Here is a 59,958-nt window from a genome sequence, read left to right as displayed (position 1 = left end):
CAGCATGCAAGCGTCTGTAATCTAATGAACTTTGTGGTTCTGATCTCAGATCCGTCACACAATACAGAGCCAAGAGCTTTTACACTTTCACAAGATGAAAACTATTTCCTAAAACTTCAGGACACCGATTCCATCTTCCTCCATTGCATCCTCCCACTGTGGTTTTGGGTGGTGAGTTAAAAACGCATCTGCTGACTCATATTTTGGAGTGTTACACTTGATTTTTCTTTCCTTTTCACAGGAGGGATTCTTTGATTGGTTTCATAGTTTCACAGGATTTGTTTCCACTCAACGTTAATAAAACAAAAGGATGCAATATCCACATTCTCAGCTTTTGCGTTGCAACAACTTCAAACGCACCCTCTTCCGCAGAGAGCCGTTGCACAAATCGAAGATACAGCATTGTTGGCGCGTCTGTTGTCCATGAGCAGAGAGTGGTGACAGGCTTTTCATCAAAGCAGTGATAAGAATCTGAAAAGGGCTTTCAGTCGCATGAACACTCAAAAGCGTCATGCTCCTTATTAATGTAGAACTCAGCTCTAATGTCTTTTTGTCTCCTCACTGCCTTTCAGACTCTTTCCATTTTCTTCCAGCCCATTCATCATGTTTCTCACCTCACGCCTCTGGGCGACACCAATTTATTTTCTCTTTTTCTTTTTGTCATCTGCTCGATGTGACAGGTCGGGGTATAACTAGACTAAAAAACAGACTGTTGGTTAATTTTAGATGCAGGGGTTATATTTAGAAACTCAGTGCGGGCTTATCATTCCTTTCAAACAAAGACCTGCGTGGCCCACACTAAAAGTGGACTAACATACCTAATGTTCAGATTCAACCTGCTGCTGCCTCTTGGAAAGTTTGTATTCACATGGGGGTGGATGACTAATGAAATCCGTTTGCTGCTGGTGGTCTGAGCCATGGATGCTGTGTGTGTGTGTGTGTGTGTGTGTGTGGGCGAACAGGCGTGGGTGAAACTCCCTTTGTATTGTGGGAGAGAAAACACATGCAGCGCTGCACTCGCTCACAGTGAGCCCACTTCAGCACCCATACAGCTCCATTGATGAGAGCGTCACTTTCGCCCCCGTCCTTCCCATCGAGTCGCATTTCATGCATTACAGACTTGCTTGAAGAGAAGCTGCAAAAGAGGAGGCAGACACATATAAGAGAGGTCAGAATGTGCAAGCTTTCCTGTGAAACTTGCTTACCTTGCCATCTGCATCATTTATTCTGGTAGCGAATGATATACAGTATATATGTGTAGGTGTATTAAATATGTTCTCCTCTGCTTCTTGAGCCAATGCTGTCTGCAAGTTGAACCTGAAGGGTGTTGAGTGTTTATAGGACACTATGGCTCCGGAGGCCCATGCTCTGATGGGATGGCTATAACAGGACGTGCATGATGATCCAAGTCCTGGAGGGGAATGCAGTGCTGCTCTCGTTTTGCTTTGACATCCTGACTTTAGAGAGCAGGCATTGCTGCTGACACTCACAGGCACTGTGGCAGGTAAAGTCACCTCAAGGCTAAACCGTGAGTGATGCCGAAGAGCCACGGCACTCACAGCAGAGTTACTGTATGGATCTGACACGATTAATTACATGAAAGTAGATGCTGCTGCAATATTGTTTCTTACAATCAAATGGTTGCTGTGTAGTTATTATTATTCCCAAACCATGTCAACAGTGAGCAAACCAATTCTCTACTTGTTTGCTACACGTGGTGCCAGTGTGTTTTTTAACATTTAAATCCCTTATGAGTCCCACAAGGGGAAATGTATTCTCTGCATCTTAACCCAGCCCTGGTAATTAAGGAGCAGGGGGCAGCCTCGAGAGAAACTGGGGGTTCAGTGTGTTGCTCAAGGACACTTCGACATGCACATTGTGGGGAGAGCGGGGAACCGGCTACCTTGTAGTTTCAGGACAGCGACTCTCCCCTTGAGCTACAGCCGCCGTGTTACAGCCTTTGGCTCATTGGTTCTATTTTTCTGTTGATAAGTTGAGCTGTCCACAGCCTCTGACAACTATATCCCATAAAGTAGAAGAACTCCTGGTTGCAGCGTCAAAGAAACAATGAATAAGAGATGAGAGACATAGCATGTGATGTTTCATTATTCATGCCAAATGTATTTATTGACCTAATTGACAGTACACAATAAACACAAATATCTCTCTTGCCCACTGCTCAGCAACTTTGTGTACACTTTTCTCTCTCTTTGTATTTAGGGTCAACTTCTCTCTGTTTACGAACAGGATTAATTTCTGGTTTATTCCTTGAATAAACAATCACAAAAAAAAGCCCACTGGCTGAATGTTTTTCCAAGAAATGAATTTACGAAGTGGAGAATATACAATCTGCAATAGTATCGGCAGAGATTACAGCTACTATAAAGGTAAAATAAAACAGCTGTAAAGGACTAATGTGGTGAAAGGTAGGTAGTTACTGCTATGTTTGAGCGTATTAGTACAGCACAGTCTTTGTGGAAGAGTCGTCATCCCTCTCAGCTTGAGGTGGTGGAATACCTTGGTGGGAGTGTTGTATCCCAGAAATAAAGATTCAGTCGGATCAATAAGCAGTCCAAGTAATACTCTATCCACACATCTTGTTTTTTTCTTCTTGGCTCTGTCTTTCTGGTTTAGTGTCTTCTCTTCACAGAGCCTCGTTTTCCCGCAGACAGCCAGGCAGCAGCACCGACACGCGCCTCCAGGAGAGGTATCCAACCTCGTCTTTTCCCTGCCTCCCATCTGGATTCCTCATCTTCCCCCGAACCGGCCTGTCCCAGTGCTATGCTATACGTGTCCAGGCTTGGACAGGTAGGCTATGAGGGCCACGACTACCCCCACATACATCCCCGTTCCAATGGTGATGGACAGAGCTGCCAGGAAGAGGGCTCTTCTGGAGCTCAGCCCCGCTCCGGAGAAGTCTCCCTTAGAGATGGCCTTGCCTGTCTGACAACACAAAGCAGAGAGGGGAATGAGCTTACTCATCAGCACCGAGTGTATGAGTAGGCGTTATGCCACAGTCAAAGGAGAGAAAACAAGAAATGCTCTTTGGGAGCCATTAGTTACCATGGCAATTAAGTCATTATCCATCTGACAGTGATAAATGTGTTATTTGTGTTGTTTTGGTTTCCTATAAAAAAATGAGTCTCGCCTTTATTTATTCTACTGACGCATTATTTTCTGTATTCAGTATAATTGTCTCTGCAAAACCATTAAGATATGGTGTGGTTTGCTCGAGGTTGCAGGATGCCAGACTCATCTTTTCGGACCAGAAAGATACTGACAGGAGACTCGGCTCTCAGCTGTGGATGCAACCACTTAAAATGAAGTCGTAAAAGTGCACTGCTCACACATACATACTGCGGACCACAACCTCAATGTTAATGGTTTCCTAAAGTGAACACAGAAGAGTGACAAGTGGTCCGAACTTGCTGAATTTACGTAGTCAATCATCTGAAACAACTGCAAGGAGGGTCACAGGCAGGGAAATGGGCTGCGGTGGCACCTGTCTGAGTGCTTGTGCTCGCTGACCTTAAATAGAATGCAGTGTAATCAGAGTTAATGACGGGCTTGAGGTCTCTGGGCCTTTTACCTTGTGAGAGTAGTAAAAGGCAACGATGCCCAAGGGCCAGAAGCAGCAGAGCATGGAGAAGATGGCGAGGCCCAGGTAATCCCGAGGGGGCAGCACGAAGAAGTTGTCCTCGCTCTCACTGTCACTGGAGCTGTCACTCTGGAAGACAGCGGGTTGATGAAGAATAATTCAACGTCAGAAAAGGAAAAGATGACGCACCTTTTTTTACACTGCTCGGGCACAATTTGTGACAAAATGAGACAAAAGGTGAGTGCGGGGATCTTGAGACTGACTCCTAAACAATAAGGGTGACATGTGTTGATAGTCAGGTTGAACTTTTGAAGGGGTGCAGCTAGACAACTCGTACCCCCCCAAGGCCAGTGTATCTGCCCTTGTTCCACCACCACCCAGGACATGATGTGCTCAGCCAGCCAGAAAGGATTTGGTGCCTCTGTCAACACCCATGAGCGGGTTGACAGATAACACAGGATTAACGGATTGTTCCATCATCGCAAGGTGACAGGGGAAACAGCAAGGCGGCCGTGTCATTTATGTGCTAAATTGCTTCTCACCGCCATCTCTCTCAATGCAGCAGCAAGCGTACAACAGGTTCTCAACACTGTGTCTCCATACTAAGCTACACAAGGGCTGAGTGGGTTGATAAATGATAGATTAGAAATCCTCTCAGACTTCATCGGCACATGGCGTCTGCGGCGGGGATGGCAGTGCGACTGCGTGGGTGACCTTTAAGAGGACGTTGCCGCCGTCCTCCTCTCGGCTGTCCGAGAGACGTAGTGGATGTTTGTCTAAATAAATAGCCCCAACAAGGAGTGGGTTTTATTTGTTCGCCTTGCAGCCTGCAGGGATCAATCAAAGTGGGGAAAAGGAAGGCACAAAATGGAAATCAATATGTAAGGCAGGATCTTAACCAGCCGTTTTAAAAGGTAATTCAAGAACAGTCAGGGAGACGGGCAGAGAAGAAAGGAGCAGTGCTTGAGCGCTGACGACCGTGTTTTTAAGCATGTTGTGCACAATTTTCTTTCTTAGCTTAACATTTACCAAACCGCAGAATTTAATGTAATTGTTTGCAGGCTATTTTCGGGACGTTTCCGCCTCGAAATCTTGGACGCTAGAGGGAAGTGGATTGCAGTGCAATACGATCCAAACAGCTTCAGCTACATTTGCCAAGAGAAGATTACGTAGCTCCCTGTTATCTGCTTTATGAACACTGTCCACCTGGACAGCCGGGTGTGATGCATCAAAAACAGCAGCTGGTCATGACATAATCTGACATCACATGAACAAACTGGTGGGTACAAACAACAGTAATCTCCCTTTTATCTTTGTAGCAAGACCCGATAACAGTCGTGAGTGACTGGTGCGTTCAGTCCGACTGACAGCCTGTCTGACACCGAGTCCGGCCGGCTGGGGACACACTCCCAGTCCGGTCTGATGCCAGTATAAGTGATGGGGCTCTGCAGAGGCCCAGTGCCTTTAACACCCCTGTCACTGTGCTCCCTGAGGCCTCGTTACAGTCTGGAGGGGACATTCGGCTCCGCAGACCCACAGTGGCATCACCCACGCGCTCTTGTTACTTTATTACCTGCATTTTATATTTTCTCTGTCACACAGATGTCAAACATCTGCTGACAAAAACTAGCTGTAGTTGTTTTGTAGTAACTGCTGCAGACTATAGCCTGGAATTGTGGCATGTATTATTTTTAGTCACCGTAGCTGGGAAAGTCCTCTGAATGTTTGATTGGACTTATATGCATCAGCACACATCTGGCACTCACACACACACTCACACACACTCTCTCACACACACACACACACACACACACACACACAGACAGACAGACAGACGTGCAGAAACGCAGGTGCTGAGCAAAAAGTCTCATATTCCAGCTGGAAGCTCCACTTTCATCTGAGCACTGTTCGTCAGATTCATTTGCTCTTTTAAATTGACATGGAATAACTTCAGCTCCAGGCTCACCTGCTCCAACAGCAGAGTCCCGCCTAATGCCCTCACAGCACAACATTACTTATGGCGTTAATGGCAGGCTCTGCTGTGTCTCTATCTATCTGCCAGGCTTCCGAGTGAAAAGCGTTGGCTCGATCATCAGCCCGGCTCGGGTGATACTTCTTCCTCTGCCAGCTCAGAGCCCTGGGTACTTCACTGGATGAAATTAGATTTTTACCACTTCTGAAAAAGACTTCCCTCTTTTGCTGTCACGCTTTTCTTTGGAGAGCGAAGTTCTGAAAGAGCAATGGCCTGGAAAGATAAACTAAGATGTGTCATTTTCTCAGAATGTAATTATTAAAAAAGAAAGTGTACAATTACCCCTGCACTACATTTGAAAGACTCAAGCAAATTGACAATTTAGAGAAGATAAATGAGCGTGAATCACACTGGCAGTCTATTAGAATGAAAGCATCACTATTCACACCATGGCTCACTTTCTGCTGAAACATCAGTAACACTAGGAATAAGTGTTAACATCTTTCATTTCCATCTCAAAACATGGCCAAATGGTTCTTACTTCCATTAATTTGCTCTTTAAGCGGTGTAGTTATAGTTATCATTCTCATATAGCTTGTCGCAGGGGTGAGAAACTTGTGCAATCATGTATCAGGCTACAATTTAAATATATGTTTTGTAAAGGCCCAGGAACCTAGTCCAAATAAAATACCACTAAAGCGCTGCAAACTGCCACGGATGCATAACATGCATTCTTCGGTGTGCCCTCTGACCTCATACTCAGGACCCTGCTCCTCCTCCACCTCGTACGACACCGTCTGGATCTTGGCATCCTTCTCTCCTTGTGTGCTGTCCAGAGGGTTTTCTGCGGAGACTCCGTCCAACACCGTGTCCTTACTCTCTGTGAAAGTGGTCTCAAAGCTCTCGCTCTTGGAGTCCTTGCTGTGAAGGCTCACGTCGTCTTTATATAGGATGAAGTTGGGTCTGTAGAAGGCCTCCACAGCCAGATGCAGGGATTTGGCATCCAGGAACTGTTGAGTCTTATTCTCGCCATTAGTCCCAGTGTAGTAGTAGCCGATGAGGCTGTCCTGGTAAGGCTGGCTCGGGTAGTCACACTGGTAACCCTGGTAGTCGTTGGGCACCCCTTGGCGGCTGGTTTTGTCTAGCAGGGGGTTCTGGAGCTCGCTGAGGCTCTCCATGATGGCCGCTTCAAACGTCTAGTGGATCAGAGGATGTCGTCCAAAAAAGATTTGCTGGGGAGCTAGAGAAGTCAAATTACAATTAAATAGGATTCATGCGAAACTTTAAAAGCAATACATTGAGCTATGGCACGTGCAGCTAGACCCCACATTATTGTAGTAATGTAATAATGTAGAACATGAATTCAGTGCAGGAAAGAATATATCTTGCTTGGGAATCAGCATTCCTCTCACAAGCTCTCACCAGTCTGGGCCATAAAATCACCATCTGCTGTATGTTCAACTGTTGCATCTCACACCCTCAGATACAAACATTTAGGGGAAAGAATATCTTCCTATATAAAAACCAGGGAAAGTGTGGCGGGCCGTACTTTCCATTGCACACTGATTACTTTGACTCTGAAATGGCCTTTTGTGAGTCCTCCTGAATGTGTTTAAATGAGCGGAAGATCCGGAGAAAATGTGTGTTTACGTCAAAAACAGCAACAACACACTGCCAGGAGAGGCCGTCACTAAGGCAACACGTCAGCCAATGAGAGGCTGTGGGATATAAGCATGTCCAGATTTGAGTAAGCAAATACAAGACTTTGTTCACAAATCCAGCCCCATCGGTCACATCCAACAAAGACTTCATCCTTTAAAGTAATGGTGCATCCTATGTGTCACGATGAAATAAGATAAAAGCCACAGAGGCGACTGCATCATATTTTGGTATTATAGAAAGCCATTTTGTGTTTTGTGTTGTTCTGCGGTGAGAAATGAGCCACAGGGTGGAAATACAGAAGAAAACAGGGAGGCTTTTCACACATTAGAAGGAAAGAGGGCTTGATTTATGAGGTTTGGGAGGCAATTGAGTTGCACAGACCTGAACACACACAACCTGGATTTGGAAAAATAACACAAACACCCAGAAATGAAATGCCATCCAGTGCAACATTAGCCTCAATACTTAAATCAATGCCTGACAGAGTCTCAACAAATATTAAAAAGGAACCCTCGAAAGGTGATATTTATTATTAGTATGAGTATTTCATTAGTTTGCATATATTAGAATGACTTCCTGGCCCATTTGGAAGACTTGCGGCAGACCTCTGGCCTCTGTGACCCCTAGAGAAGAAGCACACGCACTCACACAGGAGGTTTCAGAGCTGCTCAGCGTGGAGGAGCGTGAATAATGTGGGCCAGTGGCTGAATCGGAGCCCACACACCAAAGACACGGTCTCTATTCTCACATGCTTCTGAGGCTGAGCCACTCTCCAGATAACAGGGAATTCCATTACACACTACATTAGACAACAACAACCACCTCCCACATCCACAAATAATTCATCTCACACCATGAAGATGTGCACTTAGCACATGTGAGAGTGTGCTTGGACTCCACAATTATTAATGCACATGAGTATACTCTCTCTGCCTTCTCTTTTTACCACAGTTTATTCCTATGTATGTCACTATCTCTCTCTCACACACAAAAACTGAATTTTCATTATTTTTGATGAGATCACGCCTCATAAACCTCAAACAATTTGAAGTACTTGATTTACAAATTTCATATAGCTGATCATAAGGGGAATCTTTATATTTTTTCACTGTGTTTTTATTATAGCGAGATATCCTATCTACCCTGCAATAAGAGGCGAATAACATCATTTGGATACTAGTAGCTAAACATCTCCGAAAATCCTCTTACCTGTAGTGGAAAATCCTCCCGCAGCTTCGCTCAGCATCGTTCCTCGGCGCAACTGAGTCGAGACGGACGGACCCACCTTTTTACTTCACATCATCAGTTTTGGGATACTGCCATTGCAGCGCAGCATATGCCATCCGATTAAAATGAAGTTTATTCCGTGTGTGAGAGAATGGACTTTGCCCGCTGAGCGCTGCCTGCCATGGCACCGCTGCCGCGTCTGACAGGTAGATTTTACGCACACACTGAGCTCAGGCACCAAAACAACTCCGGCAGAGGCTGAGCTGACTCCAGCCAACTGATTGGCTGCTTGAGGCGCGCTGCTAACTCTAATACCGACCACGCATTTGGCATTTCCTTACTGTAACTACCTTGCCTGGGCGTCCTCCCCCGGAGGTGCTGTTTAGCCTCCTTGCATGAGCACAGTCATTTGGAAACAGGTTGCTAGCCCACTGAAATACACTTCAGATCACATGAGCCAGCATTCCCACTTCACAGACTCATAAATGTGTGTGCTTGGATTATTGCATTGCTTGCACATCTTGATTGTTAGATGAGTGTTATTAAGTGTTATTATTCCCCTCTGAGAACGCCCACAAAATGAAGGAAACACACAACACAAAATCTTCACAGATTTTTTTTTTATAAAGCTCCCTTTCTGCTGCATGGATTTCAGGATTTCCTTTTGTGGCATAATTTCATATTATATTCTTATTTTATTTTTAATGTGCCAATTTACCTTAATTTCCTTGTCGATGTCTCTGAATGGGCTCCAACTAAGCCACTGTTAAATCCATTGCACATTTATATTTTATTAATATTTTAGACAAATCCCATGCATTTATCATGAGTCTGTCAATTTGGTAGAGACTTCAACCCCACTCTGCTAAGCGTCTGATGATTCCATGACACACTTTATCATTGTAAACACTGTTTACATAACATTAGCATGGATCTACTTCCCATGCAAGCAAATGGGAGATAAAACAGATCTGCACAGCAAAACTAAGACTAATTCACTTTGATCCCACTGGAGAATAATAATGACATAACTACAGTATTTACAGAGCCATCCGTCTGGGGGTTGGACTTGTGAAAACACACTAAAAACAATGCTTATAAGAAGCTGGCATACTATGCCAAAAACCAAAAGACTGATATATAGCCACTGAACACTGGACACATATCTTATTCAGAAGGAGCACTCTGTTCCACAGGCTCATAAAAATGTCTAGAGTTAATAATGTGCAAGCCAAGGCTCTGTCACTTTCACTGGGAGATGCATTAAGGTGCTGATGGACACTTTATGGGGGAAACATGGAGCTGCATTTGTAAGACTGGGCGCACACAAGCTGCGTCTCTCCCAGAGTCACCTTGTGTTCGCGTGCGCGAGGCGACGTGTTATAACAGCGCGACCGTCTCCGTGATGGATACCTCTCCCTCAGGAGATGAGTATATTAGAAGAGGGGCCCAGAATCTGGAACCGTTTATCCATTATTCTTCTGTGTTTCTCTCTCTCTCCATCAGCCTTCACAGTAGCATTCAGAGAAACATTTTCTAATGAAGATCTGTGTGGAAATGGCACAGGAACATCCGCAACACATCCAAATCTAGAATGAAGCTGAATGAAGATGAAACCAGTAAAACTCAGTGGTGCCACATTAGGCATAATTCGTGAAAAGGGAACATTTCTCCTTGGACCAGGCTTTTGCCAGCCTTCTGTATGAACTGTGAATATTTATGGTCCTCACTGTGCCCCTTTCTTCTGCTCCATTTTCCACTCTATATTTAGGCACTGTGTCACTACATAGCAGATGCACAATTTGTCAAGCATTTTCTCCCCATAGTCTTGTAATTTCAAGAAACAAAAAGATTATTAGAGTTGGACATGCAGCTATTCATGTGCAGTTTATTGTCAAAGAGCCACATTAAACAGAAAATGATTTTTTTTTACAGTTACCTTGTTGACTTCCCTCCACCCCTGTTTGATAAGGCAGCCAACTCCTGACACCGTGAACTTTCCTGATGCCCATTAACCAGCTTTAATCATTTAAACACTTTTGGGAATTAATCACCCTAATCCGATTGGCAGAGAAAGTATCAAACCACTTAATGTGATCTGGCCTAGTCGGCTTTTGCAGAGAAAGAGGAGATTTAAGCGGCTTTTCCCAGATGGCCGTTGTGTGCATCAAACATTGTAACGAGGCGTATGCCAATAGAGCACCTCTGACTGCTAAAACCATTCATGGGACTGATAAAAAAGAGCAAAAATGCACAATTAAATCTGTCTGGATACTTGTAAATTCACATTTTCAGCACAGTTTTGACACATTGTTGTATTCACGGCACAATTTCAAACCATTGTTGTAATTTTTTCATTCTTTGTAAATCAAAAGATATCAACCAATCCATATATTTGTGGTTAGTTTCATAAGATGCACAGTTTTTCTGCTCCTGGTGTTCATCACAGACATCAGGTGTTGCATCCTTTTGGCCAAAGAGGTCAGTTTGTAGAACAGTGGGTCTTCACTCCCTGCGGTGCTCGGTTCAGATGCAAAAGCAGGAGGAGGGTTGGCAGAAAAAGAAGATGGAGCTACTTGCAGACCTGCAAGCCTCTAACTGAACACTCACAGTATTACAGAAAAAGCCACAGCAAAATACTGCCTCACATTCAGCACCTGACTCAGGGTACAAAGACCGAGGCAGGAAGCAGATGACGGCGTCATATCCTGTTGTGGGCAGAAGGAAAGTAAATTAAAGTAGGTGATTAATATGCTAGTAGGCAAGTGGGGAAATAAATAACAGATCCAGCTGAATGCCTTGAGACAGTGAATATCTCTATCAGAGGAGCAAATTGAGCTTAAGAGCCAACAAGCACAACAAAAAGCTCTTTTATAATGCTCACTTTCTTCCCCATAAACGCAGCAGAGAACCATTTTACAGAATTTAACTTTAATTATTTGCTACGGTCTGATAGTGAAGCCGGGCGATCTGTATAGCATTGAAGGTAATTGATTCATTGCCCTTTTACATCCAGAGGAAATGAAAATGAGTTTGACTCCCACAGTAGGTTGTCATAATGAAAAACATAATAGTCGGTGAATGCCAACATTATGGGAAGCAATTCCATTAAAGTGTTAGAAAGTTGCACAGTATGTGACTTTTCAAGGTTCTTCTACAAATGTCCAATCAGAATATTAACAGTATGTGTCTGGAAGTTGGCCCACGTCCGTGTGCCGGTGGAGGGGGGGTGGATGTGCGGGGGAGTCCCGAGGGACCGGCAGAGGCTTTTTGGCTTTCCGATTATCTAACACACAAATGCAATATGTGTCGAATTAGCTGAAAGCGCTCCATCAGGAGGGGAGAGGTTGGAGTCTCAGACACAAGCACCACTTTGTAGCTCTACCCCTCTCCTATAAACACACATCCCTTTAGCAGGGCATGGAAAAGATGATCCGGTCTGGGGTTGCAGTAGTTAATGTCCATCATAATTGAGCTTCTTCCTCCAGGAGGAAAGTGAACGAGGAGAGCGGGGAGCTTCTCATCTTCACACATCGTTCCACTCTAGAGAAACGCACGTGTGCAGATTAATGGCGTTCTCCGTGGCGAGATTTGGAAACTTCCATTAATGGAACACCAATGATAATTTATTTGGACAGCCGAGCTTCTTCTCTGTGAATAATGAAGTAGCCTCGGGATCATTAATATGATGGATTCCCTCTAATGTAGAATGCTGTGCCAGTAGTGCTAGCTGCAAAAAGAAAAAATATATACTAGCTGTGTACATTGTTTGTGATATTGATTTGACACTGTGTCCCTCTTTAAGGGGATTGACGATCTTTTTAATGAAAAAATACCTCAAGAGGATTACCATTTGAAGCATTAGTAGTGCTAATGAACACACATTAATCCTGTATGCAGGTGTGCCAGGTGATGAGTCAGTCAGGCGTGACAGTCTGCTGTGCGACTTGCAGGGGTTTGGTTTTATTCACAGTCTATCCCATCAGTCCAAAAAAAAAAGAACTAGCAATAAAATGTGCACAACCCTACCAGAGCTACCATCCCTGATGCATCATGGGACCAGCCCTGCATATGTCTGAGCTCGCTGCTTTAAGATTTCCCATTAAACCAATTAAAGCATCTATTAAACAGCAGAGTGTTATGCTTTCAATATTTTGAGCAAAACAGACAAAGCCAGATTTCCCCTCCAGTCTGTGGTTGTGGGACTGCTGTGGAAGGCTTATAAATAGGTACTGGTATAGGAGCTGCTGCAGGTTAAGCAGAAGAACTCGCTGAGGGCCGGGGTGACTCATCACCTTGTCTCTTTGCATCACGTCAGTAACCTGGAGTCTGCACCTGTCACTGGTACCCCCTACCAGCGCCTCGAGAACTCTGACTCACACATAAACAAGAGCATCTTTGACTTTACAAATATTTCCCACAGTTTATTAAAGTGCCTATAATCAATATTTGTATAATTACAATGAATTCAATTACTACATCTAATATGAAAGAGTTTTTGCTTTGCAGTTCCCCTCATTAGTAGTTAGCGTTTTAGCATCTTTCAGCTAATTGTTTTGGTTCATTCTCAGAGTAATTTTGTTACCTGGGCTTCTCTGTGCTTTTAGCGCTTTAGAGTCTCTCTGTTGTGTCCCACTTGCTAGCTAATGGCCACCGTGTCATGGCCACGCTCATACAGTGAGTGATTACCGCTATAACACCTTCCTGATCCACGGCGTTATCGCAGAAGCGTTGCTCCCAACCTGTGTTTAAAGTGTAAACATAGATTGCTTTGTCTTAACCGTCATCTTCACTGGATAAGCTCCCCAGCCCTATATTGCAGCACTGGCACAAAATTGGTGGTTTATTTACAACAATCTAATGCTTTTGTGCATTCAGCTGCTGTGAAAATAAGCCTGATCCAGAAATTCTTTATCAGTTTTTGTCGTGCACAAAATCCTTTTGTACTTTGTGAACAATAAAACTAAAATGCTGATGCAATGATTGTAGTAGATTGCATAATACATCCTCTGCAGTTTAATATTTTTGAAAGACATATTCTGCTGAAACAAAAACTAATTATTTTGTTTCATGAAGCTTTCATTATGTACCCTCATTTGAATCAATAGCCACACGTTTCATTTTTTCAATGTTCTTCTCTGAGCTGTAATTTCAGGTGGGTTTATTATCTGATCCTTAGCAGGCTGCCGTTGGTGCTCTTATTTGAAAAGCTATTTTTAGCGCACACTATACAGTTGCTGATGTTGTGCCTAATAAACAATACAGGAGACCCTGGGATTCCTGTGGGTGCCAAAAGGTCAGAAGGACTACTTATCTGTGTGTGTCATCCTACCTCTCATTTTCAAAAGCCTGGAATGGACCCACAGGAGTCTTTCCACGCTGATGGAACAATCCAGACATAATTAAAGCACTGCAGACAGCTATGATGCTATGACACCAATGTTTTCTGTGTCAATGGCCGCTCACATCTGCTACACAGGATATGTGTTGACTTGGACGGCCTTTCAAGAGAATCAACGCTCACATGTGTAACCCCTGGGAGAGGAGTAATCACCAAGATGTAAGATGAAGAACGATTTCTGCAGCTGTTCATCTTCTCCAGCACTCGGGTCCAGGGCTCTTTAAATGACCAGTCTGCTCTGCCAAATTACTTTGGTCATCCATCCTCGGACAGCTGTCTGCTGCAATAGAGTGATCCTCCTGAAAGGCTGGGCCTAATATCTTTCAACCCAACATTGTCGTGATGTTCTCTTATCTCATGACAGCAATTCCCGTGCTCCTTAACATAGGAGAACAACAATACAGTTCACGTAAAGCCATGAAGCAGGCAGTGAGGTCAATGTGACACCATGTAGAATGGTTATGAAAGATTCTACATGAGCTGATCTGACTATGGATGATTCTTGACAACGTTGACATTGCTTTCCCTTGTTAAGCTGAATAATTGATGCCTCGCTATGCAGAATTCATCTGAAATGCAGTGTTTGTGAACTTTTTCTTTATGAATTCAAGGTTGGGGTTCCTCAGCCGCTGTTGTGTCACCTTTTTATTTTCGACATTGAAACTGAAGCTATCTGCAGGATGCACAACCTCAATTGGAGCAATGCAAGCACACTAAACCACAGAGTTGGTGTTGCCTTTTTTTATTGTCTGAATTTAAAACAATGCAATGAATACATGCACAAAATATTGGCCTATGCATCCCCTTCACAAGGTTCAGGACAAACTAACTGTGACTCCAGACATGCTGGACACCGACAGAAATTGAGTCAGTTCAACACTGGGGACTGCTGGAAGTATACATATTTTATTGGCATATCCATATTTTATTGAAGTGCTCATTATGTTGAGCGATGGCTGCGATGGAGATTTAATCAGGTCCTTTTTAATCTCTCATTCATTTCAAAATGACCTATTTCTCTTTTGACATTGAGTCAGAGGTGGACAAGCTATTTTACTGAAAGCTGGCACTGTGAACTGCCAGCAAGAAACTTGTAGATTTCCACTGCAAGCTAGAAGCTAAACCTGATGGAAGATCCTGACGTTTGTATTGATAGCAGGATTACCCAAGGCCCTGCCTCTTCATTTCAAGGGCTGGAATTGAATGAAGACGAGAAGAATATCAAGTTGTCTTAGTCGGATATTTTTTTTATTTGGTGCAAACTGAAAATGTTGGGTAAACTATACGGTTTTCTGTTGGATGTCAGATTTGATCCTGTTTTCACATATCTTATACTAATGCCGTGTTCACACCAAAGGAGTTGCGGATTTTCCAACGCTTTTTCGCCTGAGTTTACTCGCTCGACTTTAATTCATTTTTCCGCTTTTTCGTAACCATTCGCTGTGGAAAGGAGGCGGGGCTTATCTCCGTGTCTGTGAAAACATTTACTATTTCCGCCATTCACCATTGAAATAACCTCTAGTTCTGCTTTATACTTGTTGAGGAAGTCCCACACACGTCGGAACATCAAACGCCTTTTCACCTCTATCGCGCCGCCCGGCGAAAAATGTGCTTTTTTGCAACCATTCGCGTCTGTGCATTGACTTAACATGTAATCTACTCACGAACGTGCACGAACGTATGGTAAACCAGCGTTTGGAGGTTTTTGAAAATATTGTCACCCAACATCAAACATGTTATTAAGTTTCACACATACTGCTGACAGTGGTGCTAAATGAAAAGTTAAGGGATGAGTGGGACATGAAGGTGCATACCAAATTTCATGGCAATCCATCCAATAGTTGTCAAGACATTTCACTCAAATGACAAAAGTTATTACCAAAGTAGCTGAGCTTCATCTTCTGGGAGAATGTTTGTAAAAAAAATACAAATAAATAATGCCTTTTAGCGCTTTAGAGTCTCTCTGTTGTGTCCCACTTGCTAGCTAATGGCCACCGTGTCATGGCCACGCTCATACAGTGATTACCGCTATAACACCTTCCTGATCTATGGCGTTATCGCAGAAGCGTTGCCCTGACCAGCCCAACCCCCGTCTGCCCACCGGGGATTTCAAGAACCACACTCAGTTATATCATGACAAAACAATCCATGATAAAACCAGCACCATAGACACGTCAACACAACACCACCGCACTAAAAAGCAGTGAACTCAACACATGCTGTTCACTTAAAGACAAAGTCCATCCTCCTCTGAACAAAAAGTTCAGCGACACGGTTGTACAGTTCATAGGTGCGCTTCACTTCCAGCAACAGGTGGCCATGGACGCCGGTATCTGCTCGACAGCAGCAGCACCAAGTCCACCACCATCGTGCCCCTCCCAAAGAAAAACCTGTGACCTGCCTGAATTAGATGAGCACGAGTTAAACATTAACAACTGAAACTATCAGCATGACAGAGGAGCTTCTTCCTACAAGGTGTGTGGTTTTTGTACTCTACTCTTGTACTATATAAGGGATGACAGTTTCTTAAAATAGGTTGACGATGTGACACCGAAGGGAACCATGGTTACCAAGAATGAGGTAAAGGGAGGCGAGAATCTAAAACTAATTCAATATAAATTATGCCTGGAGAATTTTAATTGAATTTGTCTTTAATGTCTTTTTTATATTTATCTTGTTTATTGTATATGATATGTATATATGTACAATGAGAGCAAAACACACATTGCCAATAAAGCTGATTCTGAGAATTTTAATTTATGGTGGTATGTGCATGTGCATACATCCAGATTTGAAGCAATACACATGTGCATTGTTACAGCAGAAAGAGCAAAGATTACAATTAAAGCCAGTAAATTGCTCTGTTTCATGTGAAGGTCCCTTTAACTGAGACTTGCTCGCCAAATTGCACTGGCAAGCAAATAAGTGAGAAACAGGAAATCACAGAGGCAGCCGGGCAGGGAAGAGACACGCTTTCATCGGAAGTGTTTTTTTTGCAGTTTGCATTGGTGAAACAGGATTATAAAAAGATTATTTCTGTGTGAAAAAACATCAACTGAATTTGCAAGTCGAACTCTTAACATAAATAGTACTGTCTATATGTGTGTTTGCACCATACCAAACAACACCTGATCTATCAACAGTAATCCGGCAATATCAGTTTTTTAGACATCTCTCAAAAGATAATAACTTGCACAGAACAGTAAAGCTGAATTAAAATACATACTGGGATATTAAAACTATAGTCGATAATATAGGTTCACAATGTGTTGGAAATGTTAATAAGTACATTTCTACATTTAAGAGCTATCTGAAAAAATGTACTGCATCCAGTTTTGTGTATCAAATGATACTGTGGCAGCTGCATTGTGACCTGGTTTGTGCTCATTATTTCTGTTGTTTCTTCTCTCCCTGTCCACTTCGCACTCCACTTTAAAGTGTGAGGAACTCTTGCAAGTAATTGCAACACTGCTCACAATGCTCAAGTCCAAAGTAGCACATCTTAGATTGAGTTTCATGCAGCATGCTTGTAAAGTTTCACCGGGCAACAAACGAAAAGTAGTGCGAATGGGAAATGTAAAAGTGGAGAGACGTGTGCTTGTACCCACATAGTCATCCTTATCAAAATACCCACAACTTCCGGAGTCGACATGGTCTGTCGCTCAATTTGTGCATCATATTGCATCGCTCGCTGATTCCACTGGGACGTGAGAGTTTGAGGTTTTCTATCATGCCAGGAGTGAAGATTCCAGACGATGTGATGTATAAATGAAGAGCTGTGGCTGCACAGGTCTGAGCTGTCTACTCACATCATCAGCGGGCTTATTCCTCTCATGAAGTCTGCGAGGCACGGGTAAGGTCAGGGGTCAGCCGTATTTCTGGACCTCGTGGGTCGATTGAACGTTACCTTGTTACCTCGCTGCAGCAGTTTCACTGATGAGCGGTAAAGGTATGCCTCTGTTTCGTCTGTTGACCAAATCCAAATCCTATTTTAAACATCGAAAAACAAAAACAGCACCATCTCTCACATCCCATTATCCTGTTCTGAAGGAAGCGGCTCCAATGCTAATGGTCGCTCTCCGGGGACACCTGCAGGGAGGAAAGCCTCAGATCACATTATTCTGAACAGTTGGCCGCTCACAGATGGTGGAGAGTTGTATGTGATGTGTTAAACGTCTCTCAAGTTGACCCAAATGAACTAGTGCTAATCACACTACTGACTCCAGGGTCCAGCAAGGTGATCCTTGATCATTTCACTAAAAAATAAGGCTTGGATGTAAGTCAATGAATAAAACGATGCTCCAGGTGAATGTCCAGTCTCATGACGTAAAACAAATAGTTTAACATTTGAGGAAAGTCTTATTTTATTTCTCGCCAGATTGATCCCACTTTTTACTCTGAGAGTAGTATCTGTTTTCTAAACTGATAGATGTGAGACAAGAGATACAAATCCCCTGTTTCACTCCTCTCATTGTAAATGTAATACGCTGGCAGTACAAATCAGCAATTAAATCAAAGCAGCTATTTTTTTTTACAGAAATTGTGCCGGATTACAATCAGTTTCTTTTTTTTCATCATGCAGTGACCGCGCAGCTTCAATTTTTCACTTTTTCGCCTGGAGGTCTGACCTTCAAAGAGAAAATAGAGTTGACGTGGAGAAGGAATGATAGAAGCATTTCTACATCCGACCTTTCCGGTGATGCATCGCTGCTCAGCATTAAGAGATATCAATGGTTTCATGTCCTTATGATGTGCCGAGTACATATGTCACGATACCTCCCTCCAGGCATTTTCTGAAGACTGTGCGGGACGTGTCCTTATGTCCAGGGTCATTGGGGAGGGCGACGGACCAACAGCAACTAGCAGACTCTCAAACAGCCTGCTGGCCTCCATTAAAGCCCTGTGGCTATTTCATTCAGCCATTACGGAGAGGTGTGAGACTGATGGTGTGAGTAAATGGACACTCTCACTCTCACTTTGTGCTATTTCTGCAAAGAACAACGTATCATTTATACATGGATGCACCGCTGAACCAAACTGAAGCTCCATTGAACAAATTATCAGCACTTCAGCACAGTGATTGTGTTTCAAAAGCCCTGAAACCTGAGATTGATATACGATTTGATTGTGGCATTAACGCACCATGTGCTGGAACGAATACCGCAAGCTCATTGAGGTTCTCGGGTCAAAATATTAATTTAAAAGCCTGGAAATATTGGCCCACTCCAAACAAGGGCCTAATTAAAGAATGAATCCATCAGGGATACATAAAAGAATACGATACGCAGCTCGCTTCAAGTGTGTGTCCTGCTTTTAATAGTATAGTGTTTTGTTTAATTTGAATTTTCCCTTTTCTATAGGGGCACATTCAGTGGGCATGCAGCAGTTATTGCAGATGATCCATTGTAATTGCCATTACGCTGTGCACGATGTATTCATGTGAAAATCAATTCTACGGCTATTACATCAGTCCAGTTTTTATTTTCTGTCTGCGTCTATGAAATCCTCACTGAATCTGTTCTTGCTGGAACACTGTATTGGAGAAAACGATGCCTGTTTGGAGATACGCTGTGCAATCATACTGCCTACAGGCTGGTGTATGCAAACAAGGTGCAGCAGCTGCAGAGGTCTTGCCTCAAGGAAAACAATAAAGCCCTGCCAGAACAAGAAGAATATGAAAAGAGAATTAATTCAAAGTTGAAGTTCTTGCATTAGCCGTATGTCTTCATAAATCTTCAAGCTCGTACATCATTTTAAATCGTCAGCCCATCACTTTACTTCTGATGGAACTATCTGTCCTCGTATTGTACTTTATTGTACTGTATTTTATATATTGTTGTTGTATTTGTGTTTTTTTGCTATATGGACCTATGAGTCTGAAATAAAAGGAATATATATCTCAACAGCTCCTCATTCATGCTCCCCAGAGGATGATTCCGACTGACTTTGTCCAATATTTTTGCTTTATGACCAACTATTTGTAAAACTATTTGTTTCCCAGATTGTGTTGAATGCTTATTAGCACATTTAGCATATTGCTAAACACATGCTAAAGTCTAGCTATGACAAATTACACATTATACATGCTAAACACCAGCATCTTAACATGTTCGCGTCTAGTTTTAATGTATTAATTAATATTAAAAGTTCCATTTTAAATCGTTGCGTTGCATTGTATATCAAGATTCTGCAAAGCATGCACACACACAAGTGTTAGAAAAACAAGCCGTCCACCATAACAGCTCGTTCTATTTTTGTGTCGGTGTGAGCAGCAGACTGTGGTTCCCATTAGGTGGAGGTGGAGTCCAACTGTGTCCCACTGCTTGGTAGAAACAGGAGATGTTGAGTTGAGAGGGTTCAGATACAATCCGCCTCAGACAGGTTTGCTCTGTGTTACTCAACTTCATCAGGATTCTCACTGGGGGTTAACTCACTCTCCTCCTACTACTTCCTCCCCTTCCTCGCTTTATGACTGCTTCTTTGCTGCAATGCTTTGCATCACTTTCCTTGATCCTGGCAGTGTGTTGATCATGGAAAGCGCTCTGGCTGCTCCGGCGCCGCAGCATCTGCTCTTCTATCCGCTCTTTTCACTTTGGTTTTTCCTTCTTGTCTCATCCACCCGTTTCCTTTTTCATCAATAAATGGTCCTCTTCTGCAATCTGTTTTTGCCGTGTTGTGCCGTTAGATATTGGCATGAGTGAGTACTTTACATCAAATGCCATGATGTAATTTGGCAGCTTCATGATGTACAAGGTCTTGACTTAATACCACATAAAACACGAAACAAGATATTTTGACAATCTGCTCCAACTCAAATGTACAAAATGTGCATCTGCAACGCTGTTTTTCTGTTTATTCCACCATCACTTTCCAGTAAAGTACACCTTGAGGAGCAATAGCAGAGTCAAAATCAATCATAAATGATCATGACAGCTGCACCAAATTGCATATTACCATACATCTTACATTGCCTAAATAACAAGTAACTCCAAGCTGTGTCCGGTGTCCCTTCACATGATGTGCATTATTCATAGTATGAGTGACAAGTCACAGGAACACACGGTCTAACTCTGACAGCATGCACAAACAACCTCAATAAGGGATGTATTTGTGTGAGTGTTATAAAGTATGCCTCTTTGTGTCCAGCCAAAATATATGCCTATGCCAAACCCAATGGGGAGCCGTTACTACAAGAAGAGAAGTTTCATTGTTTGGTATGCCAGCAAGTGGAATATTGTGAAGGCACTTCATTGGATATTTACAGGATATACATGTCTGGGCCTTATTGTGAGGAATGCAGAGCGAAATGTCAGCTTATGTTTCTCTGTGGATGCATTCACAGTCTACAGTGTTGCCCACAAATTAATTTACCAGCTTCAGGCGTTGCCTCTTCTCTCTCTATTCTGCGTTTACAAGGGGCTGATATGAGTTGATTTAGTCTGTATTATGAAGCTAAAGCTACATGATTGTTAAAGGCTAAACAGGCACACAGCTGAGCAATGATGTTCCTGCTGGCAAATTCCTGTACAGCCCTTCTCTTGTTACACTCCTCCGCTATCATCAAGGTTAATTAGAAACTTTCACCATGGCTTCACACCATTTTCAAGCCACCTCCGGAAAATGTCCACAAATTGTGTCTCTCTTTTTCGCCCCCCTCCCCCCTCTATCTCCACTACAGTTTCTCCCTCTGCTCTCCCACAAGGGTCCTTTGGCCATCGTTAGAACTTAATGAACTCAGTTTAATAATCAAGAGGAATTAGTGGCGTTGTTGTATCCTGCAGGCATTGTGGCGCTGGCTCTTCCTTGTGTTTGAAATGAGTGTGTGTTAAATGTGTTGTGTTCTCATTGTGTTCCCTGTGTCCCACACTCTGCTATCAGGGGGACATAATGGGATGTTCCACATCTTTCCCTAATTAGTTTTGGAGTGTGTTCATTAGACTTAGCAGATTTAGTTAACTTATGGGTATCTCACAATGGCCCAATTCCCCCAGGTACACCGATGTCTGGGAGATAAATCATCTCTGTCTGCACACTGTAATGAGGCAGACTGTCACAGTTTGCTCTCAATGTATAGAGAGCTGAGGTATGCAAGGTATCAGTTAGACCACACATGTTTTTCAATTCCCGTCGGCCTTTAATGCACCACAACTAATTTTGTCTAAATTCTGTTGGGCTTGTAAATGGATTTTAAACTGATATATTTATCTTCATGATGACTTCTTTAACATGTCAGGGTACAAACATTCCTCTTTTCAAGCTTGTTGTGTAGCCGATGGATAAAAAGCAGCTTTTGCTGGTGCATCATCACTGTCACTTTCTCTCAGCCAGCTATGGTATTGGAAAATATTCAGCATTAGTGTGCACCGAGCCTGGTAGACTTGGGGTGTTACTTCACTTTCAGCGGAGTGTCACATTCAAATAGAAGTAAATTAGCTGTCACCAAGGCTTGGTTTGGGAGCTGCTGCTATGCCTCAGAGAAGATCCTTTTCCACCGGGTCTCTGCTCACTGCCAAGTCCATGCAAGGCAACAAGTCATTATAGCTCCAAGAAATAAAGAAGAATACAATTTGAGTCAAATTACTTTCTTTACCCGAGGAGAAAATGCATACTGAATCACAGCACTGGTGTAATTCCCCCTGCTGCGGGCTGTTTTGCTCAAAGAAAGCTGAAGGATTACGTACTCCGGCGGCAGACAGTTGCCCTCTCATTATCCACGGGCCAACATTATGTGCGTTTGGAGCTGGACTCATTACAACAGTAATGCCCAAGGGACGGGGCAGATTCACACAGACAACAGGGTGTTGCAGCCCGTCTTTTGAGCATTATGTCTCGCACATTCATCAGTCGTCCATTTCATACAAATATACAGAACGATTAGCTGATGACGGCGATTACTAAATTTATCTCTGAACTTGCTTCTTGGGAAACTCTGCTTTTCCTTTTTGTTGGGAAAGTGGAGAAAATTATCCCTTATTTTGCTCTTTGATTTGATACGTGTCGAAGGTAAAAGACAGATTAGAGTGCAACGTATTTATAGAACAGGTCCAGAGAGTCTGAAAACACAATAAGTCAATAATCATTATCCCTGAAGAAATAGTATGAGGCTTTAGTGGCCCCCAGTGGCCAAATGGAGTAACACAAGCGATGCTTTTATATATATAATGCAGTATTTATTGACACAATAAGAGAACAATACTGACCGAAGGGATGAGCCTTGACTTAATTAAGATGGTACTTTGTATACTTTGTATTTACAGAACATTACACACAGTACAAACACATGTGGCTCACAGTACAACACTCCCACAACGGGCCACACAACAACAAGGTAACATAAATGCCAATCAATATGATGCCAAGTAACACATAAATAATTCACTGAAAGTACCAGTATGCTGTACAAAATGTCCATTTCTGTCACTCCCCTACGTCATGTAGTGTTTGAAACAATAAATATTAACAGAAGCACTGACAACATCTCGTGCATTGATATGAACAGGGACAATGATGCAGAGCAATAATAGTTCTGTACATCGGATGCCACCAACCTTCATGATCATGCTATAATCAGTGGGCCCTTGTGGTTTTAATAATAATCACAATAAACGTCTCATTTTCCTCTCATTTCCATTTTATGTTTAACATAAATATCTCGTCGCATTATTGATCAAGAACAGAGCAAACACATTTTGCCCTGTTTTCACTCTTAAACACTGCGATCCTTCATTCAATATTGTTTTCTATGTTTTCCTTCAACATAGAGAACTCCTTTCCATCTCTTAAAGAATCACTAAAAAAAGTGAGTAATGCTCATTGCAACAATTGTCACTCTTCTGTAAACTGTACAATACAGTAGAAGGACTCCTGCTCACTTGAAACTTCTTTAAATATAACACTACAGTATTGTTACTGTATTTTTGGCACATGTACTGTAGCTAGTTCCAAAAAATCCATACTCCTCAAAAAGGTTCTTAACTTCGTTATTGGCGACATAATGATTGGCTTTTTTGTTTGACTGTAATACTATTAGCATTAAAACACCGTGACTATAGCTATGTGCATCATAATCTACTTTACACCACCTAACGCCAAATTGATTGGGTCAGACCGGTAAAATACTTGCACTGTTCATGACCAATACCTTATTGGATCCAGATGTACACATTCTGCCACAGGGGGGCAGCAGCAGTCTCCCTTGAGGAGATCCAGAGTAAATGTGTGTCTAGGAGGAGGAGTCTTCCTCCACAGGGTGGAGAGCATGCCTCTTGAGCAGTGTCTTTAGTATCTCCACCTCCCGCTCTGCCTCCTTCAGCTTCCTACATAGTGTTTCATTGGTGTTCTGGAGCCTCTGGTTGTTCTGCGAAAGACACAGAAGATGTATATGAAGTATAGTAACTGTGACGCATTTAAGAACTGTGCCTTTGTTGGGGTACGGGGGGGGGGGGGGAATGAAACATGGTCCGGACACTCACTGATTCCAGAGATTCATAGGTGGGTTTGTTCTCATCATCTGGCTCTTTAGGCTTTTGCACAACCGACGCTCTGTTTTCCCACTTGGCACAGTGGCGCTGTTTTCTCTGGGGCACCGGGCTGGGACATGAGGTGAGGGGTGGTGGTGCTGGGACGAGCAGAGAAGGCTGAAGGCGGCTGGCCTCTTGGTCTGCAGAAGACAGTTGGGGTCCCTCTGTCTGGGTGGCACTATGGACCTTCCGGGGCCTCGAATAGGAGGCGACTGGGGAGTCTGGGCTCCAGTCTTTGCCGTCATCTGGCGGGTAGGGGAAAGGACATTCCTCTGAACCTGGAGACGGGGTCATTATCAGTAATTATTATAAATGAGACAAATGGAAAATGCAGATTGTTATCATGACCTACTTGACTGTCTCCACTTTAATCAAAATCATGTCTTTAAGGAGAATAAGCTCATAAGATTGAAGCCATCTACTACCACAAAGCAAAATTACTCAGTATGTATGCACTGAAACACAAGCCAAATAAACCATATGCCAAAATAGCACGTCACAAAGACTCATTTGAAGAGGACCTGTCTTAATATAGCCCCCATGTTTTTAACCAAGTGTCTTGTTGTGTCAATCCTCACCAAGTAAAATCGAAAGTTCTTCTGTTCTGAATATAGTAGCTTTCTCATTGCAGGTGGGTAGCTTCAGTATTACTGGAAGTGAAAAAGTTCCTAATGACAGCTGGAGGGAAATCACCCTGACAGTGAACTCTGTGCTCAAGACTTGTTTTCTTCAAGCTGCAGCAAACTAAAGTGAAATCATGTAAATTCTGACTTTTATTGTTTTCTGTACAGTGGGCCGGGCAGTGATTACAGGAAATAACATGCTTAGTTGATGAACGTTTGACAAAAAAACGTATCTGCCACCAGATGACACCTGTCCCTATTGCTGCCATGTTACATGCATGTTATTGTCTTCATAGTTCAGGTGAGAGTCTGCATCTGTGGGAACTTGTGTAAAGGTAATGTATCTGTGTGTGTGTGTGTGTGTGTGTGTCTCAATGGGACTGTTTATGGAGATAATAAACCCAGTCATCCAAACCCACCCTCTGAGGTGCCCATGGTGACAGAGCTGGAGCTCGGTGTCGGACTGTCGATGGCGTTGGTCACTTTGGCGTTCTTCTTGCACTCAAACGCCACCTGCTCCTTGCACAGCTTGTGGCAGTTCATCCCACAGTCTAAGCAAGCCAAAGAATGCACAACATGTCAGAACAGGAACTAGCGTTCGTCTAACATCTACAAACTGACTTCGACTGACATTTCTTTGAACACCATCTATTCTGCAAATGCAACTCTCAGACTTCTGCATGCTTACCGTCAGGCAAACAAATAGCTCTCAGATCTATTGAGGGACGGGGGAGGGGGAAAAAAACTGTGGTTCTGGCTGCAGATTTCTTTTTTTCATGTGCTGCAAGGCTCAGCAAGGTGTGTGCAACACAGAAAACCACACTACACCGTCCTAATATAGCTTCACTTAACCTGCTCCCCACCAGACAATGTGTACCTAATTTTCAAGCATGATACTTGTTTTAGCCAAAGATATAATCACAATCACCTCTGCATCTGTAGCCTTGCTTGATGACACCCCACAGCTGTGAAAAAGAATATGAAGACCGTTTTTTCACAGTGTAGCAAAAATAAAACTAAAAACAAGGTTACATATTGGAAGAGACTTTTGTTTCTTCGCCCTGCCATAGCAGCTAAGCGGCTACATTATTTCATAGATTGAGTTTTTGTGGTGACTTACAAATCCAGAGCAATTGTCACAGAAGGTTGGTTTCATGTAAGTGGTCTCCTGGAAGTTGTGGACAAAGCCAAGACCCAGTTTGGAGCAGATGACACTTGCCCGCATGAAATAGGTTGTGATCTCCTCTCTGCTGATGAGGCCTTCCCTGGACAACCACAACACATACACAGAATAACTTATAACGAATGAAACCAGTAGATATGGGAAATAGATAGTATCTTCACTTCATATCTTAATGTTTGGTAATGTCATTATGCAATGTGAAAATATAACCATCAACTATGGTGGTCTATGTTTAGGTCTAAATGAGGGCTCGCGTAATAATCTGTGGGTTATACCGGACGAGCACGATAAATAAAAACGTGAGTATTTAGTGGTGGGTGTTATGGTAAGTTCTGTAGTTATTTTACGTTTCCTGTTGCTACACTCATCACTACAAATACCACTTTTCTTCCTCTCCTCTGAAGCCACAAATGAGCTCAGAGCAACTGCATGATCTGTCAAACAAGCTCACTTCTCTTTGTCAATGACACAGAAGGAAAACGGAAAGCTAGCTGCAATTTTCTCAAATTCCTCTTGAGAGATGAAGCCGTTCTCGTCGTGATCGTAGTTCTTAAACACGGACTGTGAAAGACAAGAGGCAAACACCATTGTTGCTTGATTATTAGTGCACAATAGCTGCAAGAGCAGGCTGTCAAAATGGCAGCATCCAGAAGAATATTTAAAAGAATTGATTATGGTTATATAACAGCATTGCTGATAAGCTACACTTGAAAAATGAAGTACTTACATCCACCATTCTCTGCACATGTTTGCTGATGGTTCGGGGATCGGGTTTGGGAGCCACTCCTGGTGCCCAGTCCACAACCATTGGAGGTCTAGAGGGGGTGGCTGGCTGATAGAAAATGAATTAGTCATTAAAAAAACAACCCTGAGCACGCAGATAAACATGTCAAATATTATTCTGTTACATTAAATCTATGAGTGTCCTTCAGAAGCAGGCAAACTATTCTTTGAAATAAAGCTGATTAATGCTTTGAAGAACATATATGTATTTCGACATTTAGGAAATAAGTTGCTTTCGTGCAGAGTCAAATGAGAATATCGATACCGCTCTCATGTTTGCAAATATGTAGTTGTAGCCAGCAGCTGGTTAGCTTAGCGTAGCATAAAGAATGGATGTTTTACACTTTGATTTTTGTACGGAATACAAATGGGAGATGTCCCCTGTTGATTGGTAAGCTTTAGAGGTGCTGGTAATTGGATTGTGTTCCCTTGGGGCAGAGCCAGGCAAGCCATTTCTTCCCTGTTTCCAGTCTTTAAGCTAAGCTAACCAGCTGCTTGCTGTTGCTTCACATTCAGCAAACAAACATACGAGTGGTATCAATTTTTTCTAACTTCTGAAAGAAAGAGAATAGCTGTACTCCCCAAAACGTAAAACTAGTCCCTTAAGTATTACTCAGCCTTTGTTTTAATCATTTTGTTTAAGCTTCTAGCTAGTTGACAGACGTTTCCAGTCTTTGAGCTAAGCTAACACGTAGCTTCATATTTAGCATACAGTCGAAACTGGTACCAATCTTTTCCTCTTGTCTGGTAAACAGTTTTTAACTGACTGCTTCTATCACTCACAGGTGCTTTACAGTTCTTGGGTTCTCTGGTGTAAGACAGTTCATATATCTCATCCTCAGTGTAGTAAAGGTCCAAGGACAGCTGTAGGGAATGAGAGAACACATGTCAGCACATGAGAGATGAACAGAAAGCGTAAGAGCACTCTGTATATATGTTTTTGTCCTTGAAACATGTTTTGATGAGGGCAATATTAGGTCACATTATCTCTTCATGGGCATTCTGTCGTTCAAGTATGATTAAAGCATCGCACACAGATGGCACAACAATATAGCAATCAGAACTCTTTTTCATTCACACTCAGTTCGTCACCCACACACTCATAGATCATAGACTCTCATCACACCCACACAAGCGCGGACAATCCACATGCTGTAAGGCGCTCATTTGCATCTGCGCTAGCATTCAATTTTGTGAATCACATGAAGCTACATAACAATTTGAAAATAATCAAAATGTAAAGTTGCAATGAAGAGTGCACTACCGTCAACAGATGGACCAGGTCCTTGTTTGCGTCCAGCCTCGGAGGGATTTGCTGGAGCTGGATCAGCTCATTAATGTGGCTATAGAGTGCCTGGAGCTTCTGGACGTTCACCTTGTTGTCCTCCACGTAGTCTGACATGGCCTCGTTAACCGAAATCAGATCTTTGAGGTGAACGCCGAGAATAGGGATTTTAAAACCTGTACACCTGTTGTAAGCTTGTCTATAGTTGTCATAGTTTCTGCAAGAGGACAGCAGGTCTGTCATCTCGTTCAGTACCTGGGAAGTGAATAGATGTACTTTTGTGAGGCTGTTATGGCTCTGAATATGAACTGGATCTTATGGTGGTACGTGTCATTTACCTTTGTGACCTCGTTGGGTACATGTGAGGTGGTGTCCTTCAGTCTGGAGATCGAGCTGTGACAAAGCCCTCCCACCACCGCCATTAGTGTGTTGTAATTGTGCATGAGATGTAGATTCTGGTGGATGCACACAAAAAAGCACACATATCAGTCCATCCGCACACACATAAACACGCACAATTAAACTTGTTCCAGGTAGCCCTGGTTATATAATCCACAACACTGCAGTTACATAAGCCACTTACATTGTTGGGTTTTTCTTACTGCGCTCTGATATCTCACTCATTTCCGTGCTGTTCCCTCTCTTTTCAGTTCTCTAACTTTGTGCTGTCACTGGAGCATTATGGTGTGAAATTCATTTTCACACACATGCGTTTGAGGTTGACAGCAGTGAGCAGCAGCAGACTGGTGCATTAGCAGTGCAAGAGGTCCTCCATAGTACAAGCCTGCCTAAATGCTCCCTTGCCATGCGCATTGCTTCTCAGCAGGCCGCAGGCAGCTTCACATTGGAATGGTTTTAGAAGCAAGGTTTACACTCACTTCTGTCTTTACCACTTCCACATCCTCCCCTGTGTCTACGCGTGTTCCACTTGACGACTCCATTAGCTTGTGTTCAGTTCATAATTTTCTATTGGGAAAATCTTAGGATACGCTAAAAGCCTGCAGCAGAGCTGTTGAGAATCATTATAGCTTTCGGTGAATATGCATTATGCAACTGTCAATTATGTAGCATCTATAGTGCTGTTCAGAGTATGACCATAGGCTGTCATTAGTTGGATAAAGTGTATGAACAATAGCACGTAGATGCAAGCAAAGAGGAAATGTGTCAAATAGAGTTACATTTTTCTGCTAAACCAGGAACAGAAAGTGCAAGAGTAGTAGTGAGAGGTTGATTAAACCACTACCTTTGCCACGTGGATAAACTTGGTGAAAACTTCAGCTCTCAGCTGAGCTGTCGGCCTGCTCAGCACCATCAGCTGAACCCATTGGGAGATACCATTACACAGGGCGATGGAACGTTCCATCACGGGGATGTCCTTCATGCAGCAGCTTCTAATGTAATTCTGATAGTCTACAAACTGACAGAGAGAGGAGCATAAACTGCTGCACGGAAACTGGAAGGCATTTCCCGTCGAGAGGAAATACCGACTGGTTTTCCGTTCACAGAGATGCATGTGAAATAAACAAATTATCAACGTGCAAATGATGAACCATATAAACTCAAAACAGTATTTTAGTGTGTATACGCACTGATATCCTGCAGAAGGACTTGAATTCCAGGAAGGTGAGATGCTCAGCCAGCTCAATGGGCTCCAGGTGATCAAAAAGAAGAGAGACCTTCCTTTTTTTACTGCTGTTAGCTTTGATCTTCTGGCTGGCCTTCCACGACCAGTCGCGTTCATTTCTAGAACACACCATCGAATATAACCCAACAACATTTACAATCAGCAAAGGAGTAGCATGACTTCATAAATTGGGAAATTACAGCTTCAGACAGTGTGTCCATCAATACAGACTTGTGTTAATGTGCCCAGGAATTTCTAATTTTTTTTAAATTCGAGGAAATATGCAAACACTTCCAAAGCAACCAATATGCTGAATTATATATACATTTGGACATAACTGTGCAGCCATAAATTGTAAAGTTGTAAAATGTTATTTCAACAATTAACCTATTCAAAATGATAGAACCCCTAGAGCAGGGGTGTCAAACTCATTTTCACCATCATCAGCATTATGGTTGCCCTCAAAGGGCCGATTGTAACTGCAACACTGTATAAACTACTCCCTAACTTAACGTTAAATAACTGTCTTTGCATTTGATTATTGTTTATTCAAGTGTAAAAATATTGGACATGCATTTATATAAAAGTAAAAATATAAGTAAGCAAATGTTATTACAACATAACTCCATTTAATGCAGCGTTAAGAGGCCCACATTACTCTATCAAAGATCAAAATAAAAAAGAGAGAATAAAGACAAACATCAAACGCACGTTATTACATTGACTTTGTTCAAAGCTTTTTTGTCACAGCTGAGAAGGACATAACTGGTCCAACAACTAATTGTGAGAACAGGTGTGGTCTGGGGCTCACCTGCTCACATATATTCATGTGGCTTGGGGCACACCTTGGACAACTATGTTTTTCTTGGGGAGGCTAAATTTAGCGTACTTAGCTCTGTGTTTGATGTCAAAAGGGCGACGTGAATTGTATTCCTTCATCACCGACACTTCCTCACAACACAGAAGACTTAATGGTTTCTCTCCTTGAAGCACAAACATGTACTTTCCCATCTTCTTTGAATGGCCTTCCTCTTCATCAATCTCGCTCTTTTTGGACATTTTGGGATTATTTGTCGATCTTTTTAAATGTAATCACTCGTCTTTAGTTAAACGGCAATATGGAAACACTGCTTTCTCGCGGTAGGATGCCGTTCATTTGCAGGTCACACAATCGGCATGCATTGTGGGAGATGTAGTCTATGGTCACTGTACACTGTAAAACAGCATAGACCAATACTTTATTCATATGTATTCTTTCAGCAAAGTCTTGGGGAAAAAAATGTATATCTGCAAAGAAATCACTTTTAATGGATATTTTGATCTTAACTATGAACATCCAGCATGAGGATCAGCAAGGTGTATCAAAAAGGACTCCTTGAGAGCTTTTAAAAGTATTGTTCGGTGCCTTAACAACAAACCACAGACTAAAAGTGGACCTTTTAAGAAAGATTAAGACCTAAAGCATTGAAATCTGCAACAATTAACAAAATCCAGGAAAGCATTGGCATGCTATGAAGCATATTCAGTCAAAAAAACTTGTTTTTCGGTCAAAATTATCAGCTGTTTCTGCATGTTTTTTTTTTTTTAAACCACATACCTCATCTCACAAGAGTTACGGTATTTTAGCAATTTAAATGTATTTAATCGACTTTGTCGTTGCGGAGATATGCAAGTGTGTATATTCTTCTATGATAATAAATTAAATATTTTTGGAAAGACATTAATGCCTTGGATTCTAGAAAATTGGGAGAACATTTTCTGAAATTTTATAGACGACATGAATAACTTGTCATATATTATTGTTCGCTGCAGGCAGAGTAGTTAAGTAGTCAAGTGGTTTATAGAAGAGAATGTCAAACCGTGGGAAAGCTGCATAGCTACATAAGAAGCCTCAAAGTTCGACTGTTCACAGTTCAAAGTCTGCATTCTGGATCGTGACTGAACAAACCACTGAGTGTGGTGTAGGCCTAATGTCTCAGTTGCCAGCTGGTCAGAGATTAACACTTACATCCATTTGGTCTCGAGAAGAGAGCAAAGATGCTCCTGTCCCTGCTCTCTGATCAGCTCCCGAAACTGGTCCAGGCTGTCTGACAAGCTGTGGTGCAACCGGAACATCATCCAGAATTCCTGGATCCAATACCTGCGGGTCAGAGGTGATGCCATGAGACCGACACAGAACATCCAAATAAAGTTAGACTCGTACAATGAGTAATTGTGTAAAACTGACCTGATGAGGTAGCATATCCTCTGGCACTCTGTTGGCTGCTCATTGTCCAGCGCTATTTTGAACGTAAAGGCTTTGGTTAAGAAGCTGATTTTGACTTATCGTGATTAGCAACCCGGGTAAAGATTGGTTTAATTGTCTTAAAGTTAAAGCTGGGATTCACATCAGGTGTCCGCAGCTTTTCAGGCTTTGCAACACTTTCAAAATCGGCAGATCATTGAAATTGTACAAGACCGGTACGTTTTGAGTAAACAATGAACATATGTGTATTTCGACTGCAGGGTTTCTTTCGGACAAACAACTCATTAACAAAAACTACAGCAACTAAAGCAAAAGGCGAACAGAAGCGGCATTTGGTAATGTGGGAGGAGGCGACTGCATGAAGCCAAACTCTGATGAGCATCACTGAATGAATCACTCTGGCATACAGAAGCAAGTGAATAACAAAATGTACAAAGAGAACACACAATCAATGCCTCACATACTGTAGAGCAGCTGTTGATTAACGTGCATTGTTTAGTGGTTGGACTCTGGCGATGTTTTCATCAAAGCCCAAAAGAATATTATTATTTAACATGGTCGCTAAAGGCTTCCATTTTGCACATGTTGACCACAAAAACACTGTCAATTGATATACAGCACACACACAAAGATATTTCCTCATCATACTAAGCAGCTCGTATGTACAGAATGTAGCTCTCAATTGGCAGAAATCAGCTTAAAGTGATTCATATAAAAAGGCTAAATTGCGTCATGGGAGCAGAAGATCTGCCCACGCAATCCCAAGGCCAGACTGTGATGAAGGCTGTTAATGGCCCCCGTGTCTCTTTCCTCCATCCCTACGCTGAATGTATTTGATGCATCCTTTCGGGTCTTCGGCTCAGAACGAGAGCGTTAAAAATAGCGGCAAAGAGGGGCATTCGGCGTTGCACGCTCTGACGTGGGTTAGTGTGACGGGGCCTCTTTAAGCAATGGAGGGTCTGTGTTTATATTTCGTTGAAGAGGACCTGAATGTGAAAGAGGCAGAGGTAATTAACACCTGGAGCCCAGAGGCTGCTCACCGGGGCCAGGAGGCTCCTCTGAGAGGCTTAGTGACGCCACGGCTGTTTCCTGAGTGGAAGCCTAGATTACAGGCCCTTCACTCAAGTCACAATACTACCAAAAAAAAAAGGTGTGAAGTCGAGAAAATTAAACATTTTGAAAGAGATTATTGAGATTGCTATTGAATGCATGGGCTATAGGGCCCAGAGTGAAGGGAATTTACACGGACAGAGATGTAAAAGGTCTACAGCAACTGACAGCAGGAGTAAACATGAGCTGCCACTTGCCTCTATCACATTTTACACTGACGGCTACAGGCTGTCGTAAGCCAAGTCCAAGCTTGATTGCCGGTTGCTATTGACAACCAAAGGAAAGCAGCACATAACAGAGCCAGTGATCTGATCCCGACTTACATTTGGTGCTCAAAATTGGCCAGTTGCATTGTTTGAATCATCTGTCTGTGTTAAGAGAGATAACGTTGAAGGATATAGAGTGGTGAGTTTGTCCAGCAGATCACAGGAGGAGATGTGGATGCGGTGCATGGTCAGGGTGATGTTCAACAGGTGGCTGCTTCCACACACACCGCCATCCGAGTCTGCAAGACAAAATGCACAGACTTAAATTCACCATCATTGCTGCAAAGTGGAGAAAACAAACAAAAAAAACACATGTCAACATGTCATCCCCTGAAAATAAAAGTTGCATCAGAAGGGATACAAGGTTTCCGTTGTTCAGGTGGCAGCACACATCACATGTGTTTAACTTTACTTTACAACCATCATTGCTCTGCTTTTACAAAGTACACTGTTTATGTTATATATATATATATATATATATATATATATATATATATATATATATATATATATATATATATATATATGTTATGTTATATGTAGTTCAAGAGCTATGGTTCATGTGCGATATCATTCTCTTTGCCAATAAATCCCATGTCACAATTATATACTTTAATTTTCAGAAAAGGCTGAATACATTTTCCAAAAACACATTTGAGCAAACATTATTTGAACAGGAGTAAATAATTGTTTGGTACTATTTTCAGTTGAGGATTAATCTAAATTTGCTGCTCTATTGAATATTGTCAGCATTGGATTGGATTGTTCACCAATGTGGGATTGACTCTAAATAAACTACAGGCCCCATGTTTGCAGTAATGAAGGAACATCTCGTCCAGTATGTTGTGGCTCATGGACTTGTTATAGTTTTTGGACAACAATGGAGGTTTATGGCAGAGAAGAATAAGATACATCTGGCAATATCCGTACGTCGTATCAATTAATTTGTGGTTCTGGTCTTTCATTGGATTTGATAATAAGAACATATAGAATATCAGCCTCATCTTTCAATTACTATTTTCTGAATGAAATGCGATGATGGATGGACCACTCTTTTTAAATAAACCAATGTCTGTGGATGCAGTGATTCATAGATTATTCTAGATGATTCCTTTGATTACACATCTCTTAATTATGATCCTCTGCCTCTGAATAATCCTCAAGCGTTACCTGTGAATACTATGACATAGATACTCCGATCACTGACAGCAGAGGGTTAGGTTAACCGTCTAAAACACCAGCTGAAGCACACACTGTAACATATGGTGTCATACTATGCAGCACGGACCCCTTTTGTGAAGATTTGCCTTTTCCTCTGATTGTGTGAACCTCTACGGCTCGCTAGTCTCACTACCTTTTTCGCTTCCTTTTTCCTTGTGTATATCTCACTTCCTCCCATTGTGGCCAGACCACCTTTTCTTATCTCGGTTGTCTGATGCTGGGCTACAGCTGACATCTTGAGACCCACGGGGTGAGACGCTTTCTCGTCGACCACTTTACAAAATGAGCCTCCACGTGTACAAAGTATGACATAACATCACAACGCCAGGTCTGACCTTTAATTGCAGAAAACACTTTTTTTTCCAGGGTAGCAGCGCACCACTTACCCTAAAACCAATGACATGCAGAGAATTAGCGACGGACAAAAAGAAGAAGAGCTTTTAATTGCATCTTGAAATAATATCTATACATCAAGGTGTGTTTTAGGCTGTTTACATCTCCCTTCGACAAACTGCAGAGAATTAAAACATTGTGCTGAAAATGTGTGAGTCGTCGAGCTGAGAACTGTTTCCCTTTCAGCTTTACCAGTATCTTGACACCATCAAGGACATGAGGCATCTGTGGACCCACTTTTAAACCATGTCACCTTGGAAATACCTCGGACGCCATGGCAACATGTTTTCTAATCTTTGTTATCTGTAAGCAACTCACCACTCCAGCTGCAGCTGACTAATCTAGCCCTCATATCCTGCTTGGGGTGTGTTTCTGTTTGTAACACAGCCTCTACCAGCCAAAACCAGTGAATATCAATTCCCTCACCAGTCAAGTCAATAAGAGAGGGAAAGAGAAGAAGAGTGAAACAATGCCTAGCAATTAAAATAACATGGCTGGTAAAGTACTAACGCTCTGATGCAGTTAAGACATATATGTATAGAAAGCAATACCCACTTCTTCTTCTTCTTGACATTACCAAAATGATCAACTCACTCATATTTGAGTTTCCACTCTGGCAACAGGTATCAGCTGTGAATCAGACCTATAGCAAATGCACAACAGGAAGTCATGACTCTCCATCAAGTAAACAATTGCTCCATCCTTTTTTTCACAACTTTCCAACCGCTAACCCTCCCTGTGCAGGGTTAATTGCAGGAGGAAATCCCCTCTCCACTGTCTGTTCCTGACTGGAAAATTAGGAAAGCTGCCGCCCGCTCCACTGGAACTGTGTGATACTGTATGGTGATAAACACAGCCAAGGGCACGCAGCGCCTGGCCCACTTTTAAGGTTATCTTAGACATTCATCAGCGTTTTTCCTTGTTTTGACAGAGGCGTTCAGACTGGTGGTCCCTTTGTTTTAGAGGATTCCAAATCAGATGCAGGATGATGATTAGGTCTCTGAACAAATATCTCCAAAATGATCAGGTCCCACAGTAACTTTACGGACTATGTTTGAATTTAAACTTTAGAGCAGAGATTCTCTGCTACTGGTACTTGTACGACAGGGAGTACCTCTGCAGCATCGGAAGATTTTGGAGTAGTTTGACTCATTTTATCAAATAGAATTTCATAATTCAACTTTAAACATATGTCTATACATAGGAGAATGTACAAATGGTGGCTGTCTACCCCATAACATTTCACATCTGTGTGACATTGACGCTCATCCCTCTACATTCAACGTTTGCACATCCCCTGATTTTTTTTTTAATCCTGCACACAACTGTACAGCTCTATTACTCGGAAAAAGGTATACTGTACATATTACAGTTATACTGTACACACAACAGTTTTTTGTTTAGTTTTTATTGTACTTTTTCTATTTATGTTCTTGATCTTTGCAGTGTATTGCCTGTATCCTTTCTTTCCTCTTAATATATTTATTGTACAAAGCAAACACAAAGGCAAATTTCACGTAAGCAAACAACCTACTTGGCAATAAACCTCATTCTGATTCGGAAATAGTTGGTAAGTAATGATAACATGCTTGAAACATCCGGTTTCTGCCACTCCAAGTGATACGAGTGTGAATGCAAACATCCACGATTCAATTGCATAAGAAAAATATTGAAACATATGGTATTATTATCATTATTATTATCTACTTTTATGTCGTTAATAGTTCAAAGCTACCCAATGTAAAATCACTTCAAAGGAACACATTTGGAACATGATGGGGGAGTTAAGCTGCTTCAGAGGTTGAGGGCTTTCTATACAGCCAACAGAAAGATTCTCACTGTAAGAATCATATTGTTTAATTTCTTACATATTTTATAAATGATATCTAATAAAAAGAAAACCTGTATAAATACAAATTAACTGTGAAATGAAATATGCATGAGGTCGACATTGGGCATGTTCAGAGCGTGCGGTGTGGTCGAGAGAGAGAGAGAGAGAGAGAGAGTGATGATGTCAACAGCTATTGATCCACACCTCATCGTGCTCTGCATTTCAAAGGCTGGTCAGCATCTGAGGACCACCGTTAGGGGAGCTGACCTTTCGGCTCAGCCAGGCTTGAAGCCTCCATCAGGTAATCCTTCAAATAGCTCTTACGTGAACTCTCACATTTGAAAAGGTGGCAGGATCAGCAGACCTCAGGGGTTCGCCTGTGATGTGGGCCAGGAGGAGCAGAACTATGTTCCATTTTATCAGGAGGTGTTCAAGGAAACCCTCATTCATAATAACACACTGTACTCAGTGTGATGCCATCTTCAGCATGTGGATCACACGTATTGACATTTCTTTCAGCAAGTGTTCAGAGCGTGCTATGATAGTGTTCCTTAACTCTTCTTCTGATTAAGTCAGTTCCTTTCGTCGATCTGAAATGAGCAGCAGGCTGTCATTACTGCCCGCTTTTACCTCTCCACAGATAAATGTAGTTATAGGATGTCATTGTAACGCCTCTCCATTGCTCTTGCTCCATTTGTGTAACCAGGCAACGGCAATTTGAAAGCTTGTCTCTGCAGAGACACAATCACCATAACTCTGGGAGCACTCCTGACAACTTGATGAAGCCAATGATCATTGCTTGATTGATCCAGCTACAGCCCACTCAATCACTGCTGCCCCTTTTCATTTAAATAAACGATGCATCTTGCATACAGTCAAATATTGAAAATGATTCATTGACAAATGCAGTGGCATAGCTAATTATGGTACACATAATCATCAAATACTGTTTTCCTTCATATTTTCAAATCACTCAAAAGCAGAAAAATACTCAAATCTGACCGGCAAGCATTTAAAAGACGGATTTCATCTTCAAAACATAAAAAACCTACATTAAACTAAAATATAGTCAGGTGAGTTCAGAAAATCCATTTCACTTTCAAATGCCGACTCCATTTCCTTAGAGGCCTGCCCAAACTTGTTGGGAGGTTTGCAGTCAAATGCCAGAAGAAAATGTGGGGAAAAACAGAGACTTCTGGGAAACAACAGCATGTGATGGCTCGTAAACTGGTTTATTATCTCCTTGTTTCTCAATAACAGAGACAAATACTGCAGAAAAGTCAAACGTAGACAAAACGCACACAGAAAAGACTTCCGCGTGACACAAACACGGACCACACACACACACACACACACACACACACACACACACACACACACACACACACACACACACACACACACACACACACACAAACACACACACCGGTGCTCATGGTGTACACCTCACTGCAGTATTCCACCAATAAAACAACAACACTGGTGGCATGGCAGGTCACATTAACTCACCAAAGCACTGCAGACAGGCCTGGATGAGGTCCTCCCAGCTTCCCCCCTTTGTCAGGGGACCCAGGGACACCATGGATTTCCCCGGGGTTGTTTGGGCCGGGCTGGGTTTGTGGAACCTGTGAGGGCGGCCTGGAGGAGAAACTCTAGACCTGGAGCTGCATCCTGGAGACACTCTCCTTGAGAAACACCAACACAAGAAGAGTGAGGGGGAGGAAGTGACAGGAGGGCTTGCTGCAATGAAAGTCTAGTCGTACACGTGTTTCAAGCCATAATCTCATGAGACCACACAGATGATGACACATGAAACGATCTATGTCACAAGAAATTGGAGCCATTGTTTGAATTTAAGAACCTCCTGGAATTTAGCTATTCATTGTTCTCATTTCCTTCCTTTTAACTTAGGGAAATACCGGTTGATTGCGGACATCCAGTTCAAAGTGTTGAGTGACCAGTAAACAAGGAGGAATTTGAACCATAAAACATCGAAACATGTTAAATGTAAATATGCATGTTAAGTGCAGCAGGTCAGAAAGTATAACCTGTGCGTAAAGTAATTGGGTAGCCTAAAGTTAGCTGTTCACGCACTGTTTAGGCACACATATAAAAAAAAATTGTGGAAATGCCAGTTTATTTAGCACTAAGAACAGTCACTAGTCCAACTCTGATCATTTAAATAATCAAGCTATTGTTAAATAAGTCCGCAAATTTTCGCCAAAACCCAACATACTCCACTAAAAAAAAAAAAAAAAATCAGGAAAAGAGTATCTGACTTACGCATCGTCTTTTCCCTTTTCGTCCGACGTTATACTTTCGTTTTGGTTGTTTTCCTTTGATTGACAGCCCATGGCGAGGTACTGGGCGACGAGCGGCTGAACTAGGCTGTCCATCTGTGTTCTCCTCGATGGGAGCATTGCATGGCTCAGCTCGGCTCGGTGCGCCTCCGCGGTCTCCGCAGCATTGTGCTGACTCGTCAATGAACGTTACACAATTAAGTCCCCCAGCGTGTCTGCGAGTGGGCGGCCGCGGAGCCGGGCTTGTCACTCACAGAGAGGGCTCTGTCTTCTTCTTTCTTTTACTACTTTAATGTAAGGGCTCGTTTGGTCGCTGGTGTCTGATTTTGTTAGAAGAGCAAGCACAATGACAAAGCATGTTAAAACATTTTTGTTCTGTCGCCTCCCTCATTTGAAACTGTAATAAAATCGGATCATAGATTTTAGTCTCCACCTATATGCTGTGAAACATAAAATCATATTTTAAAATTATAAAGGTTCACACACATTTAGAGTCCATGTCTCTTTTGGCACATGAATACATTTAGGGAAATCTCTGGGACGTGATTTACTAAAAACCTTTGTGTTTGTTCAGACTGCAGAACAGGAACAGGGTGGACCTTCCTCTACGGATAACAGTGTAAGCTTCCATGGGGGCTTTTATGGGGGGATACATTTATTGTAGTAGTTGGTCCAGGGTAGAGGTTTCCTGAAGTCTTTCAACTGCTTTAAGACGAGTCTTATCACACTTTTCCGGGTGGAGAACAGAGCTCTGTGAGAAGGGATTCATGTAGACATTATGCCAATTCATAACAATACAGTAAGTTAACATGTAGCTAAAGTGACACCTGAGGGCCTTTGAAAGATTGATTTATAGGACTGAACAAGGGATTATTCAGACAATTGTATTACGATGACAAAAACTATACTTGAGGACATATCTTCTCAAATAAGAAATGATGTGCCACCAGAGGTTGCACTGTGCTGCAATAGATAATGTGAAAACCTTTATAAGATATAATTGGAAATGCAAAAAATAACAGCTTTTCTTTGACCTTAAAACATCGAGTTTAAGCAAAAAAGGAGCGGTGTTAAATTAGCTATGGAGCTTTGCGTTTGCCCTTTTCCACTCAGGCAGAGCAAGACACTCCATGATTAAAAAAAGTGATATACGGTGCACACAGTCTGATTAAATCTGAGACCGCTCTGTGCCTCCTGCACCCCAGTGTCCTCCCTTTGATGAGGTGCCTGCCTGCGTGCTGTCCATAGACCAGCAGTAGTTTGAGTTCATGAGTTTCCACAGCCAGACTGAAGTCATGAGCACCTGGGTATTAGCAGCTGGCGACTTCTGATAAGATAGCTTGTCTGCACCCTTTTCTGTGTCAGTGTTGTTATCAGACCAGCCAGTGAGGCCTTAAGCCTGCCCCCATGTGTCACTACATCTGATTTCACTCTTTTCTCATGACATTGAGCCCCGTAGTGACTGAAAATGAAGTACAAATACATAATACATTGACAATTTGTGTATTATTTGTCAAAGAAAGGAGTGACGCAGCATACATTACTCTTTGTTTCTCAATTCACTGCTTGGGTGGGCCATATTTCTACATCCGTTTAAGATTATGTACCCTGAATGACCCCGGTGCCAAGTTAGAAATACAAATATTTCTTAGGAAGTTATAATCTCTGAATAATTGGAGTCAAAGTGTACCTCTCTAAGGATGTCATATATTCTATAGTCCAGCACAGACTGAAAGATTGAAAGCTTTCAAACTAACTAAGGTCAGAAGAGTGAAAGACCGTGATCACCCCCTGGTGGGCGCTATTATATCGTTTGAGTGACTGACCACTTGGGAGCATGCAGACCGTCAGGGGACAGTGCACATTAATAAAAAACATTTCAGTAAATGCTCCAGAGTTAGCCAAGAGGCTAGTTTTCATCTGTAGTCCCGAGAGGCAGATGTTAAAAAAACAAACCTAAAAACAGAAATAGGATTAAATATACAAGTTTATAAAATGTTGAGCCTTTTCAAATGCATGCACAAACAATGAATGAGTGAGAATATTAAAATGCATAGTAACCTCATTCAGGAGACATTTTCAAGTACTAACAAGACAACACATCATACATTCAACACACACAAAGCAAATAAAACGAGGGATAACCATGTTAAAATAGAATGGACTAAAGACAAGATAGAGACAAGTTAGACACTAAAACACATGTCAGAGGCACAGAACATAAAAGCATGCAGAGCATGTGAAATATATAAATCAGTCAGACAGCTAAACAACAATAAAAGACATGCATGCAGGTAGATGATGGTCGACGGGCAAAGTCATTATTGACAATTGTAGCTGCTGCTGCAGGAGTTATATGAAGAAATAGATAGTTCAGAAGTGTGCATTTGTGGACAATACTGACTGCAAGCCTATGAGTATTGCCTGCTCCTTCAACACCACAGACTCTATACAGAAAAGTATTTGGAAAAGTAGGACCTCGATCAGATATGAGCAGCAACCTTCTGCTCAACAAAATGTTAATAAATAAATAGTATTATTTATATAAACACCTTGCTAATATATGATAGTGTTAGCCACACAGACATTAACCGGGAATGGTGATGTTAACGAGAAGCTCTTGAACGCAACATTGACCTTAGTAAAGGTCACACAAACAAACGGCTACGCCTCGTGGAGATCGCGTCAGCCCGCTGACTCGCAGCTAGCTAGCTAACCTCAAGTCACGTGACACGTCGTTAGCCGAGCTACTAACTTAGTTATTGTGGCTAATAGAAAAGGTCAACAGCGTGATATATTTTAATCTATTTAGTTTAATATTATTTATGCAAATCTTTCCTTTATAAAATCTTTCTCTCCTGTTTGTCGTCGATTAAAACGACTCATAACTAACGTGGATTCAAAATGGCCGTGGACGAAGTCCAGTTCTTGAATATCCTCAAGGGAAAACGCGTCAAACTGAGCCTGAAGACTTCGTCGTACTTTGGCGTCATCCAACGTATCAATCTCAACAAAACGCTGGTTTTGGCGGACGGTGAGAAGAATGTCCATCTTGTATTTTGTGTTATTTGCATTATAGTGTTGAGTCCAATAATTGGTTCAGTCTGAAGGCCTTCACTGCCTGAAAGCAAAAACATAATACGTTTATATTCGTCGGCTTTCTGAAGTAACAGCAGCGTCACCTTTTGCATATCGTTTCAGTTGTCTGTGGTCATAATGGATTAAAATGTCCGGGTTCAAAAATGTTCTTCGGCCATGAAGTTCTAAATGGTGAGTTCACTGACACGTGATATGTACGTGAAAATGTTTAAATGGTTTACTTGCAATTTGTGTACAAAGTCTGACTTCGCGTTTTATTTCATTACCAGTGGAATTCGCCAATGAAGCAGACGCTGGCGGCGGGTAAGTAATCAACGAGTCATTATTATGACGTCATTATTGTGACGGCACGTTCAGCCGGAACATTGAACTGTGACATGCGATGTGTTGCACAGAAATATTCACGAGCACGGACTTGGAGAGCATCTGAATGTGGAAAAGTTTCAACCATACAGAAAGACAATCCCATTGGGTGAGTATGATTTAATACTTTGGTGTATTTGCTTAATCCTCGTGTTTAAAAGTCCTTTTTTAAATGGAAATGATTTGCTCACTGTTGAGAGGTTCTCTTTTTTTCATAGATGAAGATGAAGATGAACAGGGTTATTTCAACTTTGTAGTCGTCGATGAGTTTCATGAGAAGTTTGGGTCTGCTGTAAGTACATTTTTACTTTCCTTTACTGTTGCATACATCACTTAAATTACATATCTTTTAGTATACAAATCTATATGGAGACGTGTCTTTACTGAGACCTGCTGTCTTAAGAAACTCTTGATAATGTTTGGTTATCCCATTCATCAGGTGATGCAAATCAAGAAGCAGCATGTGATAAGTGTGGGAGCTGATGGAGTCGAGGTATTTAAGAATGGGAGACTGTGTTGGCTGCAGGTGAGAAGTTCTGCATTCTGCCTTTTTTGAATCCTTCGCTCCTTTCTTTTCGTCATCACAAAAATGACAGAAGATTTTAATAACTTCAACTGGTCTGCATTCATCTAGATTGCCACGAAACACAAGGTTTACCTGTTTGATATCCTGTTACTTGGAGCCCGGGCCTTTAAGAACGGTCTTTCCATGATCCTGGAAAGTAAGCGCATACTGAAGGTTAGCATTTACAGACTAGAAATACTGCCCAGTCACTGTGATGATTATTACCGAAGCATCTATGTTGATTGCACATCTTGTTCAGGTCATTCATGACTGCAGAGCCATTGCTGGATGTCTGATTGCTCAGTTTGGAGTAACGCTTACCAACGTCTTTGATACACAGGTACATGTGCAGTGTTTTCACTGTCTAGCTTTCTCTCATGTATGTTTGGTTGAGCATAATTATTCCCTTTTTCTTTCTACATGTGTTTAGGTTGCAGATGTCATGTGCTTCTACTCTAAGACGGGAGGTCTTCTCCCCAACAGAGTCAGTACTCTGCAGGAGGTGGTTAGTCTCCATCTGAAGGTGCCCTCCTCTCAACTCTTATCCCTTCAGATGAAGTCCCAGCTCACCAAGGTACAGCACACGGACTCCTCCAAGATGGTTTTATTTGCTGCACAGTTGCATCTGTATGTGCTGGCATCACTGGTGTGTGTGTGTGTGTCTTTACAGGAAGAATGGGAGATGTGGTACGAGCGGCCCTGTCCTATACCCCTGCTTAAGGTGATGGCTCTGTCAGCGATCCACCTTCAGCCTCTCAGACTGGTGCTGCTGGATACTCTTATGATGGACTATGTGGCCCTGGTGGATTCATACCTCAACAGCGGCGTCTATGAACCTGATGAATTGCAGCATGTCACCATGGTGTGTATTTCACAAATTAAAGGCTTAAAGTCTTTTGGTATGTAAAATGTTTCATTGGTGGATAAATCAGACATTGCGTTTTAATAGTATTTTTCCGTTTTGAAAGTTTGCCATTGCTAGCCATTGTGTACACTCTTATGACCAATCAAGTCAAAGCAAAACATCATCTCTGTCTCTATCAGGCGTTTGAAGCAGCTGAGTCATCGGCTGCCTGTTACACTGGTAACCTTTTGTTTGTTTTATAAACTGCATTCACAATTCACAGCATAGAATAATTGCATTTCTGTACAGGTAGGGCTGGGCAACATAGCAATATTGTGATATGAGATTTCATATCTTATTTGATTTTGGATGTTATAAGGCATACATTTAGCCTTTTTGTGTTTCCCATGACGGGGTTCTTCTTGGTGACTTGTGATATCGGGAAAGTACAGTATTTCAAGCTAAAAACTAACATGATGGATATCTATTTGATATGCCTTTACTGCTTAAATCTCACATCAGCTTCAGCTGAACTATCAATTTTTTTTTCCATTGGCCTGTGGATTCTGTCCATCTTTCTTTGAAATAGTGTAAAGAGATCACAAATATAAATGTGTGATCTCTTTACAGCCATAATTAACAGAAGGAACAATAGCAGCAGCCAAAAACTAATTTGCAGTGTGTATTGTTCCAAGAGTGACTTGAAACAAACGTGAGCTGATCCTTAAAGCACATGCAACCGGTCTATAAGCGGTCTACCTGTTTGCATCCTCAGGAGAGCGTGTTAGAGTTGCCCAGAGAGCTCAGGCAGCTGGAGGAAATGTATCGCGAGCGGCAGGAGTGGGCTGCCAACCACTACCCTGTCACAGAACAAGGTCTGCTGGATCGCTATAACCCCCGGACCCAGTCTCCATCCCAGACTTCAGCCGTGGAGAACGTCCAGGAATCTCCTTTACAAGTGGACCCTCTTCTTTCTAAGTCCCCTACGAGCCCGCCAAGAGCCAACAAAGTGTTGTCTGTGGATGTCTGTGCCTCCCCTGGCTCAGCAGATCAGCCTCCAGTCCCAGCCGATTCATCAGACCTCGGAAAACAAATGTCTGTCAACAGTCCCCTGTCTCCAGGTGCAGGTAGAGGGCGCACAGAGGTACTGATGAACACAGCAGGTAGAGGAAGTCCCTTTGGAAAAGAGCAATCGTCTATCACAGCCCTACGTGCCTTAGGAAGAGGCTCTCTTCTCCGAGTATCACAAGATCAGGTCCCCAGAGAGAGCATAGGGGATGTAATGGCTCCCGATAGGATGGGGACGGCTCCCTCTGGCCACAGCCACGCACCTGCACAAGAAGTGATTCCCCAGCCTGTCCCCGGTGCTAATGACCTGCTAAAGGACGCCATGACAGAGGACCATTTTACAATGCCTGAGTCCATCTCATCTTCACTCGCACAGTCATTTAGATCTTTCAGATATTAAAGGAAGTGTTATAAAGCCATATAAGGACACGTATTACGGATGTTAGTTACCAAAAGTTCCCAGTAGATGGCAGTAAATATTGTGTTTTGTGCAGAGGAAAAATCTTTTGAGGACAAAAAAAAAGAATGTTTGGATGTTGCATGCCAGTTCAGTCAAATATATTTGTTTGTGATAACTTGTTCCTTTTTTATTTGAGTTGTATTTCACAGGCGTTTTGCCTGTAGATCGTTCTCAATTAGTTTTAACTGAGTGATAAATGATTGCATTCTTAATTTCAACATCTAGATAATCTGTATGATATTCAGTAATGTACCGTGTCTAATATGTTTGTTTATCTTGCAGAAAATTACAAGAAATGTAACTCAAAACCACAACCAAAAACCGCTCCACATGCCCATTAAACCATAATGTGTTAAGCTTAGCGTGATATATTTCCAGTACAGCTTGGCTTCAGTGTTGCAGTTAATTGATTGTGAAAAACAGTGACTGACATTGATGGATCTGCTGTTAATTGAGCAAAAACATTGCTAGCTGACGTTTCTTTTGATTACAAATCACCAAAGAAAACCATTAGACTTGGCACAGGCTGAGCAGTGACGCTGACTCCCTGCAGTTCAGATGTGCATGTTCACAGGTGGCCAACACCTGCCATGTTCTATAAAAGCAAATCTTATTTCAATGTGCTCCTTGTGGTGCTGTGCAGACTTTGCAGAGAGGCCCTGCAAAACCTTTTTTTTAATTTTTTTTTTTCCCTGGATCATCAGCGTTTGGTGCCTGGGATCAGAACGAGGCATGGACCCAGCAGCAGGGCATTGCTGCAGCGCCAATGGGGGCCCCCCATATTAATCACATCTCATTGCTATGGTTATCTACATCCAGAGGATTGGGCCCTTTCCAGAGTTTCCTAATTGAAAGCGTGAAACAGATAAAGTAAGATTTTAATTAACTGGGAGGCAGCCCTGCACAAAGCCCTGCATCTCTCTTAGCAACCGGCTCCTCCTCAGCCTCTGCTCGACACGGGCGCTATGGATCCTGCCCATATGCCTCCTTCAAGCCTTTGAAATGCTGCTGTTGCTCAATCTGTATGTGGGTGGGTTCAGCAGGGAACACAAGGTTTAGCACATGATCTTCAAGCTGAAGACCTCATGTCTTTTTATGTATACATAACTATTGACTTGCTTTGTATGTATTTATTTGTAGGCTTCATGACAAGTCTAGCATGGCTACAGAATGAGAGCTTTATATATCTGCGTCACTCAACAGTGAAGTTGTGGTGAGGGCTGTGTGTGTGTGTGGGGGGGGGGGGGGGGGGGTGGTTGTCTCTGTGGAGGACAAGCTCCTGTCATTGACAACCCGATTTGGGCTCTTATTTTAGAGGACCTTGCATTTCCTCTCCGTCACAATAATGCCTTATGTGCAGCACTTCCTGTTTCTCAGGCCTGGGAGGAAGGAACAGGGCGCTTGTCACACAGTAGTCACCGCTTCCTCCCCCGCTCACAAACTTCAGACAGTGTTGTGTCCTTCAGAGGGGAAAGATGACTGCACCTTCAGCATCACAGCAGGATGCTGCCGAGCTATATTTAGACTCAAGTCGGAAAGGTAGTGCACAGACATAAACACAAACTTTAGGATGTCCAGCTGTGTTGATTTAGCATCCGAAAATGGTGGTTCAACTGTGTAAGGCCAGTTATTGTTTTGACTGAGCTGTGGGAACCTGTAGGCCTGCTGTTTGTTCAAGGTGTACTGCAAATTGTTCCCCCAAAATCAATGATTATCACGTCAAAATACTACACAGGTTGTCCTACGGACTGTTTAGACATTTTGCTTCATTTCTGGTGTTATTTCTGCACCATTAGTCAACCACGCGGTATCAATAGGCAACAAAGCTCCCCGGACACGTGCCAGACTGCATTATTGATCACCTAGGCTTGTGGCACCCTTCTGACAGCACCCAAAACAAAGGCATTGTATCCCCCGTACTCTATCGCCTTATTTACTTTCCACCATATCGTCCTGCAGGGGCTCCGGTTACCGACGACACCAGAGCAACACGGTCTTCAGAACGGGTCAGAGCTCCAAGGCAACCATTCCTCCTCTTGATGAGTGTTAGGCTACAAATGTGTTCATAATTAATAGGCTTTTGTTAATTATTAAGAGCGGAGGGATAATTTACAAAAAGCACTACCTTTACATGGCACCTTGTTAGGGTTGTGGTGTTGTTAGCTGGTTTGCACTCCTAAGCACATCATTAAAATTCATCGCTGAGCTTGCCCACTAAGTGCACATGCAGATCACGCTGCATTTCTCTGTTGATGCTGAAAGCAGCGGAAAGCTGAACACGCTGTTTGACCCCCAGGGCTGTCATTAATGAGATTGTTTGTGAGCTTTTACAATTTGTACTCATGATTGAGTCTTGCCACATGGACGTTTCTCAGCTACTAGCCTCAACCCGGACCATCCTCTCCACAACACCTATACTGCAGGGTCAGCGGAGCACTTTCTCCAAAAGACAAGGACAGATAGAGGAAAACATTCCTGCCCACGGCAATAAGACTTTACAATAAGTCACCTCTGGCCAGATCCTCTGTAGATTAATTCATCAGTTGCTTTAGGTGGCAGACTTGGCCAGAAACGACCTCTTTGATTGGCTTGTTGGAAGAACTTGATCTGCGGGTCTTACCTGAGTAATGCGGCACAAAGACACTATTGATAGGCCGCATTCAGCAGTCCACAACTGTGCAGGCACAACAAATTAGACGCATGTCAACAAAATAATCTCAATTTCATTATTCATATAATCACATGTAATCCCTTTGTGTTTGTGAGCTGGGAGGAATATAATCAGATATCAGGTTCCGCTATGACACTGAACTATAACGGTGCAGCCAATCTTCCATCTGTTAGGAAAAACCTATTGTTGAGCCCTGCTCATCCGCCCACCCCAACCTCTCTCTTTCTCTCACATTACAAAATGACCCTTTTTTACTCTCTCCTGGTCGTATTCAATTTGGAGAATTAATATTTAACGCGAGAAAGGCTGACTTATCCAGATGGCCTCTCAAGTACAGCAAAAATGAGGACAAAACACAGCATCAATATTTCAGCCAGCCTTAACGGTATATATGTACCCCCGCAGCCAGGAAACCCAACGCAGGAAGACCCCTCAATATGCACCACATTCATGCAAACACACGCATACACAGATGGAGGCACACAATATGCATCTTTATGAACTGCTGCGCCATGTTTACTCAGGCAGCATGGAGCACCGGGACCTTAAGGGCCTCTCCAGAGGAGCCAGCCTCATTGTGACCTTCAGCTGGGACGGGCCGGCTCAGTTAGAGGAGTGACAGGTGAGGGTGCACAAGAGAATGTGTTTGATGCAGAGAGAGCAGGCCTTAAGAATGCATTCTTCAGCTTTTCTCGCTGTGCATGCATATGTACACTATTGGAAACATGTTTTAGCCACATAAGCAGCTTGTTTGCAGCTGGATCAATACCCTCAAACTTTTCCTTTAGTGCCATCATCAGGTCAACATTTGAATTTGTCGATTTATTTGTTTGTTTGACAAGACACACGCAAAACTACCTGATTTCCGTTCAGCCTCAGCTGTGGATTTCAGGCTAACTAGCCGTTAGTCATCAGGTGGCACCTTGCATGTATGAATGGGTGAATGATTTAGTCTTGTTATGAAGTGTGTGCCTGAGAAAAAGTAGTATTTAAAAACGTTTTATGATGATGTCCATTCCTTCTCCTGCTTGTTGTAAAAAGGAGGAAGAGAGTAGTTTACATAACCCCAATGCTGAATTCAAAGCCATTTATGCTGCAGGTCGTTGTTCAGCTACCAGAATACTCTAATGATTTGTGCAATGAACATGGGCACGTGTCAATGACAAGCATATTGATGTCAACAGTTTAAAATATATTTTCGTAATAAAAGAATGAAGGTATTAAAATTGCCGTAAATATCTTAACTTTGGACTTCTGCAACCACATCAAGCTAAAACTGTCCTCCAGATTTTCTTGCATCGGTGGCTTTGAGAGATCTTCAGGCTTTGCTTGATTGAGAAAGGCCACTGTTGGTCAAAGGAAAAAGATGTTTATTCACCATAAATTCTGGTTATTAGAATATTGGCAACCCCCTCAGCTACAAATGTCTTTGATTAAAAAAAGATGGAGGGGATTGGCTTTTGGCGAGTTTGTTATAATTAAAGCCTGCATTGTGCAAGGTGTGTGTGTGTGTGTGTGTGTGTGTGTGTGTGTGTGTGTGTGTGTGTGTGTGTGTGTGCATGCATGCACAGATGAGGAGGTAGTTGCAGCCACAGGGAGGGCCTGAAAGAAGGGGTGGCTCCCTGTGGCTGGCTGAATTAGTGCCCGCTGGTTTGGCCTGGCAGCTGCTCTCTGAGCCTGGCACGCTGACAGCCTGGCACTGTGGCGGTGTGTTGCCAGGGCCGACCAGCAGACTGTTGGGCAGGCGGTAACGCCAGGCCCACCGAACACACACTCTTTCACCGGAGAAGGCTTTGTCTTCCAACCATACTTGTGTTACTTGTTATGGCAATATCGTTGGATTAGTATGAGATTAAGTTGGGTAATTAAAAAGGACAAATTACGTTCATGTGACCAGGGAAAATGTAGACGTCATCTGAAACCGGTTATGAGGTTTAGCCATGATGAAAAATGTCAGCCGTTTACTGTGCTGCGCCTTGTCCCATTGGCCGGAGTTAAGACCGTGTCCGTGGGATTCATTGAAGTGAAATTCAATTTAATTTAAACTGCTTTGTAAAAAGTGCTCAACAAAAGCCCTAAATGGTCAATTAAATGTGATACACAAAGCAATGCCATCTGTTTGAACACATACTTGCTACTGCAGTCACATAAAACCACCTCGTCAACAATAAGCATTTCCTAGATTTATGGAGTCTGAAATGATGAGAATTTGTTTGATGTCTTTCAAATTACTGAAAGTGTTTTTTGTCATTAAGTGTAATTAATGCCTGAGATGCTTACATTTATACCCATTCATCCCGTTACTTCCTCATCATTGTAGTAACATACTGAGAGTGTCATCATGTATCTGCTGTAGACTGCTAAAGGTGTGTACTGAGTCATAAACCACCCTTGTGTGACCCACTGGTGGGATTTGGGTAGATTCTGGATCTGGGTGGGTCTGCCAGGGCCGGCTGGGCCTGTCTTGGCCCAGATGCAGCGTCTTCTGTCCAGGCATGGCACCGGGATATCTGTGGGGCCCAAGCACACCAGCTGCTATCTCCGTGTCACAGAATATCTGAATATAGTATAGAATCTGAATATTCATACAAAGCGTGGATTAATGTGTGCTTGTTTGGCCCCACATGGCACGCCGTGGAATAGGCCAAAGGGTGAAAATGCCCCAAAAAGTCATTGATGTAAAAGCACGACATCCACTGAAGACTGAATGAAAAAGTCCTACAAACACAGAACCCAAGAGGGACAGGGTAGAGGGGAGCAATGTGGGCTGGATCAGGGTGGATCAGATCCACACAGCAACAAAACAATGATTTGTTTACCATCTCTACACTTCAAAACCACATTTTAGCAGCTGTGGCATGTTGGCTTCTTATCCTATGTTTATACTTTGGCCATTTCATGTCGGGCTTTGGGAGGGCCAGAAAGCAGCTGCCCGTTTTCTTTACCTTGCAGTGGCTACTGTGGCTGTAATGCCTCGGCTCATGCTCAGTCCAACTCCTCCACATTCAAAGCAATGGCCACCTTCCACAGCCTCGGCTTAATCAACCTTGGCCTTCTTTGAGATTTGTTTTGGAGGGAGTTTGGGTGGGTGCTTGGTCAAATAATCTGCTGGCTGACCGCAATAGAATCTGTGAATGTGTATTAGTGAGTGTTTTGAGACAGGAGTATAAAATGAGCAGATGGTCTTTACTTCCCTGCTTGAATAGGTGGAGTGAACCAGTGGGCACGCCGAGGGAGATTTGTGGGTAAACTGTTTTACCTCCCTTCTCTTTGTGTCGTATTGGGGAAGGCAAAATGGTTGCTAACTGCTGACGGACAATGGACCGGCCCTAATGAGAGCAAAGTGTTTTGGTGCTGCTGGTATAATGAGGATGAAGTGGGGCAGCTAATTATTGCAACCGTCTGAAGGGTATCAGAGCCAGGCGAGCCTATATTTCATGTCCGACACATTGCAATACAGTTGTTATTGCCCACTACTTTCTAATTCACCATTCAGATAGTGTGGTCTCTGGATCACAGCATGTAAGGAAGTCGAACGACGGGCTCATCACTACAGTGAGCACTCTACTGTATGTGAATCCATCACAGGATAGTAAAACCAGAAGGTGACTGGGTGCATAGTGTATTTGTTCAGGCATGTGTGCTACAGCCCTTATCTTCTGTCCGACCCCTGGCTGACCCTGAGAACCAGTTAGGCCGACACAATACCAGTAGCACAAGCTGTAAAACCCGCAGCTCACGAAAGCCTCCATTCTTACTGGCGAGGATCTGTGTGGCAGCCATGTTTGTCTGGTGGATGTCATGGTGATTTATGGAGGAAATGGTGCGTGGGTGTTCCTCCCATTTTAGCCACTTGCCCACAGCTGGATCCCTATCTGTCTTTAAAGCACATCAGAATGTTTTAGTACACTCAATTAACAGCCATGCTTTCGAATGAGCCACCATTTTAATTCAGATCTCTTGGTTTTGTTTTCAATCTGTGCTGAATCCCATCTTTCTATTGTAATTGCTCTTTAACAATCTCTAAAACGAGCTGGATTTTGATGACTGACTAATGGTTGATTACTGAGGGGGTTGTAACCTTGAATAAGCAGTACGCACTCTCCTCATCAACGACAAGCTCGCCGTGATTGCTGCACAGAATCACACTGGATGGTGGTGATTGCCCTTGCAGTCAATGGGGGCAACACATAGACAGCTCATTTAAAAACATCAGGGGACATAAATGAGCTTGCTGGATATTTAGAGTTATGGGAGGAAAGGACTATGCATGACAACAAGACAAAATGACATTTTACAGAGCATGATATTCTTAGATTTCAAATCTATCAAACATTTATTTGATCAACTTTAATGACTCTTCAAAGTCATCTTTGGCATTGAAGGTATGTGCATGTGCCAACATTTAGAATTATGTTCAAACTCTTTTTTTAAATGAATTTATAGAACTAGTTGGAGCTGACTTCCTCCATGAGAAGTTAGTGCTTTTTACACTCCGGAGGCCACTTTTTCTCTCGTACGTAGAAAACATACTTTATATTGTGTAAATAAAGATAAGAGCCACATGCTATTTCATCTTTTGAAATTTATGGTTGCAGAGTGTGGGTGTAACAGAGCTCACAGAGCCCTAAAAGGAGACATTTTTGCAGAGGCTCACAGTTTCCCATCAAGCCTGTGCGTTTTCTCTCGGTGGCAGCAGGGCCAGAGCACTTTCCCGTCATTATGAGGGCTCCAGAGGAAAACACAGGAGAAACAAAATGGTTTCCAGGTTTTACTTTAATCTGAAGAGCGAGGCGTGAGAAGAGGTGGGGCGGGAGGCTCGGCCACAGGTAGCTCCATCAGAGAGACGCAGGGCTGTGGGAAACCAGGAGTGGGTCACACTGACTCTTCCCTGCCGCATCCTGCACAGACACATATAGACAGCAAACACACACACACATGTGAGCACACATGTACTGCATTTGTGACTAACTGAACATATTTCACTAGTCAGATTATTAGTCGTAAATGAGTCTTCTCGGGTTGTCAACCGGAGGCAGCCATTAGAACAATGAGCATTGTGATGTCTGACAGTGATAAACCCCTGCAATTCTATGAGTTACACCGGGGGATGACACCCATACGGGGAGGGAATGGGTGGAGAGAAGAAAGGGAAATGACACAATGTCCAAATCTCATTGTGTAACAGGGAAAACGACAGCAGGGGTCCTGAGGTTTCAGTAAGTTTCATGTCAGCGGGTTTTATTAGCGACATGAAATCATTGAATTAGTAGTTCCCTTTTTTATGGTCTTTTACAATAAAGATGAATGTACACTACCGTTCAAAAGTTTGGGGTCACTTAGAAATGTCCTTATTTTTCAAAGAAAAGCACTGTTTTTTTCAATGAAGATAACATTAAATTAATCAGAAATACACTGTACATTGATGTGGTAAATGACTATTCTAGGTGGAAACGTCTGTTTTTTAATGAAATATCTACATAGGTGTATAGAGGCCTATTTCCAGCAGCTATCACTGTGTTCTAATGGTACATTGTGTTTGCTAATCGCATAGAAGACTAATGGATGATAAGAAAACCCTTGTGCAATTATGTTAGCACAGCTGAAAACAGTTCTGCGGGTGAGAAGCTATACAACTGGCCTTCCTGTGAGCTAGTTGAGTATCTGGAGCATCACATGTGTGGGTTCCATTATTCCTCTCAAAATGGCCAGAAAAAGATAACTTTCATGTGAAACTCACCAGTCTGTTCCATGCTGTTCCATGAAGACTATTCCATGCCAGAAATTGCAAAGAAACTGAACATGTGTCTGGGTGACCCCAAACTTTTGAACGGTATTGTATGTCTAAATGTATTGAATTAAACACTTCTAAAGGGTAAGTATTCCTCATGTAAACTTGAATTCAGCATACTCAGCAGGCAGGCTTGTCCAGCAGGACTCCCACATTGTCCCCTGCCTTATTGTCTGAGGAGGAGCCACGTTGTCTACAGAGGGTCCCATTCTCCTTTGTGCCCTGATAGGTTTACCAGCAGCAGCAGCAGAGAATAAGGAGTCCCTCTTTCCCATAGGACAAACAGGAACCAGCCTGAATGTGGCCCCGATGCTTATCTGTTTCTCTCATGACTACTGTCTGTGCTTTGGAAATCAAATGCCACTATTTTGGCAGTTTAACTCAGAGCTATAGGTATTTACTAACATACTGAACCATTCTTTAAATCTGTGAACAACCAGTAGATGAAATGTAGAAGAAAAAGCACAAAAATCTCACAATGTCCGAGCTCAATATCTTTTGTTTTCATTATAAACATATCTGTCCAGATCTAAGGCTGACAAAACATCCACCTCACACACACACACACACACACACACACACACACACACACACACACACACACACACACACACACACACACACACAGGATGTCCAAAGAGCTCTGAGACCACTAGCAGTGCTGTTCCATCTGAATTAGTGTGTTTCTCCAACAGACACACCTGAAGCAAAAGAGTAAAAGAGACACATGTTGTGGGTGTTTCAAGTGTTATCCAGCATCACTCAAAACACAAGCAGTTCCAATGCTGTCATCCTGCCACCTTCCCCTGCAGAATACGTGATGCCATGGTGAAATTGTTCTTCTGAAGGTTGATGATGGGACAAAATAAGGCAGAGAATGGTCACGCCTGCCATCAAGAATTACCAGGCACATTCCAGCTTTAATGCTAAATTAAGTTTATTTCAAAGAGTGGAGACAATAATGTTTCACTGACTCATAACTGAGTTAATATGACTATATGGATATTGTCCCTGCTTGAGTAGGGTTTGTCTCGAATATCTTCATATAATATGGAGAAGAAATGTGTGGATTTAGCCACATTCAAGTCCAACAAGGTTATTTGTATGGAATCTTGTTTGCTTTTACTTGACAGTAGAGAGAGACAGGCATGATGGAAGAGAGACTCAAACTGAAGACATCAACGTTACATTGTGAGATGTGTGTTCACAAGGAAATGAAGAGATGCAGAGCTAAACAAATGCACACTCATTCCAAATGAGGCATGCGATATTTGTTCCTGTACAAAACTGGAAGCACTGATACATTGTGACATAATTCAAGCAAACATGCTTGGCTTTGCATAAACAATCAAAGCTAGAGAACAATCCACTCTCTTATAAGGGAGGCACTTCCTTCTGATTTCCTCTACATTTGCAGGAATACTGTTATTTTACAGTGAGGGAAGTTGTTTTTGTTCGGAATCGCAGTAATTCTTCACGCTCCTGATGGCTGCCGGGGTCCCGTTTTCCCTGGCCTTGCAACATTTCGTTATCCAAGTCATTTTGTAAAACGGTTACTCATATCAAAAGGCGTGTGAAGTTCTGTTTGTATCAGGGGCTGATCTCAAGGTTGTGTGCTTAAGTTAGCTGGTTCCCAGCATAGTTGAGCCTGGCATGAGGTAGCGGGGAGCGACCCAGCTGCAAACAGGACCTCATGTGTGACCTGCCCCATGCTGCCCGGGGGGGATGACTCCAGGCATATAGTTTGGGGTGGGGGTGGTTCCCATGTCACAGCTAAGGGCATGCTGATGCTGTGGATCTACTTTACAGAATGTTTTTATTTTGCACTCCTCTGACAAGCCTGACTCTTCAGAGACCTTTAATTCCACGTCCCACTCTGCTCACTGTCAATCTTGGCATCCCCGGCGGTCATTCCCATCCATGGGAACATTGGTTGTGACAGTGGGACTCCCGGAGGGGACGGTACAGGGTAGATCTTGACAGAAAATCCCAGCGACGCCAGAAAGGCATAGTTTTGCAGTTAAATAATTATTCGCTGCAGTTAAACTGAGGGTCATTTCGTAAAAGGATTTGACTCTCATGACAGCCTGTGGCTCCCTGTATGGACAGGCCACATGCCCCTGGGGAGTAGGAGGATGTCAACTCTCCTTAGAATAGGTCACTGCTGCGGGAGCTTGATGATATAGGTGAGAGCGTGAGGGCTGATTAAGGACCAGGATGTGTGTGAGACATCCTCTGATGTTCAGGAATTCCCTCATTAAAGAGGGTCGTGTTGATGCTCAGTAGGAATCAGACTGCGGAATAAACAGGGGAGGTTCCTCCAGCAATTTCAAATAAACACACTTTTCATTTAATCAACATGGAAGTGGTTGTCACACGTGTACATTTCTGTACCATTTCCTTTGTGGTAGGCCTAAAATGTGGTTAGATTCCTTCGCATTGCACTGCGTTTTGTCCATTTGCTGTGGACCATACTTACATTGAACAACCTCTCACTGTACATGTGCGTGTCACATAAAATGATAAATATGGAAAAGCCATTGTATTGACATGGCATAAAGCGTAAAAAAAAGTTGTTTTCCAGTTGGCCGATAGTTAAACGTTCTGGATAATTATTTTTTTTTAATAGCAGCAATTACAGAGACCATTAACGTATCTGTTTAGCGTACGGTTCAGTGCTGGGGCCACATCAGGGCCCCGATTGATTTTGTTGTTGTTGTTTTTCCCCTTTCCTGCCCCCCTTCTCCTTTCTGACAAATCGTTTCCAGCTAATTTACGATGGTCAAACTGCGGGAGAACAATACCCCGTGGACGTAACACGCCGCAAACTCTACCACATGTCCCAGAGAAGAGTGAGGTGCTCGCAGGAAACACTTGCTGAGATAACAAGATAGTAAGGAAAGCAGGGCCACTGAAAGGCCACGTAGAGAGCAGGAGGCCGGACTGACTATGGAGGAACATGTCCATCGAGAGGGACCAATAAAACTGAGCATAGTATTGTACAGGTCCTTAAACTAAAGTCATAACCCAGCTGATTGAGAAAACTCTGGATATTGTTCTTGCTTCAATGAGTCCCTTTGCTGACCATTGCCTTGCCAGGACAGATGGATCTCACCAACATGAAGGGAGCCACTGCTCTGTCTCACACACACAACGCTCAGCCGTGCCTCCTGCTGAGAATAAACATTTAATAAAACAGTTTAGATGCACATCTGCAGAGCTTGATTACATGTATTTAGCTCAGATAATTATTTTTGGATCTCATGTGCGCTATAATTACTACCAGCACCTGTGCCTGGCCCACCTGCAGTCACTTCCACTAATGCCAAGCAGCAATTTAACCGTAATTATATCAACGGGGGAAAAGGAAACATTCAGCAGCAATACAACTCAATAACTTTGCTATTAAAAATGCTGCTGCGGTAAGACAAAAAGCAATGTCTCAACAGGATTCCTGGAATAATAAACCACCAGCAACCGGTGCAAGAACACATTTAAAAATCCTCACCCCCCCCCCAGGCAGATCAGTGTTTAAATCTTGCCAGCTGGGTTAGGGTTGAGCAATACAGGTGACCCGGAGGGCAGCAGGATCAAGGTTATCGGTCAGGCTAATTGATGAGCTTACTTGTTTTCTCTGAGCCTAAGTATAGGCATGAGGAGGAAAAGGAAGACAGTCTTCAAGGCTGCCATGTTTGTGTTGTGAGGACAGAAGTGAGAGGTCAAGCAGAGCTGTGAGTTTTTAGCTTATTAAACCAACCCCTCTGTTTGCCAATGAGCTCCAGGTAAAGTCTCTCCGCTACACAATCATTCTGGTGGGAAAGGAGAAACAGGGAAGTGGCAAGCCCTCTTAAGATCAATGAATGTGGTGGAAAAAGGAGTGGCCCTTGGTAGCCAATAGTGGCCGGGCGACAGGGATCCGCAGGGAGATAACGTAAACAAGGAAACCACCTGATGTGAGCGGGGTCAGATAAATGCTCAGCCCTCCGCACAGGCAGGTGCTTCCTGAGTCCTGCTCTCTCAATCAGTTGAGTGTAATTCATGATGGCAAGGTTTAGGATCAAACCACAATCACTGCCTATCGTCTTCACACTAGCTAAAAGCAAACACTCAGGGACAGTAAAAAGCAGAGTGCTAGGAGATTCACTAAAGCGATGACGATCATTCAGGCAGTAAAGATAAGAGCAGCTGGCTGTCACTAGGATAACATACAGTGTGGAAGGGTGAATGTGTTCAGCAGGGGTCTGTGTCTGCAGATAAAGGCCCTTTGCCTTTAACAGAGGCAGTCAGGTGAAAACTGCAGATTGCAGAGAAAATCTGTTTTTCCAGCTACAGATACGAAACCGCACCGACTGAGAATATCTCTTCAACTAAAAGCTCACCTCTCCTACTGCTCTCTTTCATTTTCTTTTTTTCTTTTTAGCTTTGCTGGTTGGTCTGGGATTGTTTTGTGCTGTCCAATGAGGAAGGAAGTCGGTGTGAGAAAGTGCCTGTTTTTTTGGGACCAACAGGAATTGGCCTCATCACAAGCGGTTCCTTTTTTTTGCTGCTGGAACAATGCACTGGCGTCACACCCCTCGACTGAACCTCAGCATTTCACATGGAAAAATGTTCCCAGAATTCCGCTCCCAGGCTCAGGGTAAGGCTGAGGATGGGGCGAGGGTGAGAGGGCGGGAGGTGGAGGGCGGAGGGTAGCGGCTGTTTGCGGAGCGAGTGACAAAAAGTGACCAGTGGACACTTGTTAGTACCACAACCAGGGAAAGAAAAGTTCCACATCCAAATGATGGCATGACAACAAAGAAAGCAGGGAACTCATGAACGTTTCATGGGACATCACACTCTCAAATGAAATTAGCTTTAGCTTTTCAATGCAGCAAATACAACACATGAGCAGACCTGACCTAGAAGCGTTAAGGCAGGGTCTGACCACACAGATGAAGGCTCAGGGAGTAGCATTGTGTGACATGTCAGCTGGATGTACTGGATGCTTGTTAGCCTGTTAGCCTGTTAGCATGGGGATGCTATTCCTGCTGGCTTCGGTCTTTGTCGAGACTAGCTGTTGCAGTTTGGTTGATGGTGAGACAACCTTCAGTTACATTTTGATTTCAATATTGGTTAGACACATTGTCATTTACTTTATTGTAAAACATAACTTTGGCTTGATGGTATTGGGGGCTTCCATAGACCTGAAAACACACACAACTCTATGTAATCTGTAACAACTCTAAGTTCTGCTTCAACAGCGTCGGGCTGCAAGACAAACAACATTTCCCCTGTTAAAATGTGCAGGGTCTGCACTTATACTATCAGTGTCATTCATCACCATGGCTAATAAATCATCACGTAGTGTATGAGAACACAAACTTTGAACAGAAAGATTAATATGCACGAAACAGTTAACAATTTATCTACATCCATTAGAAGTGCTCCAAAGAAAACATAAAAAATCCTTATGTGTGCATCGAGGAGCGGCATAACGGGCATCGTTATGCCGCCATGCCATGAGGGATCACTCCTCTTACACATTCATTTTCCACACTTTTTCCCTCATATGGAAGAAATCGGTTTAAAATGCAAGCATTGCGCAGTGGGATTTATTTTTGAAAGGAGTGAATATTAAGAGTATGACATCCAGCCTGTTCGTGTGATCTGGAGAGCACAGAGTTCTTGAGAGATGTCAAATATTGTACGGAGAGACAGGAAAATTGCCCATGAGAGCCAAGTCAGGGGTAACAACGGGAGCAACTTGGGACTTACAGGGTCAAGTTGGAACAACACTCCACGGCTATTAGGCCTGGCAGCGAGGGAGATCCTCCTGGGCGTCAGGGCCGGCTTCAGAAATAAGGCCGGCTGCAT

At 42.8% G+C, this 59,958-nt stretch overlaps 3 protein-coding genes across 3 annotated transcripts; 1 reads left to right on the top strand and 2 right to left on the bottom strand.

Moving 5' to 3' along the window:
• Positions 1-2,784: 2,784 nt before the first annotated feature.
• Positions 2,785-6,748, bottom strand: LOC306734684 (synapse differentiation-inducing gene protein 1-like; the record flags this gene model as incomplete). The annotated part of the gene is made up of 3 exons (XM_079216060.1): positions 2,785-2,943; positions 3,590-3,727; positions 6,323-6,748. 3 exons carry the CDS (start codon positions 6,746-6,748, stop codon positions 2,785-2,787), a joined length of 723 nt encoding a protein of 240 aa, XP_079072186.1.
• A 16,273-nt stretch (positions 6,749-23,021) lies between these two features.
• LOC306745422 (RAS guanyl-releasing protein 1-like) lies at positions 23,022-39,364 on the bottom strand (the record flags this gene model as incomplete). The annotated part of the gene is made up of 17 exons (XM_079228207.1): positions 23,022-24,217; positions 24,333-24,658; positions 25,423-25,554; positions 25,932-25,968; positions 26,124-26,268; positions 26,638-26,747; positions 26,914-27,018; positions 27,753-27,833; positions 28,234-28,509; positions 28,593-28,709; positions 29,498-29,671; positions 29,844-29,997; positions 31,887-32,018; positions 32,106-32,189; positions 33,621-33,738; positions 38,454-38,629; positions 39,228-39,364. The coding sequence occupies 17 exons, from the start codon at positions 39,362-39,364 to the stop codon at positions 24,083-24,085; spliced, it is 2,439 nt and encodes an 812-aa protein (XP_079084333.1). The 3' UTR covers positions 23,022-24,082.
• Positions 39,365-42,148: 2,784 nt separating this feature from the next.
• Positions 42,149-48,933, top strand: exd1 (exonuclease 3'-5' domain containing 1; the record flags this gene model as incomplete). The annotated part of the gene is made up of 9 exons (XM_079228097.1): positions 42,149-42,278; positions 42,925-42,998; positions 43,146-43,232; positions 43,341-43,445; positions 43,531-43,611; positions 43,702-43,845; positions 43,942-44,133; positions 44,891-45,242; positions 48,839-48,933. The coding sequence occupies 9 exons, from the start codon at positions 42,149-42,151 to the stop codon at positions 48,931-48,933; spliced, it is 1,260 nt and encodes a 419-aa protein (XP_079084223.1).
• Positions 48,934-59,958: the final 11,025 nt, after the last annotated feature.

This window comes from Taurulus bubalis, assembly GCF_910589615.1.
Source record: "Taurulus bubalis genome assembly, chromosome: 1".
Taxonomy (NCBI): Eukaryota; Metazoa; Chordata; class Actinopteri; order Perciformes; family Cottidae; genus Taurulus; species Taurulus bubalis.
The sequence above is the reverse complement of the archived record's forward strand: the minus strand, read 5'-3'. Positions and strand labels throughout refer to the sequence as shown.